The sequence below is a fragment of the Hypomesus transpacificus genome, unplaced genomic scaffold (genome assembly GCF_021917145.1).
Source record: "Hypomesus transpacificus isolate Combined female unplaced genomic scaffold, fHypTra1 scaffold_30, whole genome shotgun sequence".
Taxonomy (NCBI): domain Eukaryota; kingdom Metazoa; phylum Chordata; class Actinopteri; order Osmeriformes; family Osmeridae; genus Hypomesus; species Hypomesus transpacificus.
The window spans coordinates 2,879,240-2,950,281 of NW_025813826.1; the positions used below are offsets into that span (position 1 = coordinate 2,879,240).

Genomic DNA, 71,042 nt, shown 5'->3' on the forward strand with positions numbered 1-71,042 from the left:
TCTCTTGATCTCACCTTGAGATCTGAAGCTGTGAAGCTGTTTTAGTACTGGAGTCGACCGCACGTGTGAGACTTGAGTGACAGAGGCGATGGCTGGGAGAGGTGAGACTGCTTCTCTATTCTAGACGTGTTCAATAGGTGCCGCTGCAGTCTTGGTGGAAGATAAAAGGGTTCACCCAGGCTTGCTTGCAGGGGCAGACACTGAGGGGTGTCTTAGTGGTTGGGGGGTGCGTTTATCTTTGATCTCTTCGGGGGTGCTGCTGATGGCTGGTGGTTCATCTGATCTCGGTGGTCTTCAAGGTCATTTACCTGTGGACCACCTGGTTGTTTAGGAGGCCGGGGAACGTGTCCTCTGTCTCTGTGCTTAATGATCCACCTGGAAAGGAGGAGAGGAATAAGCCACAAAACACAGGCCCCATGTAGCCATGGATGGCACACACCACACACCAGCCTCTGGCATCGTGACCTACCGTTATGGCAACTGTACATCCATACACGATGACCGTCGTATCGACATCTGCATTTCATGACGTTGTTGGTGTAGTCCGACTCCGCCACCTCATAGTTGGGGTTGATAACCACCTGTTAGGGACAGCAAAAATATTTTGGGTCCTAACCAAACTCTCAAACACTAAGATAAACACATCAGAACTTCACAGAACACAGCAGGACAAAAACTGAAGAACTACAAATGTAGAAAAAGACGGATGTTAGGGAAACCAGGGAGGTGACCTGGAAGATGTAGTCCCCAGGCTTGATGTCTGTGATGTCGACCCACTGGCAGTCGATGTCATGTCTGTAAGTATCCCAGCATCCCACCGTGATCCCTTGCTCTCCGAAGTTGGCACACTCGTATCGCTTCTCGATACCTGGTTATAACCCATAGTAAAGCCGTTTGATCAACTGATGCTTGATACTCCATCATACATATTCAGTTACGTTTGAAGAGAAAATAAAGCGCTGTATTTAGTTCAAGTTATAATACACACTGAGAGGTACAATAAGTAAGATTTGTCAGTAAAAAATAAGGTTTTTCTTCCCCTATAAACATGTTGTGTAAGCTAATGAGCTTACATAACATGTAATAGTTTAGCAAGACAGGCAACTAGTGCCAGTTGAATGTCAAATCAATTCAGCAATCATGTTCCTGCCAATGGCCTTCGGCAAGGCAGCACTTTCTCCATGACTTATTTTGTGAAAAAAGTAAATCCAACTCGAGCTGGAGGAAAGCACGGAACTTCAGAAAAAAAGCGGGGGCGGTGTATCTGATATTTAAATGCATGTTATGTTACCTATTATAGCTTTGTAAATACAAGTTATTCTTACCCTCGTCGCACTCCGAGTCCTCCAGACAAAAACTGGCTTTGTGCCCCTCTGCCACTTTTGTGCCGTTGAGACTGAGCAGATCATAGTGAGTAAACACCTCCATGCTGTGGTAATGTCTGAAGAGCGACGAGTGACAGAGAAGAGAGAGAGAGAGACATTGAGACAGAGAGAGAGAGAGAGAGAGAGAGAGGGACAGAGAAAGAGAGAGACAGAGAGAGAGAGAGAGAGAGACAGAGAGAGAGAAAGAGAGAGAGAGAGAGAGAGAGAGAGAGAGAGAGAGAGAGAGAGAGAGAGAGAGAGAGAGAGAGAGAGACAGAGAGACAGAGAGAGAGAGAGAGAGAGAGAGAGAGAGAGAGAGAGAGAGAGAGAGAGAGAGAGAGAGAGAGAGAGAGAGAGAAAATAGACATTACAGCACATCTCCCAAAATAGTATATGTTCAGCCCTTCAAGGTGCAGTGCAAACCCGCAGGTCTCCTGGAGATGGGTCTGTATGATTGAGGGCTGGGCTAAATGCTGCCAGGGTTCGGCCCTGACGAGAACTGCTCACAGTTTGATGTGTGTTAAGCGGCTGAGTGTGCAAAGCTGCCAGCACAGCACCATTCGTCCAATGGTGCAACCACAAAAATCTAGGCCTTGTCTTCGCTCCAGTCTCCATGGTCAATTACAAGGCAGAGAACGTATGGAATGGAAAATTGCAGTGAAGAGGGATTCTTCTTGAAAGTTCAGAAAGTTCGTTCTTTCTGCTGACTCCAAGACAAAAGCCCTTTCCCTTCAGGGTAGAACTATGAGTGAAACTATTAGAACTCTGAGTTACAGTAGTTATGTAACTACGGAATAATATTGAAAATCAGGGGCGAATCTAGGTTCCCACTTTTGGGGAGGCTAAGCCCCTAGATAGGGCTCCAACCCCCCCCAAAATAGGGCTAGATACGCCCATGTTGAACATTGATATCCAGCGTCACAAGTCGAAACGCTCAGAGAAGAGGTTCATGGAAACAAGCTAACTGTTGTGTCTCGCCTTCCAAGCACCTCTACAACCAGTTAAAACCCCAGGAATCAGCGCTCACCTGTGGCAATCGTGCCACACCCAAGAGTGGCGCCCAGCCTTGGGTCTGAAGTCGGACTGGCCGTTGTTGTGGATCTGCGAGGAGAAGCGGAGGAGTCGGCGGTAGGAGTTGGCCGGCACCTCGGTGGAGGTGGTGGCCAGGCAGTTCTCCTCGTAGGCACACTGCAGCATGAACATGGGCCGGTCCTCCATGTAGGTAGTCTGTTCCACCACCTGGGGGTTCAGCACCAAGTCTGGGGCAGCTGGGGGATGGGAGGGGGGGGGCAGGAGGGGGCAGGAGGGAGAAAGGCTGTTATGGATGCTGTGTCGCCAAGAGATGAAAGGAGAGAGGTGAGGAAGGAGGAGAGGGGAAGGGGAGAGCGAGGGGAAGAGTGAATGGGGAGGGTCAGATGGAAGGGTGAGATGGAAGAGGGGAGGGTGAGAGGGAGGGTGAGGAGGGGAAGGGGAGAGGGGAGGGGTGAGAGGAGGGGAAGGGGAGAGGGGTGGGGGGAGAGTGAGTGGGGAGGGTCAGATGGAAGGGTGAGATGGAAGAGGGGAGGGTGAGAGGGAGGGTGAGATGGAAGAGGGGAGGGTGAGAGGGGAGGGTGAGAGGGGAAGGGAGAGAGGAGGGGAAGAGGGAGGGGGAGAGAGGAGGGGGAGAGGGGAGGGGGAGAGGGGAGGGGAGAGAGGAGGGTGAGAGGGGGAGGGGGAGAGGGGAGGGTGGGTCTTACTCTCAGAGCAGGAGACCCCGGCAGCGTTGCGGCCCCCTCCTTTGGGGCAGGTCAGGTGTGCTCCGTGGTGCAGACAGTGGGACAGGGACATCTCTGTACCAGAGCAGCGCACCCCCGTCATCACCACAGCATCAGCGCTCACCTCCCCTGACCAGTACCAAGTCTCCTGGAGAGACACAAAACAAACACACACACACACAGTTATACCTCCCGTGTTTCTTTCTAGGACAGCGTCAGTTTTACTGTAAGAAGATGAGTGAAAGAACAGTGTTGATGTGCCAGACTGTCGCAGAGGAGAAGCCAGACAGTTCACTGCACTGAACACAAGAGAGCGCACCCTGCTCATTAACACTATAACTTACCAAACCTACCAAAACCTTTTTTTAGTTTTTTTTTATGTAATATCTATTACATAACCTTTGCGTCTCAAACCATCCATCAAGCACACCACATCTGTAGTGTTTACTTTCTGTTTCCACTCAAGTCACAAGAACATGTATACCGGAAATACGAAAATAATCACAAAAATACTTTATACTAAATATTAGGTTTTGAGTCTTCTAATATTTTGCTATCCAGGACAGACAGCAGTTCGCTGTCACGGGGAGATGGTGAACTAGACAGCCTACAATAACACTAAATCCCTACATTACAATTTCCACTCTTTAACTCCCTTCTGCAAGTACGTCATTCCATTCCACAGTTAACAGACATTTTCCAAAGTCGTCAATGTGACCCCCCCCCCCCCCCCCCCCCCCCCACATGACTATTCCTGTTATCAAACAGCCCTTTAAACTCCCCTTAAAACTACAAATGCTTACTCCGTTTCTTGAGGAGCGTCTGTTCTGCTTAATGCCTCCCAGGTGTTGCTGTTTAGAAAGGGCCTGTAACTACCGGGGGGCGGGGGCAACACCCCTGGCAACCACACATACAGACACATACAGTATTTCATACCTCAAGTAGGTAATATTAGGGAAACTGCTGGTTTAGTTCTGTAAAAATACAAGAGGGATGTAAAAGACAAGGTTGGAGAAAAAGAAACCTGAGAAGTTTCTACTCTGAATGGGTTTGAACCAAAAAGGTTACGCAAAGTTGTGTGCAAGAACGGAAGCTTCTTTTCCTGAAATAGGCCAATTACTTCAACCCACACCAGAAGCTTCCATCCCATCTGACATCACTCCCCAAAGTTCATAGATCTCCTGTAGGAGAGTGAGACGTTGGCAGAAAGTCAAAATAAACATCAGAAAAACACATCATCTCTGAGGCACCTTCAATTAACACCAAAGCACAGACAGAGTTGCTTTGAACCAAAGCTCTGTCAGAGTGGCACTGAATCAATGCAGACAGCTAACACAGTCAATCGTGGCCCAAGTAGCACTTCCTAGCATCTGTAGCTCTCTCACTGAGACTGAAACCCTGAAGTGTTTGTTCCAATACCCAATCACCACTTCCAGTTTCACTCTATTCCCCACTCTGTACTTTGTATTCGCTCATAGAAACGTAAGCAATGTCACAGCGGTACATATTGCTCTCGTCCACGCCACAACCGCGCCCCAATCTTACCTCCATGTTTTCACAGCTGAGACTTCCCGTAATGCTACCAAACTCAGGTAGGAGGTTGCAACAAGCTTAAATGAAGGTACACCCAATAGGCTACATATGAAGTATACTTCAGTATTCAGAAGATTCACCCTTCTACAGCTGGGCAGAGATGAATGATGTGTTGAAATTGCACTTGATCCTCGAAGGGAGGGAAGAGAAACGAGGAAGAAGAGAGAGGCGAGGAAGAAGCCATGAAGACAGAAGTTGTCCCTTTGATCCTCGTTGTGTGAATTTGAAGATAGCCCTGCTTAGATCAAAAACATGAAAGACCCGTGGACGTAAAATATGTATTGTATACACGGGTAAAACGTGAACCGAGGATGGTCTTCTCTTTTTTTTGTCCAGAGTTCACACTCCTTTTAATGTTGGATTCTGAAAGAAGAGGGGTAGAGGGGAGAGAGGAGGAAGAAACTGGAAGAGGAACAGAAGAGGGCAGCGGGATGCCATCTTCCACTGAAGGGTGTTAGGGAATGGGCAAGCCGATGTACAGTGAGCAACGTCTGAAGCCCTCCCTCCCATCCCCACGGTCCGAGCCCCCTCACCTGGAAGGCGTTACTGGCGAAGCCCAGGCCCAGCTGGCGACACACCACCATGGCCTCCATGGTGCCCCAGCCCTCGCTGCAGACCGTGCCCCAAACCAGGGAGCCGTTCCTCTCCACCAGCACCTCCACGCGCCCCTCGAACGGGCTCCTCCCACCGCCCAGACGCAGCTGCAGGGAACAGGGACAGACGTGTTCAGACTGGTCTTCTGGAAACACTGTTCGAGTATGAATTGGAGACTGCAGCTGGAATACTGGCTGATTCAAAGATGAAGGTTTAAGAGAAAGTATGATTTCACATGATTTCTACATTGAGGCTTGTGAAGGGCAGAGAGAGTGACAGTATGCTTGAGAAGGTGGAGAAGGAGGTGAAGGTTTAGAAGGTAGAAGGTGGAGGAAAAGGAGGCGAGGGAGAGTGTGGTGCAGGAGATGAAGGCAGAGCATGAGAAGGAGAACGTGAAGAAGGAGAAGTTGGAGGAGGTAGAGGTGGAGAAGGAGGAGGTGGAGAAAGGAGAAGGAGTGCAAGGCGGAAAAGGCGGGTGGAAAAGGTGGAAAAGGAGAAGGAGGCGAATGACAAGGTGGAGAAGGAGGAGATGGTGAAGAAGAGGAAGAGGTAGGTGAAGGAGGTCTAGGTGAAAGTGGTGACGGAGATGGAGTCGGAGGAGAATGTGGAGAAAGGTGGAGGAGGAGAAAAAGTGTTGTATGGGACGAGAAAGCGGAAGAGGAAAAAGAGGCGCAGGCAGAGAGAAGGGGATGGTCGAGAAGGTAGGGAAAGTGGAGAAGGAGCTGAAGTTGGAGTAGGAGCAGAAGGTAAAAGAGGAGGAGAAAGAGTGGGCCAGGGGGAGAAAGTGTGAAGGTCCTCACCCTCTCCTGGAAGCCCATTGCGGGGACGTTACACCTGACTGCTGCGTCCTCTTCATGACTGCAGCCCAGAGACTCCTTGTTGAAGAAACACTCAGTGATGGACTTCTCAAAGCCCGAGCACACCACCTCGTTCATATGAACCGGGCCCATCCCTGAAGAACACACAAACAGACACACAGACAGACAGCAACACACACACACACACAAACACACATGCACACAAATACACACACAGTCACCCACACACATACACACACACGGTCACACATACCCACACACAGACAAGATACATGAATACTGAGACGTTATAGTAGTAAAGTCACAGAATATTTTGAATCCGTAACATTTATGAATTTTTTATTGAGGGCTGAATCAGCCACAGCTGTAAATATTCAAGATGGATAACAATGCATGCCAAGATGTGTCTGTTCCGTTTCAGCCCTGGATGAAGTCCTAATGCTTTATGGTTGTACTTCTCATCTCTCGATGAGACGAGCACTCCTTTTCCCGGAACACAAAGTTACAGGGACAGATCTCCCATTGATAGTAAATCAGGTCCAAATGTTTTTTTCTTCCCCAAAACGATGGTCCAGACTTCCTGCTTCATGCCTCTCCAATGTTCAAAGTGCCATGAGTGTGGAAAGTGTTTATTTTTCTCTCCAGCATAGAGCCATAGTAAGTTGTTACAGTTCAAACTGTTATAAGTGTACGTTATAGGGAGCCCCATTTTACAAGGCACCTCTTCCTTCAGAATGTCTCAGTAGAAGGGAGTTCTGTCGAACCCTCCAGTTATTTCCGCAAGGGGATCCATCACTGTTAACTTGCTTTAAAAGCCTCCCTGACAACCCCTTAATAACCTGCAGGTAAAGTTCTCCGCAAGGCTGTAAATCTTGTAGGAATGGAGGCTGTCACTGGGAGAACTGCTCAATAAAAAACATCCTCACAGGCTAAAACAAGCTTCGCAGAACATTAGTTATCCATTAGTTTTCCCTTCATTTTGGGGCATTATTGTTCATGTTTTTCTTCCAGTTCAGAGCAGAGGAGCATTTGAGCTATGAATTGACTCAGGACATTGTTTGAGTCTTGGTGACTCAAATGCTATGAAAGGGGAGAGCCAAGGCTAAGTTGACATGGTCTATCGGAATGTCCTAATATCTATGGCCAGCAGTTTGTTGAGTTCATGCTATCCAGGACAGAGCATCGGGCTGAGAAGACAAGGGAGATAGTATTACCTCCTAGGAGACCTCTGAGGGATTTACCTCCAGCAACATTTGGTGAGCAGATGTACTGCACATCCAAACAATGTGCTTTTGTCGTGCCATGTTTCTTTCTCCTCTAATTTGTTTTAAAAATCTTTAAAAAAAAATATTTTCACAAACATACAAACATCATATTCATCATCATATTTAATATCCCTTCAATAAGGGAAATGCTTGAGTTGCTACTCTGGATGATGTACGTCCTTTGATTGCTCTTCACTTACAAGACAGAACCATTTTTCCTTCCCTACAGAGCTTGTAATGAAGCAGTCACCGAAGTGCCTAAGGCCTTTGGGACTCTCTAGGTCATGACATTGCTTGCCTCGCACTGCCGAGGAATTCAGAACACTACTTTACACGTAGGTCTCAAACCGCAGTCTGCCGCCTTCAGCCCGTGAGTTGAAAAGACAACCTTGCAAACTGTCATATCGCTGTGTCGGGGGACAGGTGTCCTACCTTGCCCCAGCCGGCCACCAGACAGGGCCTCCTTGGCAGTCCCAAAGCCCAGCTCCCTACACACCACCGTGGCAGAGAGGAGGCTCCAGCTGTCGTCGCAGATCGTGCCCCACTCGCCGTTCTTCAGCACCTCCACCCGGCCCTCACCCACAATGGCCCCGCCACGGAGACGCACCAACGGTTGCTGCAGGAACGAAGAAGACAGATGCAGATGGATATAGAATACGAATACAAGGAGGATGCCTTCGTGGTCCATTAGACCAAATCCTATGTATCCAGTATTTAGCCGCCTCCTTTTTATCCAAGGCCACGTACAGAGGGGGGAATTAAACTCGCAAACTCTGCGTAGTTAGATGCTCTACCACAGAGCTATACATGAGCTGGAACAGCTGTATGTTTGATTCCAGCGAGACAAGGATCTGCTGGTTTAATATTCCATACCAGCTTTCCCTTTCCTGCCCACAGACCTAGCAGAAGACGGTGAGTGAGGTTCCAGACTAGGTGGCTCCATACTCACTTGGCAGTTAACTGCTACTCACCATAAAGGTTTGGGTAAATAGGAAGGGTTTCATTTTACAAGTGAGCACATTAGCAAAATCACTTCCATGACTAACTACAGGCAGATTATGCAGATTGGATTGCTTGCAGTACAAGTGGTGCTTTATGGACAACACAACAGAGTATGAGGGTTCCCACACTATGCTGGCACCACAGTGAAAGTTGTTTCCATTCACCAATTCAATGTTTTAGACTTCATAATCATAGGAAGAAGTCCGATTTTCCCCTTTGGGAAGTATGTTCTCATAAAACTGTCATAAATAGTTTTCTACTCGTGAAGGCATGAGGCATGTTTGGAGAGAATTTGTGATGTGGACGCCACCCTGGGTGACTAAACCCAAATCCCGACGCTGCCCTGTGGAACGTGACGAGGATCAGGCCGCAGCACTCTGGAGTTTCTACAGGATGAGATCATCGACATGACCGTCCGCAATCGTTCCCACAAGCTGTTTCCACTGGGCTGCCATCAACTCTCCCTCCCACTCCTCCAGCGATGAATCATACAACAACAAACACGCACTGCATCTATCTACATCTGGGCTGACAAACGTGCTGGGGACTGAACGCTAGTGGTACTTCAATTACATTTATTCCTAAAACATCTCTCGTGGATCTCAATGTTATATCAAAGCTTTGGAGTCTTCAATGTGTTCCCCAGATGTCCTCTAAACTCTTCTAACTCTTCGGGACCCCGTGCAGCCCGCCCTGGGACTCCTTCTTAAGACAGGCTTAGGAAGACGGTTCTGCGTGTCCATGGTTCCTACCTCCTGTCTGAAAGCCTTCCTGAAGCCTGTCATGGGGGTTGGGGCGAAGGCTCGGCCTGGGACACAGCTCACCACCACAGGCATGCTCCCTCCACACGTGCCGTTGGGCTTCTTCAGCTGGGCGTGGCCCAGCTTGCAGCTGGACAGGTGGGCCTCGTTCCCCGTGCAGTTCACCGAGAAGTCCCAGTAGTTGGGCTTCCTCCTGCGAGCGAACATCCTGTGAACAACACAAACGAAATCAGAGGCGGATAATGCTGCTAGCTACAGCTGTTGGTTGCATAGTACAGTATACAATACAGGGGATTCTGAACATATTCAAAGGCACAAATATAAGGTACACTGTGATATGGCAAAAGTTACAGCAGTTTTAATGCTGTAAAATTGCATTAACTGTAGCCAAGCCTCATTTAACGTCCATCTAACCAATTCAGTCTGTTTCTCGAAAACAACATTGCTGGCCACTTGAGGATACTGATGCCAACAATCAGTCAACATTTTTACATTTAGAAGCCTGTAGCTCTACTGACCGCTTTCTTTTTTCATTCAAACAGATACTGCACTATTTATTTGAACAACAAACTGGTAGCCAGTGTCAACAATGAGTCAACTACTTTCAATGTACAGTATATCCCAAATATATAATGAGACTTGAGATGAGAATTTCAGAATACAAAGCAAGCTGGCATGAGGTAATGTCAGGTAAGGTCGGTGAGGTAGCATGTTACAAATGTGTGCTCGCTTTCTTCAGGTCCACATGAGATAATTGCCGTCTTTCAGTCCCTGCAGGGGTGTTAATCTCTTCCTCTCCACTTTAATAACAACACTGCGTTCTCTGATGATCCTCATGCGAAGAACAGCATGTTCTGTCTTTGTAGCTGTAAGGAATACCAGACAGGGTTGGGTCCAAGCGCAGAGCGCAGATTTAATTAGAATGGTTGGACAGGCAATGATCGGTACACGGGTAGACAGGGCAATACAAGTGATCCAAAATGGAGAATATGAAAAGTAGCCAAGGTCAGGAACAGTACACTGATTTTAACAAGGCTCGGCCTGAACTACAAACAAGATAAAGACTTTGCACCGGACAATACACAAACAGAGACTTAAATACTAAAACCCTGAACGAGACACAGGTGCAGCCGATTGTCCTACTGTAATATTCTGGGGATGCCGAGCGCAGCAGCCAATTACCAGCTGCAGAAGGCTCTGGCGTTACAATAGCTCATATCTGATGTGTGTATGAAAGCAATTTAAACAGAAACGGGCAACCCTTTGCTTTTCATTTGGGACCAGGTTTAAGAATGTTGCTAGCTGGATGTTATCCAGTGGAAGCTATTGCAGTAGGACGAGTGGAGGTTTGACAGAGAGAGAGGAAAAGTAGAATCTTCACATTTGCAAACGTGCTGGTCTTACGTAAGTTACACCAAGCATGGAACATCCCCTTTTAAATCAAACACATGGCCCACAGAAGTGACATAGAGACATTTACATTTAGTAATTTAGCAGACGCTCTTATCCAGAGCAAGTAGGGTGACGTGCCTTGCCCAAGGACACAACGTTATTTGGCACGGCTGGGAATTGAACCGCCAACCTTCTGATTAACAGCCTGATTCCCTAACCGCTCAGCCATCTGACTACCTAGTCACCTGACTGACATGCCTGTATACAGACTTCAGAGTCTGACCTGAGTTTAAATTGCAGGGCACACAGAAGCCTCAGAGCAGAGAGGAAGCCAGAAGCCTCAGAACAGAGGAGCCGTGCCAAAGTCCAAAACCAGCCTTATAAAACAGAGCCTGCACACTTTACGGGGTTTCAAGTGAGTGCAGGCAGACACGTAGCTGGAAACTTAGGAGACTGACTCTTCTGTGGTTACCCGAGCAGAGGAAACCGACAGTCAACTCAAGGTTCATTTCAACTCTGGAGGAACTGCAAAGGGGTTTGCAGTGATTAATTAACCGCCGGCTGGCTAATTCAGCACAGGTTTCCACATGTAAATAAGATTGAGATCCCCTCCGCAGCCGGTATGCCATTACGACTACTGTGAGGAATGTGAATCGATCTTGGATATTATATACAAAGGAAGCGGCTTGAAGAAGGGGGCTGCTTGAATCTTAAGATAGTGTACTAACATAAGGCTGGCAGTGCAAAAGAGTTTTAGTGTTCCATACACTGCTGCAAATTCCAACCAAAAAAAAGGTAAAGATCTATGTTATCCTCAGATAAAAGATAAAATCCAAATGATCAAAGCCCTGGTGAACTGAAAATAACCTCTGGACTGTACTCATTGTGGGTATGTAACCAGCCACTTGGTTTCAATTTCATACAAATTTGGGAGTTGACAACCTTTAGTATGTTCAAGAGTCAATGAGGCTTCATGTATCTAATTCTCCACAGAATAAATCTGGGCTGAAATATGGTTTGGGCTTGTCTATCTCACCCAGGGAGGACTCACTAACTATGCGTGATGAATTGTTCTCTTTTCCTCAGGCTTAGTCCATGGCTTGATGGCGTGACTGAGCCAAACGAGACTCAATGTGATTTACATACACACATATAATCTTTACCAGAGTTACTATGACAAACACATTGGAGGTTCTTTCCAAGATTCTTTGGAACTGAGGAACCTCCAGTCAACGCAAAGTTTCAATTTCAAGCAAGCATAATACTGAAATTGAGAACTATCGGAGAAAAGCATTTCAACGTAAATGTACATGAGTGAGAAGAGGAAAAACAACCTCCCTTACGTGTTTGCAGTTTAATAGTTTGAGTATATGAAAGGTGTGAATATGACCTTCTTTATATTATTTATTTGTTCAATGTAAATTTCACTATTCATGTATGTATGATGTATTATGTATTTTAGTTAAGATCAGCCTGCCCAGGGACTACGGGTGAAAATGAGCTCTTGAGCTAAAACCTGGTACTATGCATCTCTCCTCTTGAGGTGAACGTTTCTTGTACGTTGTCCCTGTTTCTTTAAATAAAATAAATAAATAAACAAACAAATAGAATATTAGGACCATTTCCTTCCCTCCCATACTCACTTGTAGACTCTGGCGTTGTACTTCCTCTCCCCAGGGAAACCAAACATGCCACAGATGACTCTGCTGTTGAGCTGGGTCCAGTCGGCATCGCAGATCTGCTTCCATTTCCCCCCGTCCTTCACCTCCACGTAGCCCTCCGTCACGGGCACGCGCTTCCGGTAGGATGACAGAATGGCACGGATACGCACGTCCTCCACCTGGATGTTCATACTCTGTCCAGGAACACACGCATTCCTGTTAGACTGTTTGACTGTGGGCCAAGAGATGACAGGGTCAAATCCCGCTTCAAATCGGGTTTTGCGACTAATACTGTAAATATAAATACATGAACACATTCGGCGCCGTGTTGAGCTGCACTAAGCCATGGAGCCATGGTTATCGCAAAATAAATATGCACACGTTTAGCACCAACGGGCACTGTCTAAAGACAGCAATCTCTGTCTGTGTGTGAGTCTGTGGCTCAATGAACATGCGAACCGGGCACTATATGAAATGTCATGGTGGACAGTTGTAAATTCTGGTTACAGATTCTTAATGTCAGCAAAAAATACCTACCCACATTCACACATTCCCCCACACACACGCGCACACACACACATACACACACACAACACACACTACTCTCCCAAACCCCCTTTCACTCCAACCCTGAAGGAGATACTTTGTGTGCATTTGCTGGTAAAACTTCTAAAACTACTCAAAAACTTTTACAACCCATCACCTTTTTCATCCCAACAGCACAGCCATCTGTGCCACAACTGCCTGGTTGTTGAACAGCAAGCATAAAAGGGTGACCATGGCAACAAAGACAACATGTTTTACTACAGTGGGTGTCCCATGGAAAAGTTCTGGTAGGAAGGAAAAACTGCAAAGGTAACACTTAAGAAAGGTCCATAGGTGCTGTACTTCCTTTGTGGAGGGGGGGGGGGGGGAATCTGTGCAGATATCTTAGGGTATATTTCCTGATCTTATCTCTTCTCCAAACCTGACCAATCAAGATGAGATCAATACTATATTGAATCACACCCTCTTTTGTTGGTCAGTGTCCATGAAGAGTTAGAAAACTTCTGCTGTGATTCTTCCGGGGATTTCAATAAACAGCTTCTCTCTCGGTAGAACAACCCTACATTCCTGTGCTTCGTGACAGACCCAGGCATGACTGGAGAGGGACTGACTGGCTGTTGGACTGGAGGTGGAGGGGTGGGTGAGCTATGCTCAGCAGATGGACTGGGTAAGAAGTGTAGTAATTGACTTTAGTCTATGTCGGAAGTAAAAGCACAACACCCCAGCCAATAAAAAAAATATATTCTCCTAAAATGGCAAAAGGAACGGACAGATCACAGCACAGCAACCAAAAAGAGTGTCCTTGACTATGATTCCCCATGGACAACCACTGAAACCAGTTGATCTGAGAAGGGATTCTGAATATTTAAGATAAAAAAGGATGTGTGTGTTAGAATTACAGGGCATGAAAATGAATGTGAATGTGCTGACTGATAGCAGACATACACTTAGAATCAAAGAAGTCTCAAAAACTGTAAGGTGTGTCATGTTTGATGACATTGTTGAAAAACAATAATCCACAGCAGATCTTTCTAAATACTTGCTTGAAGTTATAACACTTTACTGAATACTTGTTCGCACAACTTAATAACTGGCCACAGCTGACAACATTAACTTAAACCTCAATTAAACATTTCAGATGACAGTTAACCAATACTCACCACTGGATATAAAGATCAACTCGCTTGTACTCGCTGTGAAATATTTTACTGTTGATTGTTCTTCTACAGGTACAGTCTTGCACTTTTTGGGGTTCACGTTGTTTTAATTTGTAACTTGTATAACTGCATGCTCTTATGGGTCTTCCCTTTGGCACTTGTTTAGTTTTTCACAATGTATGCTTCATGTTTAGACTGCTTGCAATGTTTGGGACTACCTCGTTGTTAAGATCAGTGACCTATGCTCTTTTGTAAAGCTCTCTCTTGGAAGTCGCTTTGGATAAAAACGTCTGCTAAATGCATAAATGTAAATGTAAATGTAAACTCAAGAATCTCCCATAACAAACCCACTAAATGCCTTAACGTTTCAATTACAGTGATAATACATGTTTGTGTATGACTATCTTTTCCTTACAGGCAGACTGAGTACAAGACAAACAATACTACTGCCAAAAACCTTCCAGAGTGTTTATGAGTAGAGTTCAATGAGTCTTTCCCCTCCACTTGCAGAAGCCAGACACCAAAATATTGAGGATTTTTCCCATCATTTGTTTGTATGTGCATCATGATAGCTAGAAGTTGTTCCACTGCTTGTCGCACTCCTGCCCTCCCTCTCAGCTACAGGTTTGTAACTCCTCCAGCGTTTCTTTCCTGTTTGGTGTTTTCATCTCAGGAATACACAGGCCTTTTGAGGTTTGTTGGAATATGACGGTTGGAGCAGAAAACCAGAAACACGGAGAGATTTGTCTAACCCATGTGGCTTGTTTGGTGTGCACCCTGGGGAGGGTGGGGGCGGTGGCGGGGGGACGGGGGAAACGGCCTAAGTAGGTGGCGGAGGAGGAGGGAAGGCCTGGGGAGGGGGCAGTGGGAGGGACTGCGCAGGGGGTGGAGGCGGGGTAGTTAGACTTGGGAGGGGGCGGAGCGGAGAGGGGGGTCTTGGCTGCCCGGGAGGAAGGTAGAAGCAGACGGAAAAGTCATTAGTGGGATGATGATGCTTCGCTCTGGAAAGGTTGAGTGAGGGAGAAATCAAGCCCCCACTGTCTCGACTGAGACACTGAGGCCTCCCCGACAGGATTCATTGGTACCGTGGTAAACCCATTGCTTCCTATGGAGGACACCGTGGAACAGCCCTGCAGTCATGGTTAATCAGCTGTGTAGCTACCGTCATAATATGGTGCGCTTTACTCCAAACTGCAGACGATGAGATCATTTGCGTCGTAGTGAAAGCAGCCTTGAAACTCTCAGTCTTGAATTGGAGTGTGGTGCAGTGCTTTTGGTACTTCCAACTTCCATTCGAAATACCCAACCAAAGAGGATGGACTCCCAACGTAGTTTTCTTTTAACTCATTTGTTGATCTCGTCTAGAAGAGCTTCACCTATATCTTCTCCCTGATACTAGAACCATGAATGTAGTTATAGTGAACAATGGTGTATTCAATGTATTCTGACTCTTGTAAACTCTTGGTACACAGCAATGTTCACTGGGCTTATTAGAAGCAGATGAGGATTTTGTTTTCAATGTGTTAACTTGGACTCAAACGAGACTGAGTATCCTTCTCAACAGTACAGGGTAAAATGTATATTTGAACAAGATATCCCTGCTATAGCCTTAGCCTGTCATTTTCTAGTGTCTTGTCATTATGATTTAAAGCTAACTAATTCATACAGACCTCAACAGAATCATTAAAGAAGATCCATCTAATTATTTCTTTGTTTTATGCCACAAGGTTTCACAACTGCTGTTTTATGCTGTGTAAAAAACGGTCTCATAACAAACTAGAGGTTGTGTGTATGTGTGTGTGTTCACCTCTGAGACTGCGGCCGATTTCATAATCTCAGGCCAACGGGTGAACTCAAATCTCATCCAGACCACAAACCTATCATGTGTCTTAGCCTGCAAAACAAAGCCTGCAACATGGTTCCAATATAAAAATGGAACAGCATTCTGGCCAGAAATGATCCTGACACCTGGGAAAAGAGTGACACACTGCAAATACGTTTTCTAATACATTGGTTTGTGAGTAGTTACTTTGTGCTGTACATTTTGGGGGGAAAATTGTTGACATCTTTGTTCCCTGGTTACCACGCCTTGTGCTTCAAGAACATGTGTTCTGGTCCTGACCAGCCTCGTTTGGCTGCTGTTTATCCTGCAAGCCCACAACACAAATTGATGATTATCTCTTTCCTGAAATTGTGTTTATAGTGAGGCAGAGCTTGACAAGAGTTCAGTGTCACTGTGTTACTTGCCGTAGCTCCTTGAAAAGAAATAAAGACAACCTTATTCGACAAATTCTAAACAGATGTCAACTACACAAGTTGCTACACTTGAGGTAGCTCAAAGCAAAATTATACAATTGTTTCTTGTACAGCTCTTCTATCTCAATAGCAAGCCATGTAGGAGCAAGTCTGTGTGAATTCAGTTGGGAAGACTGTGCCCTGGGGAGTGAACTGCTGCTTCGCCTCTTCGCCTCACAATCTATCAGTTGTGTGAGAAGTTAATGAAATAGAGAGTCTGACCCAGGGTGGGTGAAAAATGTATGTACAAATTCAACACCAGTAACCACGTTTGCTTCATTTATTTGATGGCTAAAATGTATGCTCTAGTATGGTCATTTTTGGTGTTTTGACCATTTGCGCTGGGACGCAAAAATATATATAATTTTATGTTGTTAGATTTACCACTTTCTTTTATTCTCCAACCATATGCGACCCAAAATACCGGCACCTTCACATTTGTGAACTACGTTAAGATGAAACTGCCCCTACATCGCAATACCCAAACTACATACTATTTAGGATGCCAGAAACATATTTAGTATGTCCTATGGCTCTGACCATGTCCTATTCCGATGATCTGCTCAGTGAAATATGTATCACACTGACAGAACTATCGTTCATTACAAAGTAACAACAGCAGAGCTATGGTTGCCATCCAACAGTATGCACGTCTCTGGTCAGCTCTGCGGTAAAGAATGTGGCGCCAATAATCTTTTCCACAATATCGACATTTTGAACAAACTATTATGAGTGTATGAGCAAAAGGGTCGAGGGTCAAGACGCAATGTTATGATGTTATGGATGTGTAGGGACCTACCAGGGAGGAGGTATAGGGACCTACCAGGGTGGTAAACATGAGAGAAAGTTGAAGAGAGTGTACAGAGAGATAAGGGAGTGGGACAGATAGAGAGAAAGACCTACAATAGCTCACCTTTTACCTGTCAAGGCATGACATTTGTGAGAGAGATAATGGAGATATATCTGAGAAATGTCAGAGAAGAACAAAGTTTCCTCTGAGGCTTTTAAGTTGTACTATGTGCCCTGTTTCCTAATAAAGCAGTGTTCTATCTTGTTTATCCATTCAAAATACTAATATAAATCCTGCTTCATGGCTAATATGGATTCAAATGTTAATTCCAGTATGGATTTTCCACAACCCAAATTCAACTTCAGCCCAAAGAGTGTTTCTTTTGATGAAATGTTGACAGGCATACATCTGAGAAAGTTATTCACAAAACTTCAAAGCATCAGTGCACATGAACGTGAATACAGATCCTGCATTGATGCACACGTGAGAAGGCTGACCTGTACGTGTTGCCAGAAAACATTTCATAAACACTGAGGAATTTTCCATGTTGAGTTTGGTTTAAAGTGGAATGTAATGAATGTGCTTGACCACTAGTCAGACCTCTACAAAAAATATAGAAATTCACTTTTGGGCTCTCTCTAGTTAGCCTGCCTTTACCAACAAGCTAAAAGGTTATAGGAGGACACGCTCACTCTCAGCCAATGACAGCATAGTAAGAAAACATATTGCCCAAGGCTCAGACATGCCTTATATAAGATATGACTGGAGACAGCTTGTTGTCTTTCTCTCCTGTTGACTGTCCAGCTGAGTGAGCTGGAAACCATACAAACCCATAAACTCCACTGACCACAAAGAAACAACTTGTTCAGTTCAAACACAAAGAAGGATTATGTTCCAGTTATATTCAACCTGTATTTAACCCTCATGTTACCAGTTATATTTAACCCTCATATCACTCTCATAGCGCTAATCCAATTTAGATTAGAAATCTGGGAGGTGTGTACAAAACATGTCTTAAAAATACAATATCTCCATTTTAGTTGCCAAGAGGACAAAGACATTCCCATCCCAGAGGAATGTGTTCAAAATAGCCTCCGAAACCAAAGGTCGATGACACGTGAGTGCAAGCTTCGAGTCGCACCTCTCTCTTAACTCACAACTATAACATTTGGGTTGACTGGCCAGGTATAGTTCTAAAGTCATCGCCACGTGTACGTACCAAACTGTGAAAGGGCAAGAGGGGCTCTAAAAATGGAGCCGATGTTGAATGACCTAATCCCCTACCCCTCATTGAGTACCCAGGTGCTGTCCTTGTTGTCCTCCACAGAAACCACACCAGTCTGTCGTCATACCCACCCCCCCCCCCCCCTCCCCACCCCCCACAACCGCCAAGATCTGCCACGGTGACTAACCCCTGTACCACTTCCAGATGATAAAGCGGGGTCTGCAGTAAAGGGCTGCGTGTGTGCACGTGTGTGTGTGTGCACACGTGTCTGGCTGTGTTTTACAGTACTTCAGTGGAGCCCACATGTCCCCTGTTAGAAGATGGAAAAGTTGAGTTTTTCTCAGTAAGTGTCCCAGCTGGAGACACGAGAGAAGCTGCCTCCAGACGTCTAGACCTCTCCGGCTCTCTGGAGGACTGGAATCTCCACCTTTTGTCTTTTTCTAACCTCACGAGAGGAAGTGGGATGGAGGCATCATTTCCATTGCCCATTGCACATAATTAGCTGCCATTTGGATACTAGATCCACACACTGAGTACTTTCTAAGGTATATTCTGAGAACAATGGGTGAAGTTTTAGTACACGTTCAGCTAGGCTAGGATATATTAACCAAAGTCACCCTGATCCAAGGAGTCAAAAGCCGTCAACCTCTTATCAGCTTTTAACTTTGCCGTGACATGTTTTGAGAGGCCTTTGGAAAACGTACTATTTCATCTGAGCAAAACCTCTCCTAGAAAGCCCTGTTCAACAGCTCCCTCATAGCACTGGAATGTGGACATGAGGTCTGCAGAGAGCAGTAAGATAACATGCTGCCTGTGGTGGCTGCTGCCCCCAGGCTGATTGGATGGCCCACTATGTGGTGCTCACTGAAGCCTTGAAGAACCCAGCAACGGGAACTGAGATATGAGTGTGAAGCCTCACAGCTCCCAGTTAGCCTCACTCTCACTGGCAGACTTCAACTGCAGGCTATTTGGACATTTTGTGTGGTTGGACACACAAGTTGTTCAGAACACAGTGCCTGGAGGGGTACACTGGCAGTCTTTAAACAGCTGCTTCTAATACAAATACATGTTTTCATTATAATCTCTAATGAAGATAAGAAACGGTAGTATAATTATGAGCAGTGTTGGGGGAAGTTACTCAAAAAAATTACATATTAGTTATTACTTATTGTTCACTAAGAGTAGTGTGATTAAGTTACATTATTGCTTTCTGTACAAAGTAATATTATTACTTATTACATTACTTTTACTCAGTGTGGGAATTACGGGGGGGGTTTGAAACCCCTAATTAAGACTTGGACCCCCCTAAAAGAGGTCAAAACAACAGGTCTGGGGGTCGATAAATTTATATATCGTTCTTACCTGTAATCGTAAATATTACTTAACGCCCTGGAGAAGAAGTTGACCCCCCGATTGTCATTGTATAATTTGCACTCTGCTTTTACTATTACTTTTAGTAGCGAGTTGTTGAAACGGCTCGCCATCTGTCTTATGGTTTAAAGTGGATTTTTCGCTAACTTCCAGCTTCGTTTCTCTGTGGACACTTTCGAGAAGTTTGAAGTGAAGTTTGAATATTTCCATGCCGAAAACGTAACACGTTCTGCGGCCATGATTGCTGTTGTGTTTGCCTGCAGCGTGACTCAAAGGCAAACATTAGGCTACTGGAAGGGTCGTTTGGGCAATCTGTATTTATAAGTCTATTTAAGTCCTTTGTTGAATTCATGCAGTAACTTGGACAAGTAACGCAAGTTACTTAAATAAGTAACTGTAATAATATTACTCAATGTCAAAAAGTAACGAGTTTTATTACGTTGTTACTCAGTTAAGTAATAATATTATGTAACGTGTTATACTAGCTACATATTGCGTTACCCCCAACACTGATTATGAGACTACGAGAATGATTGTTAATGGAATGTCAATATGCCTGCATAACGCATAATAGAGACTGCTGGGCTTATCTAGTGAGGTGTTTACAATAAATGCTTCAACTTTCTTTAAAGTCAAAATATCAGTTGACAATCACAACTAACAGAAATCCCAACTCAAAAGCAAGGGTGTACCGTTAAAAGAGGGGAATCAAGTTTACCTCCACATTGTTAGTCAAGGTGTTGATGAACTTAAATCCCGGAATCCTTTTGTCACTGCAGACCACGCCCACATCCTCTGTGTGCTTGCAGTCGGATACTCCTATCCCATTGGATGAACAGAGTGCCAGGGTCTTCTCTTTCCCAGAGCAGTGGACATTGTCAAACCAAATGCGCCCTGGAACAAAGAGAAGTTCTCAGCACAACGTGGAAACATCTGAACATCTGAACTCTCAGGTGGGAGAAGTCCCCACCTGAGACATGCAGACAATCACAAGTCCTGGAAGACTGAGGACTCAGAGGATTAGCAGGTGGCACAATAAACCTTAACTACAACCCCACACACAACTAATCCTAACCACTATAACCCCATCCATAACCCACCTTAACTACTATAACCCCAATTAACACTCCCCACTTAAACCCCACCCTTACTGACCCTGACCACAACAAACCCATCCCCAACGAACCATAACCACTCCACCCACAACTGACCCTGACCACGACATCTCTCCTGCATCTGAATACTCTACAACTACTTCTTCTGAACAACTTGTTGAGGGGAATGAGTCGGAGCTTAGATAATTCATCTTAAACACCTTGTCAGTCATTGCAAAATTGCACCTGCGGAATATAAATCGTAACAATGTCCAGATCATAAATGATAATAAACTCCAAACATTTTAAAGATTTTGAATTAGGCTGAGGGAACAAGTCAGCCAAATTACTATATGGCACATATATTATGAATTGTGATTTAATAGACAATCCATCTTACCCTCTCCTTTTCCATATTTGGAGGATGGGGACCAGGAAATGGCTTCCAGGTAACCCATCTCTCGACACACCACCTGGGCAGCGTGGATGGAGAAGTCGTCATCACAGACCGTGCCCCACTCGCCATTGTAAAACACCTCCACGCGTCCCTCGTTGTGCTTGCGTTTGTCCCCTGACAGACGGAGCTGGATCCTGGGCGTGTCAGGTGGCAGCTCTGGGGCAGAGTACAGCTCCTGCTCCGGGTCTGGGTAGCCGAGCGGGTAGCCAAGGTGCTCATACTGGCCGAGGCAGGGAGCTAGCAGGCCAAGTAGAGTGGCTAGGCAGCAGGATAGCGACCAGGAGGTTTGCATGATGGGGCAGCTTAGAGGACAGCTGGCAGTGGGTTGTATCTCCTGGAGAGCACACATCAGGAAGAGAGAAGTCTACTTATTAAAATTCCTCTGCTACTTGCAGGGTTACTTCTTCAGGGTTTTTATGGGAATTTTATTTTTTTTTGTTAGGTTTATGAAGTCCAAAACCATTAGACAGCGTTTCTGAACAAATTGTCTTTACAGACTATTTGTTTACTGGAATAACAAACTTCTAAAGTTACACAAAACCCTGATTTCAAGGGGTCATAAGCACACTTTAGTTGTTTATGGGTACAGTTTAATGACACATTTATTTAGCAAAATAATGTCTATCTCAGTCACCTCTGCTCCAACATGTCCCTTAGAACCTTTAGAATGTTCACGCTGCAATTTGAACATATCTCTGATCCTCACTACCCACAAGAAAAAGTGGTGATTATATTATTTCTTTTTACAATATGAACATAGCCTGACGTGCACTGAGCAGCTTCAATCAGATGGTATGTGTCCTTCTACGGTATAGCAGTACTTCTCTAGATTCACTGGAGCGTGTATTAGTAGCCTGTTCTGGCTTTCATATCAGCCACATGAGAACATTGAGTCGGTGGAGAGGATGACTCTCCGTCTCCCCTGCATCTCCTCGCTCCTCATTGAGAACGTGGCAGCGGTCGTTGCACAAGTTACAAAACACACATTACAAAACCGAGAGCAAGAGCTGGGACTCAGTCCAGAGGCTTAGGATTTTCAAACACAGCTAGAGGGCCCAGTCAAACCTCACCACTGATTAAATCTATAAACTGCAGAAGATGTGAAAATCATGCATTGTACCAAGGTCAAGAACGTGTCAATTAATCTAGCCAAATATTGTCTGCTGGCTGGCATTTTAGACATGCTTGCACCCAGACTAGATTGAGAGGGCAGCTGGGCATGTGATCCCCACAGTAAGCTGTTGTTCAGTGTCACAGATGTTTTTCGTTTTCCTTGAGGTACGGAGACAAGTCAAAGATCATCCCCATGACCTGGGAAGTGCCTCCTAGCAACAGTCTATCAACAAAGGGATGTATCCAGGAAACTCTAACACCTTTGGGTCTAAGCGAAAACCAATTTGGTCAGAGGAACTCACAGTTGAGATATATTTTCCCCATTTTAACCATTTATGCAACCAAACAGATATAGACCTATCCTGCTATAAAGGGAATTTACCACAACCACAAAAGTGCTCATACAGGTTTGAGAATGATGTCAATCAGGCCTTTTGATAATGGTGATTTGTAAAACATTTGCTTAGATTTTAGGGTTCAAGAATGGTTGCCAAGCGGGTCTTAACCATAATTTTAAATGACCCTTCCATCTTGAAGGGACCATGGTGAAAAATAATGCAGGATCAGTGGATCAGGTTCAAAGGTCAAAATGTCTGGTCAGATTTCTAACTAACTACCCTTTGAATCTGCTTGTATCTTCATCTTATTGATTAATAAAAAATTACACAAAAATGTAATACACCACGTTAACTTAGGCCATGTAATAGGCTGTACCTTTGTAGCGGACCAGCAATATGGTGAGACAAAGACAGTATTTCGTTTTATCTTACAGTCAATAAGTAGGTTTTTAAAAGTAACACGAAAACACTCCCTTAAACCGTACCATCAGGAATATCCCGAAAGGATGTGACTGGTGTGGTTTTCTTAATAAAAGCCATAATCTCCATGATGCTCATAAAACCTTAAAACTTATTGAAAAAAATGTTTTACTGACCTGAAGTTAGCTGATACGATCACTTTCTTAGAACACAATTCTATATATATATTGTTATCGCAGTGATTCCCTTGTTGTTTTAACTTGCCTTGATAAGTTTTTCCCTCTTCAAAATCGTCCTGAAATTCTGTGGATCCTAGTTTGAAAATGCACGATGTGACAATAGATGACGCTTGTAAATTCGCTTTTCCACGAAAGTCCCCACAGATAGTAGAGCGCCTGTTAAAGAGGCTCCTCGGTTTAACTTTCACTAACCCTCCAATTTCAATGCCGCTTCCGACAAAGTTACGCCTCATGGTCATGCCCCTTCACGCCCACTGCTGCAATGACATCACAGGTGGACGGAGGACCATCGAAATTAATTCCAAGGAGCAATGTGATCATATAGCGTCGTTATCCTTATATCTCGGGTACCGTACGTGTTTATACTGCGGTTCTGAACCGACCTAGCCAATTTCTTTATGTTGGTATTTTAGATGACAAAGACGTCTGAGAATTGTTTAATTGTAGGATACTGTGCGTGCATGATCTGTAGATCAATCCGATAAACCACCCGATTGTTGTGTGTTGATGACTGACTGAGTTCAATCTACTGCCGCCTTGTGCAATGTTTCTGATAGATGTGTTAAAACATTTCAGAAAATGTATTCTACAGATACCTTTACTTGCATACCAAATGAGGGTGGGACACCAAGAAGAACACACTGAGCAGCACTACTGGAGCAGTTTAATTAAAGTCCCTTGATCAAGGACACAACCTATCTTCCTGAGTTCCAGCAATCAGAGTGCAGACGGTAGAGGAGGAAGTATCTCTACCACTTGCAGCTCTCACCAGTGGCACCCCCAGACATTTTTCAGAGGGGGGGAAACTGAAAATCATGGGGTGGCACTTCAAAATCAAAAGCTGTGACTGGATTTCAGGAATTCTATAATGCTGTTAGCATGTTAGCTGTTGCATTGTAGATGGAGGCCTGTTGATGTCAACATGAGAGTTAAGGAATCGCATACTGATATACTTTGTTTTCTTATTTTTACGATATGCATAGACTAATTCCGGCACAGTCAAACATTTTGAGTACTTTTTTTCTTTTTTCAGATGATATGTGACTTGGGAGGAGGAGGGGGTGGCAGTGGCACCTTAATGCACGTGCTTTACCTGGGCTTAAGCCCGGAGCCTCGACCAATCAGGGGCCTCTTAATAATAATGATGATAAACGTCCGTATTCGTGGTGTCATTACTCTGCTCTACAGTGGCATCAGCTGGTGTATGTGGAGGGAGCCCCCCCCCCCCTCGTCTAAACAAAATGTAACAAAAACTAGAGAGGGTACAATTTCTGGGGAAATTGTAGGGTGTGCTTGCTTGCGTCGGTTGCAGATGGGTCCATTTAATATGAAACAACAATCTAAACCCCTTTGAGACAAGCTATTCTAAAAACGTTGTCTGTATTTTTCAGATGGAATTGGGATTCAAACAGTACTATCTGCTAACTGAAAATATGCCCCCAAACGTGACTTTTTGGTCTCAATCTAGATCCCTGCATGGAGAAGCTGAATTGTGCTTCAAGCAAGCTAGCCTAGTTGCTGTTGCTGAGTTCCCTTCGTTGACACAAGGCACTTTATGCCACGAAAACTGAATTTTAGCCTAAACGGTGCAACGGAATGCAAATAAAAACACAAGCAACTCAATTGCTATCAAGACAAAACTTTAGAATATTTGATTATATGATTAGGGGGGGGGGGGGGGCATAGCCCAGGGGCCTCAAGTGCTATTAAGACGCCCCTGGGGGGTGGCAGTGATTGTTCTCATCATACCATTCATTCCGTTTTTTTTGTCTTTATGACAGTAGTAGAGTTACAAAGGATGGCATCACGTGTTATGCCTAGTGTGTGAGAGGGCAAATAAAGTGACAAAGTTCTCTAAAGAAACTGCCTATCGTCACTCATTCTACACAGTAAATATTGTGAAACATTGCAGAACATGGGCAACGATACTGAAAGCAGAGTATGGTCAGGGCTGGTGACTCTCACAGGCTGTGGGCTCTACGTGTTGGTCTTCAGCACGTGTCTGGGGAACGCCCTGGCGTGCTCCGCTGTGGTCAGATTCCCCCATCTGCGTTCCAAGGTTGAGTACGTTTGTGATGTTTCAGGCCGGATCTCTTTGTGGCCACGATGGTCATGCCCAGAAGGAAGTGGCCAGCTTTTTGCCCTTCGGAAGCTTTTCGTAGGTGTGGGTGGTCTTCGATGTCTCCCACCATCTCCATCCTCAACTTGTGCATCATCCGTGTGGATCTATATTAGGCTTTGGCGGGCCCCTTTAACAACAAGCAGAAGGTGACATACTAAGTAGCTTTGATCATGATTGCTGTGGCGTGGACTCTGTTCTCATTTCTTTCATTGCTGTGCAGCTAAGCTGGCATGAAGCCCAGGGGACATATATGGGACTGGAGGAGAGAGGGTCTGCTTAGAGGTGTAACACAAGCTTAAATCGCACCCATGCCATCACATCCTCCCAGACCAGATTCCACACGTCTGTCACCATGATGATTGTCACGTACACTCGAATCTCCTTTATCGCTTAGAGACAGATCCAGCTGATTTCTACACAAGAACGTGCGGCACTCCTGAAGCTGCCAGGACTGTAGTGAAGCCCCTGAAGACTTCTTTGAAGATGGACCAAGGTACTCAAGGCTCTCTCCATTCTCACAGAAGCATTTGTCTGCCAGTCGCTCCCTTTCTTCATCCTGAACTTTATGGTCCCCTTCTGTAATCCTGACCTACACCATCTTGGTCAACTCCTGTGTGTCACCTTCAACACAGACTTCCGCCAGGCATTCTCCATGCTACTGGGATACAGACGGTTTTGTGTCAGAAATACGGATCAAACTGTGAAATTACATGTCATGTGTGATGTATTGTGTTTGTGGACAATGTTAATGTGTAACTCAATCCTGATAATCCTTGATCCGGATGGTTTGGGCCCAAGACATCCGTGGACTGTTAACCCCACTAGACTAAGACTTGTACCCGTAGCACTTAATTTCATGTAACGATGTGATGTACTGTATGACTGCATTTGATAAAAGGAAATAAAAAGAAGTTCAAAAAAAAAAAAAAAACTGTGAAATTACGCAATTAACTGGCATCTCATCACTGACACAACACCAGGAATCGCCAATATCTACAACATGTCTTAAGCCACGCATATCAACTGCCTCACATTGTCAAAGACATGTGGCTTGATACTATATCGGACCGGGTCAGGGTGAAATGTCTGTTTTGGATCAAGAGACTGAATTGTCTCTTGAAAATATAACCCCATCAACGTCTGTGGCAACTCCTCCTTGCATGGTCATGTAGCTCACAGCAAGACATTAACTGCTCACATTCCTGGGATACCCTGAGACAATCTCGACCTGAACACCTGCCTTCTCAGTTAATGCAGTAGATCACTGTTTTCAAGACTATCTTGAAAAGTAGAATTTAGCCTGAAACGTTGGACCACACCTATTTATTATGGACACCCTCAGGGTGGTTTATAACTGCAGATTGACAATTGTGAGGTAACAGATTAAGAGGGTACATAAAAACTGCTGCAGATCCTAAACTGGTAAACAAACCTCCCCAAAAGAATATGTTCAAGTCAAAATTATTTATAGAAGTTAGCTTCACAACGATCACAAAAACACATTCACATTTGTTATAATGCCAAGACAAGGCCTCATAATTCAGTATGTTGTCTTCTTTCATTGCATTTTTGAGTGAGTTCAAAGGAAAGTCTACCCTCAAGCACAAGTCCTGGTACTAAGGGGAATTGTTTAGACTGAATCTTTGATGTGGATGACGAATGTATTAAAGTGTATATTTAACTAGACAGTTTGATATTGCTGCTGTACAGGCTCTTGGTAGGATCAGATAGCTTGGCCCTTTGGAAAAAAAACAACATAAATGATTGAAGAAACATTTTAAACAAATAACTTACAATACTCTGAGTGTATTTACTTGTGCAAAAATCATGTTTTGGTAAACTAAATATTTTAGAAATAAGACAAATATTTGCAGGATTGTCCAGAAAGGTGTAATAGTAGGAAGGTTAGCAGACTGCCAGGGATGTTCTGTATCCCTCGAGTCTCTTCAGGTGTCTTCTTGAAGCAGTGGCTGTGGATAAGTTACATAGGACAATCATTTTCTCTGACAGTTTTACGTAATTATTTTCCAAATAACATGTATTTTGATCAACAGTGCCAGTTTTATTATGTACTACATTTTGCTCTCACCCTGTAGGTTGCTTCATTACTTCTGGGCTCTGGCCGCTGCCAATTGGGATTGGACAGGATTTTCAAGACAACCAAGCCAAAGGCTACAATCAAGGCCCCCAATGAATTGCCTAACACTGCCTCAGGTGGCAGCATTGCATATGGCTTGGTCCCATTGGTGTTGGCTTTCCTAAAGTAAAGAATACACTTTGAAAACAATTTATATTTCTACATCAACCTACCATATGAATATATCAGATGAAAAGGAAGCTTAAATTCTGTAACATATTTGCAGGAATTTGAAACAAATCTATCTGGGTACAAACTATATGGAACCTCTTTCAAATAAGTATAGAACGTACAGTGCAAAGAATAGCTTTTCATTGATCCCTGAGATGCACGACACGATGCTAAGGAGCAGTATGCTAGCTCCCAGCCACACATGGACAGGCTTCAGCAGCTTGCGGAATGACATCGGAGAACAGGGCAGAAGAAATCCAACGAGTCCTGCAACCCACTGAAGAAAAGCACCCAGGAACAGTCACACTCAGAGAACGTGTTCCCAAGCCCGACAGCTGGTCACGACCAGTTCAGAGTATGTGCAAGACAACAAACGAGAAGGGAAATAACAGGTTGTTGTTTGTGCTTGGATACTGTGGATACCTGTGTAGTGAAGAGGGCTGTGGTGCATATGCCGACCCAGCTGTGGAGGGAATACAGGTTGGGAATGTGATTGTTGTTGTGGTTTCCAAACACGGCACAGAGCCCCAGGAATGACAGGACCAAGGCCAGCAGCAATACCCCAGCATGCAGAAGCTTCCAGGGCAGCTTGTTCTCGCCCCAGGTGAGGGGCACACGGTACAACACAGCTCCTATAGAATAGGAGGGTACGGGGGACGAGACAAAACGTTTAGAGGAAGGATTTTATGACCACCGCACGCAGTGTTCAAATCTTCCGTTTTCACTTCTCTCTTCTGGGAATAGAAAACACAAAAGCAGCACTGACAGGTTATGAAACCGGCCACAACAGACGGTCTTACCGTTGCCATACAAGACCACCAGACCTGTGACCATGAGGACAGGGTGCCAGTTGAACTGAAGGGCTGATCCATCCCAGGCAAAGCCCCCTCTCCACTGGGCGTTCCAGTAACACACACATATCACGCAGGCCATTCCGAGGCACAGGCACAGCAGATAGCACAGGTAGAAAGACACCGTGGACTTCATCCTGAGGATGTCTGTCACCTAGTAGCAACAGTCAACAAAAGCTCGGAGAAGTAAATTGAGTGACAATGGAAATGTCAATTAGACAGGAAGGCTTTCCAGTATTCCTATTAAAAGTGACTTTAATTACAGACATTAGTGAGACTCGGAATAGTACCAGCATTCTATACCAGTTATTTCTTTATAATAGTCAAGTCAGTTTATTTATAAAGCACATTTAAAAACTGCCAACGCCGACCAAAGTGCTGTACAAAGTTATCAAATAAGGCAAACAACAATAAACCAAATAGCCCCAATTGGTTGCAATGGTTCTAGTAATGAGGAACCAGCAAATGTGCACTCTATCCAAAAGCTAATCAAATAAATGAAATATACATTTTCCATTTCAAATGACAAAATAACTCTTAACTTACATCAACAGATCTGCATCACTTCCTTGTACCAAAGTCACAACTGCAATTGTCACTAGTTGAACACCAATACAAGACTGATTTGTTTCCTTAAAATATCATTCAAATCCCCCTAAAGTTTCCAAACCACACCTCCACGTAGCTCTTTGTATTTAGTTGATACTTACAATGATGTGTGATTTAAGTTCTTGTATCAGTTTGCCAATTGCTCTTTCACTTCCACATTCTTCTACTCTTAGTTGGCTTAAAGGTAGAAAGTCATTTGTTTCAGAGCAGGTGGGAGATGGGGGATACTGCATCCGTACATCTGCCAGTAGAAGAAAACAGTGAAGCAGACATTCATAACGGGAATGCTGCTAGAGCGACCAATAAGCCCAAGTGGAAGAACCTTGATAGGACAGGTGAAAGCTGTCCAAGTGGCACTGGCTTACTTTTGTTTTTTTACCACAAGCACAAAACCTATACAACAAGGAAAACTAAAATGTTGAACAGGTATGCTGAAGAATCTCTCTCCCCTCTCACAAACTCTCTCATTCACAGACCCATACCAAAGTAAAACAGTAAATCCTAAGGGATCATAGGGGAAGTTAGACTGCTGAAAGATCAGAACTCTGATGTCCCCTGGCGATGTCTAATTTGCAAATCAAGGATGAGTTTTGAGTTAATTGATTTTCAGATTGCCCTTATATCTACCAAAGCAGCAAGAGGGCCAGTAACCTATATACTGTCCCTGGCTGACCTTGTGCAAGGTTTATTTGAAGAGAACCTATGATATTGATAGCAGATCCAGCTCGCTAGTAAAATATTACAGTAAAACAAGATGATTGCAAAGATTCCTACCTTGTTTACATATCTGCCATAAGTACGGAATTATTTTTGATGATTTCCAAATAACACTGTCTATATCAAAGATTCTTATACAAGTTGATTAAACTAGGTACTCGTAAGTTCGCACTTCCTTATTGACGTCGCTATTCGCTAAGCATGGTGGGTAAAGTAGTTCCGACTCCAAAGTCACCTGTTTCGTGCTCGACGAATCCGCAGAGTGGGGTTGCGCATTCAGGCTCACGCGCTCATATAGAAAGCCATGTAGGGAACGCCACAAAGACACACAAAATTAGGGTTGCCAACCGTCCCGAATTGTCCGGGACATCCCAAATTATGGGTGATTTCGATTTGTCCCGTCAGTGACAGCTCCAGTCCCGTATACCAATCACAGCCTCACCGGACAATAGGCTGTAAACGCGCAAAAACTCACGCAAACGTTCCCATGGGACACGATTGTTGCTTTTTCGGGATGGACTCCGGCCGCTGTTGAGGTGAGCGTTATTGTGTGTCAAAAGGAGAAACTTGTAATAATTGTCTTGACTATTACTATTTAGAATACATCCAATCGAGTAGCTATTAGTGGTTTGCCAAAATTACACTGAAATTAGTACATTTACATTACATTTATTCATTTAGCAGACGCTTTTATCCAAAGCAACTTCCAAGAGAGAGCTTTACAAAGTGCACAGGTCACTGATAATAACAACAAGATAGCCCCAAAGCATTGCAGGTTGCCAAAAACAAAAGTACACATTGTGAACAACCAAAAATAAGTGCTAAAGGGAAGAAACCATAAGAGCATGTAGTTAAGCAAATTACAATTACACAACATGAATCTTTAAGTGTAAGTGTACCTGTAGGAAAGCAATAAAAATAGGATTAAATATAATACAACTGAACGGGGCGCCTTCTTTAAAGAGCTTTGTTGCTTGGTCGAGTTATACTTTCTTCCAGGTGGATGGTTTATGGCTAATGAAAGCTTGCGATTTCCGTTATTGTTGGTCAGCTGTTGGTGCACATGCATGTGCGTGTGCGCACCTGGAAGAAAGTGTCCCTCATTTGGGGTTGAGAAAGTTGGCAACCCTACACTAAATCATGCCACAACACCATTGCATAAATATGGATTATAACTTATATGGTATACGCTTCATCCATGAGTGTCTACGGCGCAAACTGTGGGAGCCGGGGAATGTTGTCATCTATCAAGTCTCTTGCATTGACCTGTATAACTCGACCAAGCAACAAAGCTCTTTAAAGAAGGCGCCCCGTTCAGTTCTATGGAAAGTGCTCTGTGGCGCAGCGAGTCAAGTAAAACCCAAATATGTCTCAGGAGAGATCCAGGCTCACTCCAAATGTAAGTGCACACACACACTCACACACAGGTACACATAGGGCCTGTCTGAACATGTCCTCTCCTCGGTGTGCTGTTGCAAGGATTACCATGGTGATGGTGGTGAGCGGAGTTCAGGTAAGATTTCCTGAAGTGTGACAGATGACAACAGAGTGACTTCCTGTTCAGGCTGTATCTGAAGCTGTACTAGATCAGTTACGCAGCACTCTGTTGCTCATCCTTCCTTGTATCTCCTCTCCTCTACAGCTCATTGGCAGCCAGGTGAGACAGTATCAGTCTCACGTGTGCTCTAAGACCTAGATGAATGTCCCGTTTCTGGCTGACCACAAGGTAAGACCTGCAACATTTATGATAGATAGATAGTACCTTTCACACTTGGTCTTATTAAGCTGATTCATCCTTTTAAGACTCTTAAATGTGTGTGTGTATGTGTGTGTGTCTCCTGTCCACCAGCAAACTGAGGTATCGATCATGGAGGCCAGCATGGTGGTGGGTCCAGATGTGATTCTGCGCACCACAGCCAGAACCTCCTGGGTGTCCAAAAAAACCCCAACCCACAGGGAGGACTAGACAGAGGATGAGGACCAGGACTGCGACCTGGACTCCTCTGAGGATGACTGGGATGAGGAGGATGAGGGCTGGACCGAGGATGAGGACTAGGACCAGTTCCAGGATCAGGAAAGATACCAGTCCTAGATGAGGACTTTGATGAGCAGGACTCCCACTTGGATCACACTAAGGATTCTGGTTGTCCTTGTGACCATGGCTTAGGAGCATATGTTGTTGATGATGGTTCGTTGACCTTTCTACAGGGTGGCTGCTCTCAGACAGGCCTTTACAGTGAGTACCTACTAGCTAGCTAGCTCCTGTGTGTTGATGTTCTCTACAATGAACATCAACACACACAGTTTGCTAACTCCTGTGGTAGAATTTATTGCATTAGCTAGTTATTCTGATCACCCATGTTTGTCCCCAGATTCGGTGTACTTATCCTGACAGCATAGAGTCCATGTTGGAGGCAGTTCGCCTGCTACTAGGCAGGCTGGCAACTGAAGCACAAAAGGTGTTTGACACATCATCTCTTCACCAACAGTATAAGACTTTGGGTGACCTTGATTTATGTCACCCTAAAAGGTTATCACCACTTGAAAAGTCTACACACATGCCAACTTGAAGTTAATCTAACATACCTTAGAAAACATGGGGTCTGTGTGGATCATAGACATGGTGTTTCAGCTGGTTCTGCTGGGCATGATGGAGTTGGACTGTCAGCACCACCTGGTGGTCATGTTTGCCAACCTGCTCAGAGACAAGGAGGACCGCACCACCCCTAGGGACCTGCCCTATTCCTCCACCCAGTGGCGCCTTAATGCACGGGCTTACCTGGGCCTGGGCTTAAGCCCGGGGCCTCGACCAATCAGGGGCCTTAATAATAATACAAAATAATAATGATGATAAACGTCCGTATTCGTGGTGTCATTACCCTGCTCTACAGCGCATCTCCCCCTTATCTAAACAAAATGTAACAAAATGTAACAAAAACTAAAGAGGGTACAATTTCGGTGTGCTTGCTTGCGTCAGTTGCAGATGGGTCCATTTAATATGAAACAAGCTGAACCCCCTTTGAGACAAGCTATTCTAACAACGTTGTCACCGGCAGTATTTTTCAGATGTAATCGCGATTCAAACAGTATCTCCATCTGCTAACTGAAAATATGCCCCCAAACGCGACTTTTTGGTCTCAGTCAAGAGCCCTGCGTGGAGAAGGTGAATTGTGCTACAAGCAAGCTAGCCTAGCTGCTGTTGCTAGACAAATTACACTGAGGGGATTGTTTGAATGCGCCGGAAATTAAAAACGTTTATTTTACATTTTAGGCTGTGGCATTGAAGACAGCGACGCACCACACAAGTTTGAGTTTAAATACATTATTTAATGTGACATTACTTACTGTACATGCAAGTCTTGAATTGCTTAAATGTATAATGATGTTAGTACACCATGGCACGATACGATACTTGCTGTGCAGCAATGCACGTTGTATCCATGCATCGTTGCTAGCGTATGCTGAAATTGTGACGTAGGCTAGCACACAAAGTTCCCTTTGTTGACACGGCACTTTTTGCCAATTTCAGCCTAAACCGTTCAACGGAACGTAAATAAAAATACAAGCAACTCAATTGCTACCAAGACAAAACTATTGACATTTGCGTTTATCTGGAGGGGGGCCTCAAAAAAGTCCATAGCCCAGGGGACTCAAGTGCTATTAAGACGCCCCTGCCTCCACCACACCTTGGGAAGCACTGTATCCCTCCGCTTTCCCCTTCAGACCAGACATCTTTGTCTTTTCTCTCCTTCCTCTTCCTCTCTTCTCTCCTTCCCTCTGTTTCACCTATTGCACCACCATCCCTCACTAGTCCCTCAATAGGATCTAACAAACGGAATGAAAGGAGGAAGAGACAGACAGTGTTCAGAGATTGTGTTAGACAGTTATTGTAGGTAGTTTTTTCCTGTGAAGGTCCACAGTAGTGTGTGATGAAAATAGATATGGGTCAGACGGCAAAATTATATTCTAGTTTTTTTGGGTCGCTTTGGTACTACAGTATTTTCGTAAGTATGTGGGAAAACCTCACAACAGTTAGCACACAGCTTTAAGCAGACAGGCTTTTTTACTGTTCAATTATATGTTTTACTGTTCAAATGTTGAATTGACAAAGTTGAACACAAAAATAACACTTTTTAACCACACCTTATCAGTACATGTCTCAGAGAAATACCTTTCATGTGAAGCAATTGTCTTTCACAATGCAATGCTCACCATACTTTTGAAATGCCTCTCTTCTGATTTCCGTACACTCATGTTTTTAGTAATGTGATTTATGTGATGCAAAGCACAACAAGCTATCTAAGTCAGTCTTACTTTAGTCACTCAGTGAAGCAACAGGTTTGTCTAAGTCTTAAAGTTACATTTAACCAGTGTTCTGTTTGCATCAGGGAGTATGTTAGCTAACCACCATCACACCAAATTCCATATATTCAATACTGGAGAGAAACTTTTGTACATAGCAACATGAGGAGCTGCAGGTCATTCTCAATCTCCAGTTTTTCCAGCATATCGTCTGTACGTTTAAAAAAAAAGATTCACAATAACAGAGGTTGTAGATGAGTGTCAGGGACAGACTGTCAGTCACAGCATCCTACCAGAGAGGATGTAGGGATCAATTTTAACCCCCGGAATCAGATTTATACCCAGATTCTTTTGTGTCAGGTACTTTATGTTTGTTTGTTGACACATCTAAATAGCCTTTTAAATACAAAATTACGCCCACGACCCACCCCCTTTATGCATCAAAACTACCTTTTGCCCAGCTATGGAAATATGCAAATCACAATAAAATCCAATTGAATTACCTACCATTGGAAATAAATATGTTTTCTGTTTGTATTGGCTTTATATTGGAACTGTCCCCATACACGTGCCTCCCCTCTGTTCATCATCTCCAATATATCCTTTTCAATTGATTACATTACATTACATTACAATTGATGGAGTTGTTTGGTTGACAGTGTGTCTGGTGGCCCCTGAAACCACTTTGATGATATTAGCAGCACTAAGTCTACCCTATCATTCAAGTGGGGAGGGGACCATAATAAATGTACATTTTTGGAAGGTAATTTGTATGCTGGTGGTTGAGCCATAACAGGACGGTTGATACTAAGAGTGTTATTCTCATCAGAGGATGCCTCATAATCAGGGTCCTCAACATTATCCTTTGCCTCAGACTCATTCTGCTCTGTCACTTTCACTGTCAAAGACCTGTGACAAAACATAATTGACAGCAGACTTTACTTAGAGCTCCTTTTCAATTGAGAGAGCCCAGATAGTGTCAAGAGAAATACTTTATAAGGCTGCTCTGCAAGATTGTATTTGTTTGCTCCGCCCCTATTTTGTGTGAATTATGTCTTCCCACCCTCCAATGTTATGTAAATAATCAGTTGTTCTCACAATACTATAGAGTAGTATAGTGTTAGTTTAGGACCCTAAAGCAGAGGGACATTTTGTAAACATTATACAACTGCTTGTTATTGTGACCCCTATATCATTGAAAACAAATGTGTGTAAATTTAGATATTTCTTGTATGTTTCATACAGGGGTCTTCAGTGACACCTTCAACCTCTCCCTCAACCTGTCTGTACCCCCCACTTGCTTCAAGAGGACCACCCTTGTCCCTTTGCCCAAGAACACCAAGGTCACCTGCATGAACGACTATCGCCCAATAGCACTGACCTCTGTCATCATGAAGTCCTTTGAGCTGCTAGTCAAACAGGTCCAACAGGTCTACAGACGATGCCATAGCCCTGACCATGTGTGACGGTATGTAATAGATGTAGCCACGCTCCGTCACAACAAGGTGTCGTTCGCCACTCGCTGGGCTCGAACGCACAACCTCTGACTTGCCAAGTAAGACCAACTACGCCAAAGAAAAGCTAGCCTTTCGTTGACATAGGTGGCATTATATATAACCCTACGGAGCGAGTTTCACAGTTCTCACTCTGTTACACTCACCCCTTTGAAACTCACTCAGGCAGTTAGCTGATGCTAACCTAGTGAATACGGGTCACGGCACCAATGTGGCGGGAATGTAACAGACGTGGCCACGCTCCGTCACCAAGGGTATAGTCCGCCACTCGCTGGGCTCAAACCCTCGACCTCTGACTTGCCACTACCAACTACACCAAAGAAAAGGTAGCTCTTTGTTGACGCGGGTGGCTTGCTACATACCTGAGGAGCGAGTTTCACGGTTCTCACTCCGTTAAACCTTCACACCACTCTCTCCCACCTGGACGAAGGGAATATGTATGTGAGGATGCTGTTCATTGATTACAGCTCAGCATTCTACACCATCATCCCCTCCAGACTTGTCTTCAAGCTTGTGGACCTGGGACTACCACCCCCTCTGCAAGAGGATCTTCCACTTCCTGATGGGGAGGCCACAGGTGGTGAGAACCGGTGACCGCACCTCATCCGTACTAATCACTAGCCATGTTACGCTCGAAGCCGTGCTCACGAAGCGGTATCGACCTTTTGAGGCAATTGGTACTGACACAAAAGTGTCAAGCGTGGCTTCAAATGGGCAAAAAACACGTGATCACCTGTCGAAGCTTTGGACGTCACACGAGCAGCTGAGTGTCATGCTACAGTCCGAGACAAACTGCGTTTTATTCAAACGCTTAAGACATCAGAAATCACTCATATTTACGGACGCTACTGAATATTTTCATTGACAGAGCCAGAGACAGATAGATTGCCATAGCTAGATAGACAGAGCTATAGAGATGTGCGAGAGTAGGTGTACACAAGCACATACATCTTTCTCTAGTTTTGCCAGCCTTTTAATGTGGCCATCCCTTTCCCGGTTGCAAAAGCATGTTCCAAAACCAAACCCGCTAGTCTACAATATCAAATAATAATGTATTCATTGAGCATATACTTCCACTAAAACAAAGTCAGAGAGTTTTGATCTCACTATTTTAGACTGTGGTGGGGCAGCGCTCTTCACACGAGGCCATACTCAACTTACTTCCATTACGTGAATAATTCAATTAGAACCTAAAAGTAAATTTTATGAATGTAAAGTAGCAAAGACGTTACGGTTTTTATAATACAACAAGATATATGATAACATATTTTTGACAATTGCACATAGAAACATTTGTCACATAACATTCCCTTTATTTATTTTGCACTATTGTACTTCACTTGTCTTAGGTTAGTGTAGGTTTATAAGGTTGGTATAGGTTATCATGTGTATTATGTGTACCGGTATTTAGAGGTTTAGTATACTGTATTAAATATTGTATATTGTTTGTATTAGTTTATTTTAGCTTATCATAGATGTAATCTATGTTCTGTGTACTTATATGTTATACCAGGTTGCTTTGCGTTGTCTTAAGAATTTCAATGCCCAGTCTGACCCTGTGTTGTTCTGTGCACCTGACAATAACTTGAACTTGAAACATCTAACAAATTTGACTGTTTGACCCTGGTTGTTTTGCCCACACAGCAGGGCTTCTTCAACACAAGTTCCTTTTTCTTGTCTTATGCTCCGTCTCTAGTGTTAAACATCTGTATTAAGTTCTGCAACCTGTTTCCTTTTTTGCTTTCTTGCATATTGTTGAGTTTGACAGACATGAACTATTGAATTGAATATGTAACTGTCTGGAACTACTGTTTAAAAGAGTGCTCAGATGTCATTTTTAGAGAGCCCTTCTGACTTAAAACTATTGTAATGCTGTGTAATATATTTTTGTTGCTTGATTTTTCCGCAGGTACACCCTTGCAATTTTTCGAGGTTCATGATGTCTAATTTCTATCTTGTTTAACTACATGCTCTTATGGTTCTTCCCTTTGGGACTTATTTAGTTTTCACAAGGTATGCTTCATGTTTTGGTTACCCGCAATGTGTGGGGCTGTCTCCTTGTTATGATCAGTGACCTATGCACTTTTGTAAAGCTCTCTTTTGGAAGTCGCTTTGGATAAACGCGTCTGCTAAATGCATACATGTAATAATGTAACTGTAATGTTACAGACATGACTTTGGTACTGTTTTAGTCTTTGTTGCAAGAATAAACAGATAAGGGCAAATTCTTCTGACCTCTAACTTTTAATGATATCCTAAAATGTACGTCATCACTGTTTAATTTTGTAGCACTGACGGTAACGGTAGGCTATAGGCCTATATCACGATATATTCGTTTTTCATAAAAGAAAAAGTCAATTTGTTTCAATAGAATGCAATCCGAACTAGACATAATCTGGCGCACTCGGCTGGGTTTGGGTGCAGTATGCTGGCAGGTTTGTCGCATGAACTACGTTTCTTCATATGTGTTGTCAATTTTGTAAAAAAAAAGTCTAAACTTTTTTAGTTCTGCACTTGTTTGTAGGAGTAAAGCGAGTTTTGGACAACATTATACAATCAGTGAGCTACTGACCCTAGTATTACTGTACAGACTCGTTTTTTGCAGATTTACGTGAAACCTACGTAGGCCTATGGTCTACCCTAAACAATTCAAGTGTACGATTTAATACGAAAATTAATGAAACATTTTTGACGCATGCATGCCTATCATAGCCTTTTTACCGTGCTGGTTCCATCTGGTGTTTCAAATGTGCAACTGCATCTCGAGCGTTTGTATCCTTGACTTTTTTGTATCTACGCTTACGTGAGCTCTCTAAACCAATGTAGTTTGTCATACGTAAAGTGAAGCTTACCTACGTTTTAACATTTTCAGACTTAATGTAAAAGATCAAAGCTATGTTGGAGTTCTAACAACTATGAAGGTAAGTGCTAGCATAATAGCCTATGCGATGCTTTTGACGTTGTATCCAGGATTTGCGACGTTGTGCATGGTAGGCTATTTAAACTCATTTCGGTGCTAGCTAGCTAGCTTTGCTTCGATTGTGTTGTTAACTAATTAGATTCAGTGTTTGTCTTCATTAATGGGTATATGTTAGTACGTTGTAAAATAGTTTGTAATATTTGTTGTATGTTATTTAGATGCAGACAGTGTTGTGAGTCTCAAGGGACGTACGTTTGTGAACTTTAATTTGACCACCCTCGTGGGCAGCATGAAGATAGTCTTCTGTATTGCTGCAGTAGAGCCAATATAAGTTGAGTGGTCATAAACATTCCGTGATTTATTTTCAGTGGCGGATCTAGAACATTTTACATGGGTGGCAAAAGGGGGGCAAGAGGTCTTGGCAGGGTAGCATGGGTAAACGGTACGTGGTAATCCCTATATGTGAATGGTTTTAACAAAACAAAAACAGGACCTATTTTCAGCACGGGAGTGTAATGGCCTAAACCATCCCACCCCCACCAGGCGTCGAGCCATACTTGAACATTCGTGGCTAAACCCGAACCTAGGACCTAGGTGCTATTTAGGACGTTATTTGAAATCAGAACTTCACAGTAGGGCTGCAACAACAAATCGATTAAAATCGATTATTAAAAGCGTTGGCAACGAATTTAATTATCAATTCGTTGTGTGCGCGATTATTACACCACTCAATAAGTCGCGGAGATGTTTGAGTATTAAAAAAAAAAAAGTTTAGTTGAGCGCGGAGTAGAGCGGAGGTAGAGGAAAGACCATCGGAGAGACGTTGTTGAGTTACGTTGTTCTGAAACACATGGCGGAGAAATCAGTACGACTTAATTCATCCAAGGTGTGCAGCACACTAAACACGTCGAAAAGGTGTGTTAATTGACTGAGGTGGTGAAGTTAGTTTCATATTCCACATTTGTCTCACATTCGAAAGACGCTACTTTGTCGCGTTAGGGACAGTGGCGGAACCAGACTTTTATATATGGGGTGGCCAAGGGGTGGCCACGGCTACTTCAAGTGTCCACAGACCAAGACTGAAAATGTGTGTGTAACCTTAGCCTGGCATCTAAGCAGTGTAAATTATTCATATGATTGCTGATGAGAAATATTAAAATGCACTTAAGCCTGAGTTCTTCAGTGTGGCCTAGTATGGTCCATTAGGGTTACTTTAATCAAATTATACATTTACTATGAATAGACTGTCTCTACATTTGAATTGCAACTCATTTCTTTCTTACACACACTGTAGTGTAGGCTACTCACAAACTGGAGAGACTTTGGTCACTCTGTTTTCATGAATACACTGTATAATCTGGGTCTAACCAGGTTAGATCCTTCTTTTACATTAAAACATAACTTTTAGTGTATACTCAATACAAGAACACTCATGAATCAACAACCAACATTTTAAAGTGAGGCTTAGGCCGAATCCCAATACTCCCCCTTACCCAGGGCTCCAGACTGCGACCAAATGGTCGCATTTTGCAACCAGTTTTTTAGACAATGCAAGCATTTTTTACAAACACTCGCGCATGTGCGACCGACAAATTTTGAATTCATTGAGTGTGCACAATGTCAGCATGTTAGCAACGACACAGATACGACGTTCTAGTATGACAACGATATCAGTGTTCCTTCTGCATTAGTACCGTAGCTAAAGTCTAGGAAAGTTGAGGCTATTTTTCGCTAGGTACCTATAAACCTAGCTAAAAGTCTTGGAAAGTTTAGGCTATTTTTCACTAGGTTCCTACGAACGTCTTAATCTGCCAGACAAATCTGCCAGCGTTGCTACTCCATCCCTGCCTGTGTTTGAGCTGTTGCGCTGTTATACTCAGCAAGTATTGTGTTGTAGTGTCGGAGGACTGATCGAAAAGTGCATCATACATTTAAGTCATTTAGCTAAGACTTGCATGTACAGTACGTAATGTCACATTAAATAATGTATTTAAACTCAAGCTTATATGGTGCGTCGCTGTATATTGGTTGTAAAAATGACAGTAAAAAAAACGGACCCATCTGCAACCGACACAGGCACACGCCACAATTTCCCCAGAAATTGTCCCAGGGGCGATTCTAGGATCAGACCTTTAGGGGTGCTCAGCCCCCAATGAGAATGTGACATGAATACAGTGCCTTGCAAAAGTGCTAAACGTAAACCCCTTGCTAATATAAATCCCTAATTTCACTGGATAACAATTAATACATTTATGTATTATTATGCAAAATATTGAATGAAAAAACTATGAATGTCCCGTTCTTCATGAACTACCAGCATCAAATGATAATAAACAATATATTTAAAATATATTATTTTTAGGGGTGCAGAGAATAAATTTAGGGGTGCTTGAGCACTCCTAAAAAGGGTCTAAAATTGCCACTGAATTGTACCCTCTCCAGTTACATTAATAAATGCATTGCAGGTCAATATAAGGTGTACCCCTAAATTTTCTGCTTGCGCTCCTAACATTTTCAGTCAGGGGCTACTGTGCTCCTAGTAAAAAAAGTTAGTCTGGAGCCCTGCCCTTACCCCTTCCCCTTAATTTACCCCTAGCCTTTGGCCCTCGAAAGTAAGAGGTAAGGGCTACATAGCCCTAGGACATGGGACACCACTTGGTTACAGGTACGTCGTCTAGCGCGTATCGATATCTCCAAAGCAAGTAGTGTTATGCACTTATATCAAACAAAATTCGCTGCTAATGGAGTTTACTTAAAACTGTAGACATGCTAGTCAGATAAATGCGGGACTGTTGTGCAATTCAGCACTAACATTAGAGTAACAAACTAGCAATTTTTAGAAACGTTTCGATTTTGAAAATGGTTGCAAATATATATGTCCAGGACTGTGTATAACACAAAGCTCAAAAAGAGTATTGGGACACCACTAGCTCTCAAGGGAACGCGCAAAACTAAGGGGAAGGGGTAAGGGGAAGGGGTAAGGGGGAGTATTGGGATTCGGCCTTAATCTGGGAAAAAAACTGTGTGTGTGTGTTGTGTATGCTTACATGTGTGGCCTACAAACACAGGCTAAACTTGGCATGTGACTGACTGACTAGTATGCTGCTCTGAGGTCTTGGGGTGGTGCAAGGACTGGGGTCTATTTCCACCTGATCCTGTTTGCTCAGCTTTTTGAAGAAGTCTGCTATCTCACCCTTTTAATGTTTGAAGTGAACACTAAGGAAAAATAACATGTAGGCTTACACATCCAATTACCCACATTTGAGTCCAATCTCAATCTTAACATATTCCCATTATTATCTATATTCAACTACTAGATCATGGCTAGCCCTACTCTGAAATACGTATTTCGAACAGGCATTATACAATAGCAAACAGGGAATATCTGACTGCCGCGTTAATCTTTGGTAATGTTAATAAATTGATAAGGCTCAAGGAATCTTAGCAGTTAAGTACAAAAATAGTGTAGCGACCCACACCAAAAGACGTGTCCTATGTTAGGCTTTTAGTTGGTTGTTTACCAGTAGTGTTCGTGGGGTCCGACTTGCCAATCAACCTGCTGTCTGCTTGCTAATCACGGGAATGCCCAGAATGTTCGGATGCCGGGCATCCTGGTGGTTGGAGAAGGGGTATGGAGGGGGGTTGGGCAGGGGGGTTGGAGCATTCGAAGTTAAGACCAGGTTGGTTTAGCGTCTTTGACCTCAGTAAACATATACTGAGAAGTCCATGTCGCTCATGGAAAGCTTCGGATAAACTCGAACAGCCGCCTCTGCACTGACCATTTCATGGCGGATAGTTTTAACATGGACGATGGACCAGAGACAGACGAGGTTCACAGCAGGGGTGTCGTTAGACCCTTTTTACTGGGGCAAGTGCCCCAGTAGAAATCTGCTGTGCCCCAGTAAAATCTAAAGTTTGAGTTTTAACAATTTATTTTATTAGTCAGTGCATTAATTTAGATAGATAATCCCGGATAAAATAAATGCAGTATCCCAATCTACGCTAATAAAATCAAAGCAGTTTAACCGAAAACACAAACCGATGCCCGCAGGATTCTATGTCAGCGCGCTCTTCTGAACTTGCCACATAGCCACTGCAGCACGCACGGGTGTCCAGGTGTCGGACTCGTTACACAAGTCAGAATTAAGGTAGGCTAAGAAAACATTACAAAACTAAAGAAAGTTTCTAAATGATAGGCCTACCGATCATCATATTTTGACTTTCACATAAAAACAATATTACATTAAGCTCAAAAAATAGTATTTGCGCTCAAATGAATGCGAAAAAAATTTGCGCCCTTGCATTAACTATTGATGTCCCTGCCAAAGCTGATATCAAACTTGTGTCCCTGAACTGTTGTAGTGGGTTAAGCAAGGGAAATTGCCGAGTAATGCATTGTGCGCAGCAAGCTTGAAAGAAAAAAAAAGGCATAATGAACAGGGCTCCAGTAGAGTTTTATGTCTAACAACGCCTCTGGTTCACGGACACACGGCTTCTCTTGCAGTGCGGAGCTGTACCGAGCATCACCCTCCTGGCCGTTCATCCTCCGTTCGCACCTGGACCATCCACCGTCAATTCAAATTCTATACTGTTTTGTTCGGCTTGACGTAACGTAACTTCCACTATCTGGGTCGTAGGTAGCTTACTTGAGAGAGGTGGCGGCTTCCAGCGAGGGGGCGGAGCTTCAGCTCCTTCAGGCGACACGCCCCGCCAGTCTCAAGCAGAGAAGACTGCTGATTTGCTTACGATTTCAAAGCCTAATTTAACATACTTGTTGTTTTTTATTTATTTATTTGAATTTGGATGTATAGTTAATAAAACTTTATTCTGTGATGTGGTGAACTTAAAACTCGTTTTTAATTCCACTTCACAGGATCTTTAAGGCTCCAGAGAGACTACAGAGACTCAACCAGAGAGACAACAGAGACTCAACCAGAGAGACTACAGAGAGAGACTCAATCAGAAACAGCAGTAACTAGACAGAGGATCAACCAGAGAGAGACTAGATCCAGGATCCAGAGAGATCAGAACAACAAAGAGAGAGCTGAGTTATGAAGACACATCACTGTGATACATGTGGGAAGAGCCTTTCCTCATCCAGTAAACTCAAGATGCACATGAGGATCCATACTGGAGAGAAGCCCTACAGCTGTGACCTCTGTGTTAAAACCTTTAGACATGCTGGGGATTTAACATCTCACCGCAGAATCCACACTGGAGAGACGCCCTACAGCTGTGACCTCTGTGGTCAAGCCTTTAGCAGTAATAGAAGTTTCACAGCTCACCGCAGGATCCACAGTGGAGAGAAGCCCTACAGCTGTGACATCTGTGGTAAAACATTTAGCCAGGCTGGCCATTTCAGAGATCATAGCAGGATCCACACTGGAGAGAAGCCCTACAGCTGTGACCTCTGTGATAAAACCTTTAACCGGGCTAGCAGTTTCACAGATCACCGCAGAATCCACACTGGAGAGAGGCCCTACAGCTGTGACCATTGTGGTAAAACCTTTAGCAGTAATAAAAGTTTCACAGTTCACCGCAGAATCCACACTGGGGAGAAGCCCTACATTTGTGACCTCTGTGGTAAAACTTTTCGACAGGATGTCCATTTTAGACATCACAGGAGAATCCATACTGGAGAGAAGCCCTACAGCTGTGACCTCTGTGGTAAAACCTTTAGCAGTGGTAGCAGTTTGACAAATCACCGCAGAATCCACACTGGAGAGAAGCCCTACAGCTGTGACCATTGTGGTAAAACTTTTAGCAGTAATAAAAGTTTCACAGTTCACCGCAGGATCCACAATGGAGAGAAGCCCTACAGCTGTGACCTCTGTGGTCAAACCTTTAGCAGTGGTAGCAGTTTGACAATTCACCGCAGAATCCACACTGGAGAGAAGCCCTACAGCTGTGACCTCTGTGATAAAACCTTAAGCTGTGGTAGCAGTTTGACAATTCACCGCAGAATCCACACTGGAGAGAAGCCCTACAGCTGTGACCTCTGTGATAAAACCTTTAGCAGAGCTAACCATTTCACAGTTCACCGCAGAATCCACACTGGAGTGAAGCCCCACAGCTGTGACCTCTGTGGTAAAACATTTAGCTGTGATAGCAGTTTGACAGTTCACAGCAGAATCCATACTGGAGAGAAGCCCTACAGCTGTGACCTCTGTGGTAAAACCTTTAGACAGACTGGGGATTTGACAGTTCACCGCAGGATCCACACTGGAGAGAAGCCCTACAGCTGTGACCTCTGTGGTAAAACCTTTAGCCACGCTGGCCATTTCAGATCTCATAGCAGGATCCACACTGGAGAGAAGCCCTACAGTTGTGACCTCTGTGATGAAACCTTTATTATAGCTAACCATTTCACAGTTCACCGCAGAATCCACACTGGAGAGAAGCCCTACAGCTGTGACCTCTGTGGTAAAACCTTTAGACAGACTGGGGATTTGACAGTTCACCGCAGGATCCACACTGGAGAGAAGCCCTACAGCTGTGACCTCTGTGATAAAACCTACAGCAGCGGTAGCAGTTTGACAATTCACCGCAGAATCCACACTGGAGAGAAGCCCTACAGCTGTGACCTCTGTGGTAAAACATTTAGCAATGCTAGCAATTTCAAAGTTCACCACAGGATCCACACTGGAGAGAAGCCCTACAGCTGTGACCTATGTGGTAAAACATTTAGCAATGCTAGCAATTTCACAGTTCACAGCAGGATCCACACTGGAGAGAAGCCCTACAGCTGTGACCTCTGTGACTATTCAGGTAAAACAAATGACCATTTGAAGAGTCACCTTTTATTGATGTAAGACTATTTAGCCTGTGTTACGAACCTTGTCTAGGGGGAAAGGAAGTAACACTGGACAAACACACAAGACAGAACACGCATGCAAACAAGACGAGGGACATAACAGCCTGTGTTTTGCACCTCTCTTGCATCAATTGTCTTTGGAGGAGAGCACTGAACTGCTCCTGCCAAGGGTTCTTCAATTTTTTCCTCAAATTTTCCTTGTCTTCCTTGAGGGTTTAGGTTGTTAGAGGGGCAGTTCTATGGGCGCATGTGAAGACCTCTGTGACATTGCTTGTAAAAAGACCTATACAAATAAATGTGATTTGAATAACATCAGTCCTCCATTGCACACTGATCTTCATCCATTGTTGAAGAATACGGACGCACTTATCTGTATTTACTTTTGCAAGTAAAGGGTCAAGAGACTGGATGGTTCTGAAACAAAAGGGTTTATTGTCCTATTTACCAGATGATAGCCTGATAACAGGGCAGTTTACACCCTTCTCTCCTACCTTACTGGAAGACGAAGACTGGAACAGAGATTTACATTTAACAGAGAGGAACAGAGATGTGTTAAACAGGGCTGGGCGGTAGGCAGGGGTGTCGTTAGACCTTTTTTACTGGGGCACGTGCCCCAGTATAAATCTGCTCTGCCCCAGTAAAATCTAAAGTTTGAGTTTTAAAAATGTACTTTATTAGTCAGTGCATTCATTTAGATTGATAATCTCAGAAAAATTTAATGCAGTATCCCAATCAACGCTTGTAAAATAAAAAAAACAGTATTTGCGTTCAAACGAATGCAGAGAAATGTGCGCGCTTGCATTCACTATGATGTCCCTTCCAAAGCTGATATTAAGCTTGCGGTGTAAACACAGCAATTTGTCTATGCTAGCTTGGGATCACGGTTCTACTACTTTGACATACTTGTCGTTTGACATTTACTACTGGATAAGTTGCCAACGTTGTCGCATGTACTTGTGGATTAGCCTGGCTGCCAGCCCAACTTCTCCCCGCCCCCAAAAAAATTTGGTCGGGAAGTTGGGTCTGGAGGGTCTCGTATTGGGGACCAACTACAGAAAACCAGAATCTGAGCGAACCAATGAAATTGCCAGGGCGGGCTTTATACGATAATGGACAGATGATCAACCGTAACGTAATCACCACGTCACAAAAGCGCTTAAGTTGAATTCGTTTTGAACAAACATGGCTACCGCTGGAGATCTGGGATGTTATGATTCTGCCATCGAGTCTGTTTTAGAAGACATCAACAGCGCATTAATTTTGAAAGAGGAACAGAGAGACGCAATCAAGGCATTTGTCGATGGTAAATTTGTTTTTGCCGTCCTTCCTATGGGATTCGGTAAAAGTTTAATTTATCAGCTGGCCCCGATGGTCGCGAAGAAGATGGGACACAATGAAAACCCAGTGGACATTGTGGTTTCTCCTTTTCTTTTGTGGAGTTGTAATCCTAAACGGAAAACTTGTTCGTATATGCATTGCCCTTTATTGTTTCGCTCAAAAAGGTTGACCGTGTGAACAAGTACTCCCCCTACCCTTAAATTAATTTTACTACACAGGCAAAAATCGTTTGTATTCATTCTTCAAGCATACTTCAAGTCTGCTTGCAGTTTAGTCAGTAAAGATTTAGCTGCCTCTCAGTTTAGTTCTGTTGACAACAACTATGAGGCGCTTGACATACGTCACATACTCTGTTGCTCTGATTGGTTGTAGATCTATCCAATTGAGCGAAGAGGCATTTGTTTTCCAGGCTCATTTGAAACAGGCCCCGTAGTCAAAGCCCAACGGAGAGTTCTCAGACTCATATTCTGACTAGAATTATGAGTTGGACAACGTCAGGCTAAGTGTAAGCGCCCTAAGCACTGAAAGTCAGTGCTCGAAGTGCTCAAAGTGCACAAGTGCGCGGTAGTAGACACAGCCTTAGACTACCTACTGTAGCCTGTAAACTAGTTAAGCTTGCTAACGCAAGAGCACCTGCTTCTCCAGTTTGAAATAATTATTTCAATAGATAATCCAGACAGGCGTTAGCAATAGGCTAGACTGCTATTCTTTTTCTGACTAATTTGCTAAGTAAGGTATGTTGATGTGATATTTAAAACATATTTAGCTAACAGTGGATCCCTAGAGCAACACAAGAGAATGTTCTTTAAAACAACTGTCAAACTTTCTCCCTCACAGCCCACATTGCTGTGCTCTCCCGGTCGTGTAGATTCACCCTCTACAACATCCGGAAGATCAGGAGATACCTGTCTGAGCATTCCACCCAGCTGCTAGTCCAAGCACTTGTCCTCTCAAAGTTGGACTACTGCAAAACTCGCTGCTCGCCGGTCATCCAGCATGCGCAACCCGCCCTCTCCAGAGGATTGTCTTCAATCTTTCCAGACGCTCCCATGTAACCCCGCTCCACATCTCCCTCCACTGGCTTCCCATCACAGCCCGTATCAGATTCAAGATCCTGGTACTGACCTTCCGAGTGGTGAACGGGACTGCACCCGACTACATCAAGTCTATGCTCTAGCCTTAAGGCCAAAATATGCTTCTGCGTCTCCGTTTACGGATGGGCGGGCGCACGGATACGCACGGATCAGGGGCGTGTCCAGACATTTTTGATAGGGGTGGTACAAGGGGTGGCCCGCCTCTGACTGGGCATATAGCCAATTATATTTTAAGATATTGGGGTGGCCAATCAGATTTCAGGGGTGGCCCGTGCCACCCTAGGCCACTCCCTGAACACGCCACTGGCACGGATAAGGACAGATAGACTGCGTTTATGGTTCTCCGTAGGCTGTGGGTGCTGAAAACAATTCACCGCCAGAAGAGTAGGTGGCGCAACGGTTTTTTGTTTAGACGTCGTTGAGTGTTTATTTACCTAGGTTACCGAAAAGTCGGAGCAAATTTACAAATTAGCCGTTCCATCAATAAAATACGCACATTTTCAGCAACTACACTGGCCATTTCTCATCACATTTTAATTCAGATTCTGATTTACATGTACCGTTTAGCTGAAATATGAATTGTAAAAACTTTACACGCAATGGCGGTCAAAGGATTCTGTTCGTCCTGCTATTACGGCAAACCCGCCCCTACCCCTGACACAAGCGGTACTTAATACTGACCAATCACAGCCAAGGGGGTCTCGGACGGAGAGTTACAAAATTAAGGAGGTGCACGTCAAGCTGTCCGAGGCTCTACGAGGGCTGACGGAGAGGTTGTAGAGGGCGTTCCACGGAGACGAGGGCGTTCCCATGTGTCCGTTTTTCGAAAAACGCAGAAGCATATATCGGCCTTTACACCCCCACCCGCCACCTACGGTCTTCTTCTGACAACCGTCTGGTGGTTTCCACCGGGTAATGGTGGAACCAACTCCCCACCTCCATCAGAGACACTGACTGTCTCCCCACCTTCAAGAAAAAGGTTCAAGCCGCACTTGTTCTGGGAGTACAACGGTACTTAGGAATGATTGGCTGGACCTGATGTTTACTCCAGGATCACAATTACTCTTATTGAGAGACTTGTTGCTCTTGTTGGTTAGTTGTAACTGACTTAAAACTATTGTACTTGATGTGTAATATATTTTTGTTGCTTGCTTTTGTTTTCCTCGGGTACACACTTGCACTTTTTGAGGTTCATGTTGTTAAATTGTTTAATTGTAACTTGTTCAATTACATGCTCTTGTGGTTCTTCCCTTTGGGACTCATTTAGTTTTCACAATGTATGGCTACATGCAATGTTTGGGGCTATCTCGTTGTTATGATCAGTGACCTAAGCACTTTTGTAAAGCTCTCTTTTGGAAGTCGCTTTGGATAAAAGCGTCTGCTAAATGCATAAATGTAAAAATGTAAATATATAACTGATCTGATCCAGCAACACAGCAGTGTAATTAACATGAGAGCAGAGAACTCTGGCCTACCCAAATGAAGTTTAGCTGTCTTTGAATTGTGCTGTTTAGGTATCAAACCTCTTTGATACCTAAGGTATCAAAGCTCTTCTCCTGCCTGGCCCCCCAATGGTGGAATCAACTTCCCACCTCCATCAGGGACACTGACTGTCTACCTTCAAGAAAAGGCTCAAGACGCACTTGTTCCGGGAGTACAACGGCACTTAGGAATGCTTGGCTGATGTTAATTTCCTCCAGGATCACAATGACTCTTATTGAGAGACTTGTTGCTCTTGTTGGGTAGTTGTAACGGTTTCAAATTCTTGTTCTCGCTGTGAAATATTTTACTGTTGATTGTTTTTCTACAGGTACACTCTTGCACTTTTTGAGTTTCATGTTGTTTAATTGTTGATTAACTTGATTAACTGCATGCTGTTATGGTTCTTCCCTTTGGCACTTATTTGTTTTTTCACAATGTATGCTTCATGTTTTGGCTGCTCGCAGTGTTTGGGGCTATTATGTTATGATCAGTGACCTATGCTCTTTTGTAAAGCTCTCTCTTGGAAGTCGCTTTGGATAAAGGCGTCTGCTAAATGCATAAATGTAACCAAGAGAGACTGAACATTTCATTATTTCAGCCACTATGTATTTCTGTGTACTTTTCAAAATCAAAACCAATTCCACTCAAAACGTTGTACAACTGCATGTAATAAATTGTCATAAACTATATAGCACCAGTTCACGTCTGTTTTAAACAATTATACTTGTTTGGGATTCTTCAAGTTTACTTCAAGTTCTTTAATGAGGCACTGAAAGCCTTTATGTACTAAACTGCACTGATATATACTGCTTGTTGAAGTGTTCCCTGCTACCAAAAGGTGGTCATGTGCACCATCCTTGGCAACAGACAGTTGAATGCATTTTAGATAAGATCTATGAGTACCAAATTATGGATTGGCTTTTCCAACCTGAAACCTTTTTTTGTTGAGAAAACAATTTACTGCTGTTATGTAAATTACTTTCCTCAATGTATTGTTCATGCTTCCATCTTTTGTTACACTCCAAGTGACATGTTTCATTACTCTTGCTCTGGAGTCAATACTGGCGTATAAACCTATATTCCTCTCACAAATACATGCACACACACAAACAAACACTCTTGCACATCAAACACAGAGTAATTTTGTATTTATATATTATGTGTTTGCTGTTAGTTTGTCATCACTTTCATGAAGTCATATTATTTATTTTCTGTAGTTAAATGTTGTGTAATATTTACTATTGTGAAATTGTTTGCATTGTGTAGGGATATTTTGCCTCTCCTTGAACTGTGTAATTTTGTTTGTCCTCTTTGTAATTTTTGTGTATTTTTTAATCTGCAAATGTTTTTAATCTAATCTACTTTAGACATATTACAATTGTGTAGGCATTTTTTTTTTTTAAACCTTTCCATTTTGGTAATCTGACAAAAATATGATGTCCTGGGTACATATTATATGTTTAAATAATCTACAAAACAAAATACTGCAGTTGCTGAATCTAATACTACTGTATCCTTGTAAATGAATCAGCAGAGGATAATATAAAGGGTAATAATCAAGTATGTTTGCTGAATGAGCTTTGGATAAAACAAGTTAGGAATATAATAGTAAATGTTCACAGACTTAAAGGTAACCAGCAAGCACGGTCACAGCCTCTGTGACCAGTAGGGGTGTGATATTGCCTCTTGTACCAATCGCAGTGCATTTTTAGTGCAGGTCTGTTTAGGATGTATGCTAGAGGCAGACCTTGTTGAAGGCACCCGACCAAGAAGGAGTGGACTACTCCTTCATGCAGACGTTGCAACGCCCCACATTCAGGCGCTGCTGCCTCTCATCCTTGAGGCGTGGCCTGTGAGGAGGAGCTGAACTGTCCGCTCCTGTCCACACGCGTCAGCCAGAAACTGTAGACGTTGGCAAAGTAGTGGCACGTGCCACGCGGTCCCTGGCACTCCACAAATGGCTGGGCACGAAAGTCTCAGAGGCAGCTTCCTGACGATGTCAGAGACTGCCCACCCCCCTCATCACCAGCGCCTGTGTGCTGCAAGATTCAGTACGTATTCGTTACAAACAGGCACTTCCACACACAGGCTTGCATAAGGCGACAGGTAGACACGTTAAAGCCCAAAATATATTGTTGTTCTTACCATAAGGAAAGAGTACCCCATCCACAGACTCCTCCATTTGTGGTGGCACTGGAGTGTGCTGGTGTCCTGACTGTGTATAGCTACAGCCAGTGAGGTTATTTTATACACTTAGGTCTCTTTGCCAGCCACAGGCATCATGGGCACAGCTGCCGTAGTGGAAAGCCAGTAGGACTTGTCATTGCTGCTGGCATAGTCACAGATGCCCATGTTGCAGTAGAAGAAGGGCATGGTGCTGAACAGGCGCATGCAGGAGCCTGCCTGGCCTGGTGAGGGGTACAATTGTTATTCATGCACTTATATTGTTTTGAATTGATTATTGTAATTCTCTGTATTATGGCATTTGTCAATCATCATTATAGTGGCGTAATAGACTAGGTTGACAATGCAAAGAATAAAATGTTTCACTTTATTTTTGTATTATGAAAAGTTGTCACAATATGACTGTGAGTCACACTGAACCCGATACAGCGCGAGAGTGGCGTAAAACATTTACATTTCTTCATTTAGCAGACGCTTTTATCCAAAGCGACTTCCAAGAGAGAGTTTTAAAAAGTGCATAGGTCACTGACCATAACAACGAGATAGCCCCACCTTCTGGTGGTGGCTCAGAAGGTGGAGCTGACAAACATGGAGAACAGGATGACAGCTAGTCAGGGTCAAGTGGAGGAGCTGAAGAGAGAGGTGGTGGACCAGAGGGTCCAGCTGAGCGTCACCCAGACTCAGTTACAGTTCTACAAGGACCAGCTGTCGGTCACGCAGAGTCAGGTGGAAGAGATGAGAAGAGAAACCACAGGTAATATTTTACCTGGTTGCGTTACTGTATCATGCATTACTAAATATTACAAAATGTCTACTTGTCATGATAAATCAAAAAGAACAAGAAGAAGGTTTTAAGAAGAAGACTTGTCTTTGTAAAAAAAAAAAATGTATAGGCCTTGTACTTTTTCTTTACATGTATGTATATATTTATGAAGACATACATTCTACTTTCTGTTTCATGTTTGACCTTCAAGCCCAGGCTGCAGATCTTGTCACCCTGAAGGTCAGGCTGACGGCCAGTGAAGGAGAGGTCAAAGATCTACAGACAGAGAACTTGGGTAATGGTGAACATAGTTTTAGACAATAATGGAAATAAATGTTGTTGAATCATACATTAATAAATGCTTCATTCTCTATGCGTAGCCCAGGAAGCCAGACAAAGTCTCAGTGAACGCCACGTGGAAGAACTAAAGGCAGAAAATGAGGGTAAATACTGACTGTTCTTCCCACACCAATATAAAGCTGCATTACTTGGCTATCATATTCAGCATTTTCTACATGTTATTAACAGGCAGACCAAAGGTGGCATTCTACACGGCTCTAACTGATTCAGGAGCTGTTGGACCCTACAGAACTGACACACCACTGGTCTATAGCAAAGTCTTCACCAACATAGGCAACCCCTACAGCCCAGTAACAGGTACAGTTCTGGATATGCTCACCTAGAGCACACACCTTGACATCAGAGTAGCCCCAACAATGGGACTCCATTCATCAGTCAACATTTCAATCACAGTGAAACAAAATGTTTTTTTCTTTTGCTACTGCCCCTCTTCAGGTGTGTCCACAGCACCAGTGAGAGGAGTGAACTGCTTCAGGTTTATTGCCGCGGACATCCGTAGTTCAGGAAACATAGGAGTTAACATGTACAAGAACGACCTCCTGATCATGGGCAACGGTGTCTACAATACCGACAGTCATGCGAAATTAGTGGCAAATGCTGTCACTCTGGAGCTGGAGCAGGGAGATATGATTAGGATGCGTCTTCCATCAGGCTTTGGCCTGTTGCATTATCCACACAATTATAGCACCTTCAGTGGTTTCCTTCTCTTCCCCATGTAAAACGCTGTGCCCAGGCTCGCGACCCAGAGCTTAACCCTCACGCTCTCCTCGTTGTCTGTATGGGCATTCCATGTAATCCAGGTGGAACTGTCTGACTTGACAGCAAATCCCTCTCCGATGTACTCCGATGTACTCAGGTGTTGTCGTCTGTACACCCCCGTGTTGTCGTCTGGGTCAATGATGCATGGGAATGGGTCTTGGTGTTGAAATGGTGTGTTATAAGTCAATAGTATCGAATGCATTGTAGCAGTTCACATTACATGACAGTGCTTAGATTTCAGCCTAAAACAGGTCACACTGATTCAAATAAACTGTATTTCATCCTAGCCACACACTGCTGACAAGGTTGAGACCTTTACTTTGTAAATGCTATAAAATGAAATGTGTATTTTGTGTATAAAGTTGTTTCGACTTGGATACAGCACGAGAATGGCGTAACAGACAAGGATCGGTGAGTTACAACGACTTGGTGCTCCGTCAATCCTGGCCTTCATCAGTCTGGACCGCTATCTAGCAGTGGTCAAAGCAACAGACGCGCATGCCTCAGGCATGAGACAGCTACTGGCTCGGAAACTGGTGTATGTAGGTGAGTGTCTCTAGGCTTATCTTTCCCTTATCTCTCTCGTGCCCATGCCTCTGTACTTGGTACATCTTCACTTGTATTCTCCATCTCCTGATCTAACCACCAAATCTCTTTGTCTCCCTTACCCCCTCTCTTTTTCCAGGAGCCTGGTTGACTGTGGCTCTCTTGGCAGTGCCGGACATAGTGTTTGCCAGGACTCGGGAAGCAGGAGATGGGGGGATGGTGTGCCAGCACTTATACCTATCTGACAACGCTCCTCTCTGGGTGTCGGTGTTCCACCTGCAGCTGGTGTTGGTGGTGTTGGTGGTACCGGGCCTAGTTTTGCTGGTGTGTTACTGTGTCATCGTGTCCAGGCTGACCCGCCGCGGCCCTCTGGAGGGACAGAGACAGAAGCTCAGAGCTGTCAGGACCACTGTGGCATTAGTCCTGTGCTTCTTCCTGTGTTGGCTCCCGTATGGTGCTGGCATTACTGTGGATGTCCTCATACACCTACAGGTCCTTCCCAGGGGCTGCAGTCTGGAGGTGGTGCCAAGGTGCTGAGGTGTGTGGCTAGCGGTGGCTGAACCAATACCATTTGCCCACTGCTGTCTAAACCAACAGCTGTATGCCTTCCTGGGGGCGGACTTCAGAGCTCTGCCAGAGGGGCGTTGACACTCTGTCGTGACGTCTGCAGTCTGAAGATTCTACCTTGTAGACGCCCAAGAACCTCTACTAGCACAGAGTCTGAGTCATTTAGTCTACACTGCAGCTGACAGAATATAGGTGTGGATGTAGGTGTGGGTTAGATGAGGGTGTAGATGTTTCCTCCTGTATATGTGTAGAGGGTAGTCTGTTGGTCCATGACTTGCCCTTGTCTGAAAGATGGACTTTTCTGTAAATATGGTTTGTGGGTCACTGTTGTTTTTAAGTTTGTTTATATACAATAACATTTCTAATTACGTTTTCTCACTTTTTGTGTTACTCTTCCTGTCTCTCAGAGTTATCAGTGTGTGTGTGTTTGTGTGTTAGTTTCAAATTATTTGGGAGGTGTTCACCCCTACTCCCTCTCCAGTTAGTGATGGTAGTCTTGGATGTGTCTATATCACTGTCATCATCATCATCTATCATCATCCATCATCACACAATCGTAATCTACTGCCCTTCTGCTTATTTAAGGTCCAGGGTGGCTCATTATTAACACACACGGCTTAGCATATCATTATACAAATCGAGTAATTCCAACCTTCTAAACTACTGGTAAGACAAGAGGTGCCCTACTACTTGATTCTGATGGGTGATTATTTGGTGATTTAGATCAGATAAATTGGTTGATTTGTTCTGTATTGGGTGCCAAAGGCAGCTGGGGAACCAGCCAAAAAAGCTGCCTGTCTGTGGATGCCAACACCCGCAAGAGAGATGTGTATGTGTGCAGCTCACCTTGGCCTCGTTTTGAACAGGCAAGTACAGCTTGAACTCTGCAGGCAGCTCGTCCTCTTAGTACAGACTGTCAGAGAAATACACCCTCCGGATGCAACCGTTAGAACGGATCTGAGGAGGAGAGGAGACACATTCAACACACTCTCTTCCCACCTGGTGTGTGGCAGTGTGTGTGAGAGGGTGAAGGTGTGTGTGTGCTTCCAGCCGTCATCCAGTCGTATGGGCATGGTGCAGATGAAGGGCTTGACCCGGGTTGTGCTCTGGTAGGCACTGGCTCGGAACCGCCGCCGCACGTGTATATCATCCAGGACCTGGGGGGACGGAATCGGACAATGTTCATCGGAAACGATTAATTATAAGCTCAGTCCAACTAATCTATCTCCCGACCATTTCCTTTCCCTTACCCTTTGAGATAAAAATGATTCATATCAACAGGGCACAATTAAAAACAAATACAAGGAAATCCTATTTAATAAATACATAAATCATAGATCGTCTAACGACGGTGGCTGAAGATTTTTCGCTACATGTTCGAAACTTTTTTTTTTTTTTCTCCTCCTTGACACTGGATGGATATAACATTAACCCGCTGATTTCACACTATTCTTCCTGACTCGAAGAATTAAGAATAAAGAATTAAGAATTAAATTATATTAAATGATTTTGTTGTCAACAAGTGAAGAGCGTTCCGATAGAAACAGAACCAATACAAAAGTATAATAACGAGCCCATATGTATTTGTGGAGAAGTATTAAAGAACCTAATGGCCCTTGGCAAAAAACAATAATCATCTTCATTTGAGCTGCCCACTGATCATTTGTGAACAGTGTGGTACTGTCCTTCTTAAAGGGGCAATTGACTGCAAAACCGATTTTACCTTGTCATTGTTGAAAAACGACAGTTCGGAGGGTAAACTGAACATACCGTGAATATCAAAGTCCATTGACACCTCTTTCCTATTCAAATCTCAAAAAGAAAAAAATTGGCTGTAAAACGCTAGCTTTTCAACAAAGCCACCGGTCCTACGTAGGACCGGTGATCGCCCTCTTATTGGCTCTGGTCTGTATCTTTGTCACGCCCCAGAATTTACATCCAGACCAGCCAGAGGTAGCGTCTATCTCCGATACTAGTTAAGCTGCGCGCTGCTCTGTGTAGGCTACTTATAAGGAATTACAAAGAAGAACGTTTTGAATTATAACAAGGATATTGATTATGGACCACGGTCGTAAATGCTGTGTTCCAGGCTGTACAGGGAAGGCTAACACTCACAGTCTTCCCAAGGAGCCAAACATTCAACAGGCATGGCTGCTGTTGTCTATGAGAAGATCCCGGCGAAGTTCGACACTTAATCATTAATTTGCTCTGAACATTTCACCCAAGACAGTTTTGACAACCTTGGACAATTTCAAGCAGGATATGCTAGGAAGCTGAACCTGGAAAGAGGTGCTGTTCCAACCGTATGCTCATTGCAACCGCAAGCTATAAGGACAGTATGATGTTGTGCTAACAGTTATTAGCAATGCTAACGTTTCCTGTATATAGCATACCAGGTAGAATGCTAAATACGTTTCTACACACATCAAATGACTCTAGCTAGACTAGCTGTAGTCGGCATTAGAAGGGAAGCTTCCGAAAAATAGCCAGAAAACGAACTGCAGTCTGGCTTATTGCTAACGCCTGTCTAGATAATCTATTTGAAAGAACTGGAGAAAGGCAGGTTTTAGATACAGGATACGTTAGCATTGCTAGTAACTGTTACTAGTAACACCTAGACTGTAGGCATGTAAACAAGTTTAGCTTGCTAGTTAATGCAAGAGCATAGAATGTGTGATAATTTAGCCTAGTTTATTGGCAATGGGGCTAACGTTGATTCATGTTCCTGACTGTGTTTCATTCAAATAAATAACCTGTGTAATGAAAATCTACAATTCACGATGCATGTTTGTCCAGATCTTTGTCATGTTATTTTACAGCAAGATATCTAGAGCTAGCCTAGCTAGCTAACTGAAGCCGAGTAGAATCACGATATGGTTTGGTTGCTAAGCTGTAGCCTAACGTTCTACCCACCTAAGTCAATCCAGTTTGCTTCAACAACAGAAGTGGAAACAAGTAATGTTATCATTTCAAATGATATATAGTCAATCTGTTGAAAACAGTGTTGTGTAGACACAATAGATTTATTTGCGCATTTTTATTTCAAGTCTCCAACTTCGGTGTTTCAGCGAGTGCTGCTGTTGGCCTTGTTGCGTTTTTGCTCCCAGCTTCACTCGTTGATAACCAACCAATCAGCGCGCAGCTTATCTAAATATTAATGAGCATAGCATAAAAGGAGAAAAACTAGTGTTTTTTCCCGGGAACATTTCAGAGGATCTGTCAGAGGGCATAGAACAGCACCCGGGCCATTTTCAACCCAACCAATGTTACATACCCTATTCGGAGACCTTAAGGAACAGTGTGAAATACCCAAAAAACCCAGTCAATTGCCCCTTTAATGTGGAGGTCCGCAAGTAAAAAATAATGCAAGTTATTATTTGGGTTGTCAAATCTGGAAATAATTCCACTTTGTGTTTTTGATTCAGGGAAGTGATTAGTGATATTTATAAAGTATAGAATTTGTCTGGCATTAATAGATGTTACATAAGAAGAGTGAAGGAAGAGTGACAAGATATGACACAGATGCAGATACTAAGCACTGTACTGTTCCAGAAATGGGTGTGTGATCAACAAACAAGGGTGCGTCCAATTGAATACTTGAACAAGATATTTCTTCCTTATTGACTCAAAGCATATTTCTGTCATGTGAATACGAAAAAATGTCATGAACTGCATTCTTCACATATTCATTTCTAACTTAACATTTTTGAATAATGCATTATTCAGGAGGATTCACAGTTGTTGTTCAATAACTTGTTGGTACAACTTGGAAACATTACCACTTTTATCTAACAGATATATATTACAGGCTTTTAACAATTACATTGATAAAAGACAACTTGCCCAAGAATAGCTTTGGTGTGTCAAGATGGACTGATGATAATATGATGTCACAACAATGAAAGGGGAAAGGCATGGTATGTCATGACAATTCCACCCTGTTTTTCCCTTACATACTGTCAGTATATTGCTTTTCTTGTTGTGTTTTGGCCTCTAGAGGTCCTCATGGTGCCCTCATGCCCGGCTCATTCAGCTTGTAATCAATGTTATTAGGTTCACATGGGTCTCGTTCAGCTGTGTATATTTAAGTGACTCTGCCTCATAGCTTCCTTGCTTGGTGTTTAGTTGTTCTGAAGCCAGTTGCTTGGGTAAGTGTTTGCTAACTCTGAGCCATTGTATTTTCTGTTGCCAGCGGAGTGTTCCCTTTTCAGGTTTGTTTTGTGTTTTTTTCCTCCTCTGTAGTTTTTTTTAAGATGGTTTTTAATTTTTGGAATATTTTAGTGGAATGACCTTTTTTGTTTTTTTTAGGACTACTTTTTGCTGTTCTTTGCTCCAGCTGTGGATTATGAACTATTTTACTATATATATATATATATATATATATCTCCAGGATTGTGAGTCTGACCCTCACACCGGAGTCCTGAGTTCGAGTCCTGGCTTTGACACCTCTCTTCTGATGTCATACAGGTGGATACCGCCTCAATAAAAGCACATGTTGAAAAGGCCATGACAGACTTGAACACTGCAGGACAGAAGAAGAGGGAGCATCTCTGAATTTGCTGAGTGACTATTTAAACTCTTTTTAATATTGGTAAGTGTTTAAAACTGAAAGGTTATCAGAAATTTAAATGAATACAATATTAATAATAAATACATTAATATTGAGCTAAAAGTTGAATAATGATCACAATTCCATGCAATCTTAAAATGACATCGGAATAACTGCAATTTCAATGTTCCTGCAATACAAGGTGCTTATAAAATGTTGATTAATATTATTATGCTGAAAATACGAAAACCCTAGACTTGTGACTGACAAAAACATAACTGCAACATTTCTCTTTATTTCAATGAAGTTATGTACACCATTTATTTTCGAATCAAAGGAAACATTTGAAAAATGATTGGACATGAAATGCTTCTGCTACTTCTGATTATTGGTAAGTGATTCTAATAACATTGAACTGAGGTAAATTTTCATTTTCAAACATTTGGAAAATAATGAGCATTGATCAACTAAATAGGTTTGGGGAGCTGTCAAACTACAACTCCTGCAACAACCACAGCTGCTCCGACAACCACAGCTGTCGCAGCAACAACCACAACAGTGCCAACATCCACAGATGCTCCTGCAACAACCACAGCTGTCCCAGCAACAACCACAACAGTGCCAACATCCACAGATGCTCCTGCAACAACCACAGCTGTCCCCGCAACAACCACAACAGTGCCAACATCCACAGATGCTCCTGCAACAACCACAGCTGTCCCAGCAACAACCACAACAGTGCCAACATCCACAGATGCTCCTGCAACAACCACAGCTGTCCCAGCAACAACCACAACAGTGCTAACATCCACAGATGCTCCTGCAACAACCACAGCTGTCCCAGCAACAACCACAACAGTGCCAACATCCACAGATGCTCCTGCAACAACCACAGCTGTCCCTGCAACAACCACAACAGTGCCAACATCCACAGATGCTCCTGCAACAACCACAGCTGTCCCCGCAACAACCACAACAGTGCCAACATCCACAGATGCTCCTGCAACAACCACAGCTGTCCCAGCAACAACCACAACAGTGCCAACATCCACAGATGCTCCTGCAACAACCACAGCTGTCCCAGCAACAACCACAACGGTGCCAACAACCACAGATGCTCCTGCAACAACCACAGATGCTCCTGCAACAACCACAACAGTGCCAACATCCACAGATGCTCCTGCAACAACCAAAGATGTCCCAGCAACAACCACAACAGTGCCAACATCCACAGATGTCCCAGCAACAACCACAACAGTGCTAACATCCACAGATGCACCTGCAACAACCACAGCTGTCCCAGCAACAACCACAACAGTGCCAACATCCACAGATGCTCCTGCAACAACCACAGCTGTCCCAGCAACAACCATAACAGTGCCAACAACAACAGATGGACCTACAACAACCACTGCTGCTCCTTCAACAACCACAGCTAGTGCTGCAACAACCACAACTGACCCAGCTGCTCTTACAACAGCTGCTGCTACAACTACTGCTGGTATCTCAAAAAAATCTACTGCTGTTTTCGAGACGACCACAGTTTCAGCCTCAACTGGCATCAGCTACAAATGTAGTATTCTTACAATCTGTGTAGCTTTAATCATCCAAACGGCTTTCTAAAATGGGTTCCTCCAAAATTGGCATGTGTTTTATAGTCCTTGTATAGTAATCTATATTATTAATTTAGAGTAATTATTTAATGTGCTTATCAATTATAACGCTTTCAAAAAAGCACAATGTTGCATTCATGGTATAGCATATACCTTTCTCAGTGCATTCAAGACTGGCTTTACTGTTTCACATGGTTCAGGGTTTTCTAGACCCTGTGCTGTACCCTAATCCACAACTAAAACGATTATTGTGTTTTCCAAAGAAAGGTGTGAGTCTTAACCAAATGAATTCCTGTGCTCATCTAGTTTTATTTCACTGACTGTCTTAACTAGGAGTATTTTTTTGTTCTTTATTCCTATTGAATGAATGTTAAATTGCTATTCACTTAATAAAAATGTTACTTGGCATGTAGATGTATTGGTCCTTCATCTTTCTTTCACACTGTGCTATGGTCAGAAGTAGTAAACCAAAGCGCAAGACAGACTCCAGACTAGTACAGATTCAATGACTTAAGGGTGTTGGGCTAATCAGAATGATTTAGTGCTGCAGCCCAGGCTCATCTTCAAGACCGAGCCACCGTCAGCACCGCAGACAGCGGCCGCAGCAGGAACAGTGGCTTGTCATTGATGGGAGATCAGAATCGGTTTTAGTCACCATGAAAGTTTGCACAGACAAGGAATTTACTGTGGCAGGAAGGTACATACATATCCCCGTATATATTAGACAGCCCATGTCATTGGAGTGGCTTTGTCTGACTTCAGCAACCCCCAAATAGACACAAACATTCTCACCGGAATGGCGGTGGGTTACAAAGACCCGAAGGCAGCACAAGGGTTAAAGCCTTCGAATTTTCATGAATATTCTCAACTGCCGTTCATCTTGTTTTGAATAGTATTTATTGACAAAGGATGATAAGCAAAATCATTGTAAATGTATCTCCCATTCATCAGTCTGGATATCTACGTTTAGTCATTTAGCAGACGCTCTTATCCAGAGCGACTTACAGTAAGTACAGGAACATTGCCCCTGAGGCAAGTAGGGTGAAGTGCCTTGCCCAAGGACACAACGTCATTTGGCTTGGCGGGGAATCAATCCGGCAACCTTCTGATTACTAGTCCGACTCCCTCACCGCTCAGCCATCTGACTCCCTATCTACATGTACAACTTGAACGATCTCCAGGAATGGATCATCTGTCCGGAGCAGAGAGGTGGAGGCGACTACATTCTACTGGTTCTGCTGCTGAAGCTTGCGGCCTTTCATAAGCACCTGCACGGGGACACAGACAGTAGCAGCAGTAGCTCAGAGCCAGGCTGGGCCAGACTACATCACAGGCTTGTTGGTATGATGTATAACTTCTGTTCATACTCTGGTTTGTTGACAAGGTTATGACTCGTACACCTTCAAATCTCGTCTTGGTCAATAGACGTCACATAGATAACAGATACCAGTGATTTCAATTATACTATTTTTTAAAGGGGCAATTGACTGGGTTTTTTTGGGTATTTCACACTGTTCCTTAAGGTCTCCGAATAGGGTATGTAACATTGGTTGGGTTGAAAATGGCCCGGGTGCTGTTCTATGCCCTCTTACAGATCGTCTGAAATGTTCCCGGGAAAAAACACTAGCTTTTCTCCTTTTATGGTATGCTCATTAATATTTAGATAAGCTGCGCGCTGATTGGTTGGTTATCAACGAGTGAAGCTGGGAGCAAAAACGCAACACGGCCAACAGCAGCACTCGCTGAAACACTGAAGTTGGAGACTTGAAATAAAAACGCGCAAATAAATCTATTGTGTCTACACAACACTGTTTTCAACAGATTTACTATATAACATTTGAAATGATAACATTACTTGTTTCCACTTCTGTTGTTGAAGCAAACTGGATTGACTTAGGTGGGTAGAACATTAGGCTACAGCTTAGCAACCAAACGTTGTTGCAATCGTGATTCTACTCGGCTTCAGTTAGCTAGCTAGGCTAGCTCTAGATATCTTGCTGTAAAATAACATGACAAAGATCTGGACAAACATGCATCGTGAATTGTCGATTTTCATTACACAGGTTATTTATTTGAATGAAACACAGTCAGGAACATGAATCAACGTTAGCCCCATTGCCAATAAACTAGGCTAAATTATTACACATTCTATGCTCTTGCATTAACTAGCAAGCTAAACTTGTTAACATGCCTACAGTCTAGGTGTTACTAGTAACAGTTACTAGCAATGCTAATGTATCCTGTATCTAAAACCTGCCTTTCTCCAGTTCTTTCAAATAGATTCCCTCTTGGCTTCCCTCTTGGCTCTCGACGAAGGCGGTCGCATTTTTCTATCCTCCCCTCCCTGACCTTCCCTGCTTCGCTCTGTCTTGTCTGTCTTGTCTGTCTCAAGATACTCTCTCACCATCACTCTCCGAAACTGGAAGCATGGAATTAATTAGCTGGTCTCTCAATGCAATTGACACCATCTTCTCGAAGAGAAGTTCGGGTTCGGGGGAACCCAAATGTCCGGACGGGACGTTTGCAGCTGGCTACACGATGGACGCGTGGGACAATTGGCGTGTCGTGTGTCTAGCGGCGCTTTCCGTTGAGGATGTTGAAGACATCTTTATTTTCGGAACCATGATTACAGGCTTTCTGCTGTGTGGATTAGGCGGTTGGCTTGTGTATCGGAAAGTAAGGAAACGGCTGCAGCCATCAAAAGCCCCCTTAGGCTGCCCGACCTGATTGAGACGGTGGGCAGAGCCGTTGGAGCACTGACTGTGAACTTACAGCAGAATAGGGAGTACAACAGGGATAAGTTCGCGGCTCAGCAAAGAAGGTTTGAGGATCTGGAGGCCTTCCTGAAGGGTGGACGTGAAAATTGAGTCGCATCTACTCGTCTAAACATCTACACCAATCTCATCTACTTTCGGCCCCGTAACCAGCTCAGGCCTTGGCCAAGGCCGTTGCTGGAAAACAACTCCCCTGGAGAGCGCTGAAGAGAGACTATCTTGCTCTTCCCTTCCCACTCCCCCACCATCAACATCTGTGGCTTGGTCTCTACCCGGGTCATGACCAAGGACGTCTCCTTGCCAACACTATCTGCATAGAGAGACTCGGACTGATTGTGGCCTAGGTCGAGGGCGCCAACCCAGACCTACTCACACACTAACTTTCACCTACTACAGATACCACCACCCCCCCACCCCCATCCAACGCCTTCGATTGCTTTTCCCTGGGTGGCTGGCGGGTCTGTGTCCAGCGCCTATTACGGTCGCAGGTCCAGATGCTGCTGGTCTACCCCACCGCCCTTTCCCATTGCAAGTGTTTGTAATGTTGTGTTGTTAATGTTTGTGGGCTTATGTGCTGAGGTTTTTGCCTGTTCCCATACTGTACTCCTCTAGGAGCACTGTATGGGGGTTGCCTTTTTCTCTCCTCCTCTCTCCTCATGTTATGCTTTGCTGTAATCTTTCTGGTGGGCGCCTTTGATGGCTGCCTAGGTAGGCTCTCCTGCCAAATCAAATTCCGTGTCTGTGCAAACTTTCATGGCCAATAAACATCAATTCAATTCAGATTATCTAGACAGGCGTTAGCAATAAGCCAGACTGCAGTTCGTTTTCTGGCTATTTTTCGGAAGCTTCCCTTCTAATGCCGACTACAGCTAGTCTAGCTAGAGTCATTTGATGTGTGTAGAAACGTATTTAGCATTCTACCTGGTATGCTATATACAGGAAACGTTAGCATTGCTAATAACTGTTAGCACAACATCTTACTATCCTTATAGCTTGCGGTTGCAATGAGCATACGTTGGAACAGCACCTCCTTTCCAGGTTCAGCTTCCTAGCATATCCTGCTTGAAATTGTCCAAGGTTGTCAAAACTGTCTTGGGTGAAATGTTCAGAGCAAATGAATGATTGAGTGTCGAACTTCGCCTGGATCTTCTCATAGACAACAGCAGCCATGCCTGTTGAATGTTTGGCTCCTTGGGAAGACTGTAAGTGTTAGCCTTCCCTGTACAGCCTGGAACACAGCATTTACGACCGTGGTCCATAATCAATATCCTTGTTATAATTCAAAACGTTCTTCTTTGTAATTCCTTATAAGTAGCCTACACAGAGCAGCGCGCAGCTAAACTAGTATCGGAGATAGACGCTACCTCTGGTTGGTCTGGATGTAAATTCTGGGGCGTGACAAAGATACAGACCAGAGCCAATAAGAGGGCGATCACCGGTCCTACGTAGGACCGGAGGCTTTGTTGAAAAGCTAGCGTTTTACAGCCAAATTTTTTCTTTTTGAGATTTGAATAGGAAAGAGGTGTCAATAGACTTTGATATTCACGGTATGTTCAGTTTACCCTCCGAACTGTCGTTTTTCAACAATGACAAGGTAAAATCGGTTTTGCAGTCAATTGCCCCTTTAAGGTTTGACCCTCCTCTCCCTCTTCCCCTCTTCTTCTGCATCTCTTCTGTTTGTCCTCCCACCCTCTCTTCTCCTTCCTCTCTTTTCCCCATCTCCCTTCATCCTCCCACTCTACTTCGCCCTCCCCCCCCCCCCCCCCCCCCCCCCCCCCCCCCACACACATTCCTCACCTCCCTTCCCCCAGGCTGGATATGGTCAAGGGAGTCCCTGGAGGGGCTTGTGGCACGGCAGGAGGCCTTCTGCAGCCTGCTGGTCCCCCAGCAGAAGGGTCTCAAGAAGGAGTTTCTGGATTGAGTTCCCCCCCTCTGCCCCCCAAAGGTCTCTTTATGCTCTTTAAAATGTGCCAAGCTCACAAAGCTTTTACTGAGCAAGTCAGTCAGAGGTATATATAAAAGCTAGATGTCTTACGGCGGCGTCTAGAACGTCCGTACATGGCGGCCATCTTGCTACAGACAACTTGCTCACCCATAACATTGTGTTGATGCTACATGTACTTTTTAAATGACCTAACGTGCTCAATTTTCAACCGATTTTTAAACGGTTTGGTTTGTTATCAACGTCAGAGATGTAGTTATGCCACTGCATATTTATGAATAATTCTGTAATAAAAAAATATAAATAAAATAGAAGTATGCAGTGGCATAACGACATCTGACGTTGATAACAAACCAAACCGTTTAAAAATCGGTTGAAAATTGAACAAGTTATGGTCATTTAAAACAGTGATTTTTAACCACTGTGCCGCGGCATACTAGTGTGCCGTGAGAGATTGTCAGGTGTGCTGAGAAATTATCCAATTTCACTTAATTAGTTATTAAAAAATAAACATTTATTAATTATTATCTGCAAATAATATGCCATAGTCGAGTGTCTGTAACGTAGTTACTGGCAGAGTAATGTAATTTTCGTCCAGGTGGCAGCAGGTAATTAATTGCCTTGTTCCTTCTTAGAGACAAAAGAATTAATGACGCATGAGACAGGTCATGGTGATGAAGAAGTAAAAAAAAAGGAAGAAAGCAAACAGTGTAGGCTAGTAGTTAGCTAGCTTTACAATTTACCGGGGCTAGGTCTGAATCTAGGAGCTAAACGGAACACAGCTGCCAGCTGTAAGCTAGGTATATGCAGGTAGCAACGTTAGTGCTAAATAAGTATTTAGCTGGTTGGCTCAATGACGCCAGGTGAGTAGGGCTCGTGAGACTGCTCACTAAAAGAACGAGACAATGCACCAGAACTGGATCACATCTAGCGGAAGATCCGGCACGGAGCCACCAATCGGATCCGTAACGGGGTCCAAATGCACAGCGGCCCAATAACGGTGCGAATCTGTTTTACAGATCTGCGCCGGACACGGGCCAGGACTGGTCCAGTTCTATTAAAAATACTTTCAAATTTGGCGCAAATCTGGCACGGATCCGTTAATAAAATGTTACCTCCAGATCAGCATTGGCCCAGATCTGGTAATTTATAATTGCATGAAGGCTACTTTAATTACTAATGTTAGCTACAACAAATTAATTTAGCATGTTGGACCTAACCCTGTTATTGAGTAGGCCTAATGCACTGAACTGTATTTTTACAAAGTATTCCCAAAAATGATCAAGCCAAAATGGTAGGCCTACGTATGTTTTTTTTTGGTTGTATCCAAAAATATGTTTTCCAAAAACAATCTCATGACCTTACGTTAAGTGCAGCTGTAATATGTAATATGGTAAGACCAAACAATAAATGGTCATTGGATGAGTTCCAGTAATTGAAATTTAAGCAAATCTGCTTTGAAGGCAGAGACTAATGCAATTGATTAACTACATTCAGAAGGCAGAACTAGGCAAAACTGCAAAACGTTATTATTATTATGTACACTTTGAAATCAGGAATGTAACACTTCAAGTAAATGTAAAATGCTGTCTGTCCAAGACAAATTATATTTTGCATAGTTAACACAATGAAATGTGTTTTTTGTCACACATCTTAAAAATAAAAATAAAGCTTTTAAATGGGTCCAAGATAGAGATGCTTCTTGTTCAGCCTGCTTGCTGCGCTCCTTGCGGCCACCCCCTCGGTCAGTTGCCAAGTTGAACCACCTTATGGCATGCTGGGAAATCTCTGTGTCTGTTACTGTCCCTGAGATGGCACATTTCCGTACAGCACCTAGACGGAAGGTAAAACTTAAAAAGTAAACTTATTTTGCTAATTTGTTAACTATTTAACTCTTGTTACATGGATTTGGATGAAAACATACGCATCAGTACAACTTTGCTTCCCATGTGGTCGAAGGATTTTTTTCCATTGACGCCCTTCCAATTCATTATTTTAGCAACAGTGCATGAAAAGAGACGACCTAGGATATTCCATGTGACCTTCTTTGTGTCTTGCCCACCGACAGCTAGAGCAGACACCTAGGGGAAGGTGTGGGGAGGTACAGGGGAAGATATTAATTTGTATTATACAGGTCTTATCTGCATGTGTACTCTGAGCACCACAAAGTAAAATAAAAGTGCGTACAATACAATTCCAATTTTTCCATTTTTGAGTATTTTTGATGTAATTTTTTAACTAGATTCATTGAACTACAAAACATGTTAAAGTATTATCTGAGAAAAGAAGCAAGTTATAGTTATTATCCTTCAGAAATACTGAACATATCAATATTTATTGCATTATCTAGAACAGGTTTGTGCTTATTGAGTGCCATAAAAATCACATGTTAGTTTGTGTTTTGGGACTGAGTGTGGTTTCTTACAAGGTTCTGTTTTCTCCTCCTGTTCTCTGGATTCTGTATCCAATTTTCAAATGTTGTGACTTCCCCCATGTCGTTGAGGGGAAACTGGAACTCCTCTGGCTGTTCAGCTGGGGAAGAAGGGGTGGATCCCAACATGGTCAAGAACACGTTGACAGTCGCTGCCAGCTGAGACTGTTGCTGCTTAATGTTTTCCAGCAGAAGTAGGATGTGCCTTTGTGCCTCTAAAAGTTAAATTAATGTATTAACATAATTCCTGACCTTGCATTACATCCTTAAAACATTTTATATCAACTGTAACATTCAGCCTACCTGAGCAGGGGATTGCGCCACCCTGTCCAACCCTGAACACAGTTCTGCTCTGAACTTGAACCGGTAGGGCCACTGAGATTGGTGAAGGTTCTGGTCATTTGGTCCTGAGGGCTGGCAGCTGGGGAAGTAACAGGAGAAAATGTACTTGTCTTAATCACTATTGACATAATTCTGGTTATATATAATACAATGTTGCCCCAGACACTACATATCAAAATTAACAGAAGATCTGTCCTTACAAAACCTAAATGTTCTCAAACGTTTGTGCGAAAAAGTATAATTGTTCATGTCTAATTCCCCTTCCAACCCTCCATTTCCCCTCATCTGTAACTCCTTGGCAGGTGTGAAATGGTTGAGGGAACTTATATGCTTCCTCCAAGCACGGATATGATTCTTGTAACACTGTGCATTAAACAAGAAGCCTTTAGTCAGTACATGTGAGGGAGGATTACACATTTGGCAACGATACTTCCGCAACTGAACTCACGGGTGTATGGTCTGCACGCTCACTGGCATACATGGCTAACGGTGCGTGTCCACTACAGCGGAGCGGGCGGCGAGTGGACGTCGGATTCCAATTCCTTTTCAATGAAACCGGGCGTTGACGCTCGTGTAGATCAGAACTGTTCAAATGTATTTACCTTTGGCAAATATGATCCGGACACTGTACTTTTTCCATCCAAGACATGGATAACAGTCGACTTGCACTGTCTCTATGTAGATGTTCTGAAGACGATGAAGATTAGACTCACCCATTTACAGTGCGAAGTGGAGAAAAAAAGGTGCCGGTACTCTCTTGCATTGGCAAGAGATTATGAAATTCGACATTTCTACAGTGAAAACAAAACTTGGATTGCTGGTACAACAATAATTGATTGTTAGCCTATTTATTAACAACATAAATGCATAGCCTCGGGAACATATTTTATCAGGGGGTGGCTTAATGTTGCGGGGCGGCAGGGACGGATTGGGAGTAAAAATCGGCCCTGGACTTTTATCCAGACCAGCCCACCAGAACCGGCCCCATACCTGTCAATACTCCCGTTTTCCCCAGCCTGGAATGGTAGCCTACGCTCACAAAAATATACTGAGCACGTGGAGTGGAGTAGCTAATGTTAACGGCGGAAAATTAGTCTTATTGCCGAAAACAGTGGCAGCGACAGCCATGGCGAGGGAGCAACTTCCAATGAATAAATTGTTGATAAAAAGGGTTAGTCTTGTTCAGTTATTTGGAAGTTGTTTGGCTTTTTGAAATCCGACAAAGAGCAGAGCAATGTTCGGTGCGAATTGGTGTAGTAAACAAACAGGTGGTATAACAATAATTGATTGATTACCAGACTGGTAGCTAATACCACAAACTGCAAATGTGGACTTCTTGTTGACCTCGACCTACGGTCTCGGTTAACAAACGTTTTAACAAATCTCTCCTTACAAAGGTGTTGGTAGATCTGTCGAAAGTCCATATTCGGTTTTATACTATAAAAACACGTAGGAAAATCCCAAATCAAACACGACGAATCTGGTGCAGACGCCATGTTGTCAACATCTCCAAGGCAACCGCTTGCTAGGTCCGTAAATCGTTTGCGGACCTCTTGAGAGCTCTGTAAACGGTTTTGCGGATTTCTTATAACGTCTCTGGACATATAAGAACAGCGTTTTGGTCCAATTATAATACTATATATAATGAAACCTTTTTTACCACCTGAAGCAAAATCACTCGTTGGAACATGCAGAAAGTGTGAGTTTGCGCCAAGGTACTGATAAGTAGGCTATAAAAAGCAAGGTTTTTAAAAGCTTAAGTTACTGACCCCAGGTAGCCTACGTGCTCCCTGGCCGCAAACATTTCTCTCACACTGCTCTGCCTAAACATTATGCCGAGTTTAGGGAAAAAGTTGAGGAGGAGACTTATTTACTACAGATCTGTGGTCACTCATTTAATTATCGTTATCGAATGTAAATATAGCCTAGATATATCTATATCGAGAATTCGCCCAGCCCTAACATCAATATATTATTTCAATGTTGTCCAGTTGCCAGATCTTGTATGAAACGCATGTTACTCACATAGTACCTCTAGGCTATCATACCATTTTCAACCCATTTGTGACCGCAACCAGAGCCTGTCTATAGTAACTACATTCTCTGCCGCAACCTACAACCCAGTTGCGCTGCTGACAACTCCGCAGGTAGGCGGGAGAATTTGAAAAATACATGGTTGATTTTTGATACAGAATCACTTGTAGAAATGGCAAAAGTCTCAGGTGGTGCTACGGCCAAAACAAATATAGCTGCAAATTAACAGTAGCGGACTGGCCATTGGGAGCACCTGGAGAATTCCCGATGGGCCGAAGCACTTCTGGTTGCCTTATAATTCACTTGCCTTATATTTTACTTTACTTACTTAAATTTTTAATGTAGTCTACCGCAGAGTAAACAGAGTAGGGGGCATACCCCCTCCCCCTTGTGACTTCCGTTGCCGATAGGCTTATCGATTGGAAGTGAATAAGGCTACTTTATGAAATGTTTCGGGTGGCGATTTTTTAAATCTAGCAGTAGGTCTACATGAAATTCTGCAGCTGTTTAAATTCACTATTATTTATTTATTTTCCTCGGAGGGGCACTTTGACTCGAGGAGGGCAAACAGGCAGTTGCCAGGGCAACGCCATAGCCTGTGCATGTCCCTGCAGGCTAACATCATTACTTACAAACGAAAGACGTTTAGTTTCTAGGTTTGAAAGCAGCAGTGAAAAATTTGTTTTACTCAGGCATCAGTTGAGGCTGTCTAGGTAACTTTGTCGAATCCAGCGTACCGGCAGGCAAGAAAAGGTGTCGGTACGCAAGGAAAGGTGCAGGTACGCAAGGAAAGGTGCAGGTACGCTTAGAGAAAGATATAAGAAAGAAAGATAGGTGCCGGTACTGCGTACCGGTGAG

At 43.6% G+C, this 71,042-nt stretch overlaps 4 protein-coding genes, 1 long non-coding RNA gene and 1 pseudogene across 9 annotated transcripts; 4 read left to right on the top strand and 2 right to left on the bottom strand.

The window, feature by feature from the left end:
* Positions 1-213: 213 nt before the first annotated feature.
* On the bottom strand, positions 214-23,474 carry loxl2b (lysyl oxidase-like 2b). The gene is made up of 14 exons (XM_047015454.1): positions 23,275-23,474; positions 21,083-21,473; positions 20,307-20,482; positions 12,187-12,398; positions 9,143-9,359; positions 7,821-8,004; positions 6,106-6,257; positions 5,245-5,412; positions 3,101-3,266; positions 2,392-2,632; positions 1,326-1,441; positions 732-868; positions 470-581; positions 214-375 (listed from the first exon to the last, which is right to left on the bottom strand). The coding sequence occupies exons 2-14, from the start codon at positions 21,429-21,431 to the stop codon at positions 305-307; spliced, it is 2,301 nt and encodes a 766-aa protein (XP_046871410.1). The 5' UTR covers positions 21,432-21,473; positions 23,275-23,474; the 3' UTR covers positions 214-304.
* A 1,690-nt stretch (positions 23,475-25,164) lies between these two features.
* On the top strand, positions 25,165-26,201 carry LOC124463571 (annotated as a pseudogene).
* A 619-nt stretch (positions 26,202-26,820) lies between these two features.
* LOC124463654 (lysosomal membrane ascorbate-dependent ferrireductase CYB561A3) lies at positions 26,821-30,064 on the bottom strand. Of its 3 annotated transcripts, XM_047015462.1 has the most exons (7): positions 29,914-30,064; positions 29,241-29,380; positions 28,480-28,684; positions 28,103-28,311; positions 27,802-27,956; positions 27,461-27,629; positions 26,821-27,341 (listed from the first exon to the last, which is right to left on the bottom strand). In XM_047015462.1, exons 2-7 carry the CDS (start codon positions 29,370-29,372, stop codon positions 27,318-27,320), a joined length of 894 nt encoding a protein of 297 aa, XP_046871418.1. In that variant the 5' UTR covers positions 29,373-29,380; positions 29,914-30,064; the 3' UTR covers positions 26,821-27,317. The 3 variants fall into 3 exon arrangements, with proteins under 3 accessions (XP_046871418.1, XP_046871420.1, XP_046871419.1); XM_047015464.1 differs by lacking the exon at positions 29,914-30,064 and having other exon boundaries at positions 28,480-28,707; positions 29,241-29,329; XM_047015463.1 differs by lacking the exons at positions 29,241-29,380; positions 29,914-30,064 and adding an exon at positions 29,077-29,230.
* A 36-nt stretch (positions 30,065-30,100) lies between these two features.
* LOC124463655 lies at positions 30,101-36,147 on the top strand. 2 transcript variants are annotated; one of them, XR_006955592.1, is made up of 4 exons: positions 30,101-30,392; positions 31,499-31,582; positions 31,706-32,315; positions 35,404-36,147. It is a non-coding gene; the product is annotated as an uncharacterized LOC124463655 (long non-coding RNA). The 2 variants fall into 2 exon arrangements; XR_006955591.1 differs by lacking the exon at positions 35,404-36,147 and having other exon boundaries at positions 30,104-30,392; positions 31,706-32,839.
* A 2,308-nt stretch (positions 36,148-38,455) lies between these two features.
* LOC124463645 (zinc finger protein 271-like) lies at positions 38,456-44,909 on the top strand (the record flags this gene model as incomplete). Its single annotated transcript, XM_047015455.1, has 2 exons — positions 38,456-38,593; positions 43,466-44,909. A coding segment is annotated over exon 2 (1,266 nt), but the record flags the coding sequence as incomplete, so codon positions are not given.
* Positions 44,910-49,818: 4,909 nt separating this feature from the next.
* On the top strand, positions 49,819-54,817 carry LOC124463629 (complement C1q-like protein 2). Of its 2 annotated transcripts, none has more exons than XM_047015430.1 (8): positions 49,819-51,731; positions 51,973-52,258; positions 52,479-52,562; positions 52,648-52,710; positions 52,796-52,924; positions 53,063-53,557; positions 53,769-53,932; positions 54,072-54,817. In XM_047015430.1, the coding sequence occupies exons 2-6, from the start codon at positions 52,093-52,095 to the stop codon at positions 53,344-53,346; spliced, it is 726 nt and encodes a 241-aa protein (XP_046871386.1). In that variant the 5' UTR covers positions 49,819-51,731; positions 51,973-52,092; the 3' UTR covers positions 53,347-53,557; positions 53,769-53,932; positions 54,072-54,817. The 2 variants fall into 2 exon arrangements, with proteins under 2 accessions (XP_046871386.1, XP_046871385.1); XM_047015429.1 differs by having other exon boundaries at positions 51,362-51,371; positions 51,591-51,731; positions 53,063-53,932.
* Positions 54,818-71,042: the final 16,225 nt, after the last annotated feature.

Coding starts and splice junctions, on each gene's coding strand:
- loxl2b (XM_047015454.1), bottom strand. CDS start 21,431: ATGCAAACCTCCTGGTCGCTATCCTGCTGCCTAGCCACTCTACTTGGC. Junction 12,399..20,306: donor CCTTGACTAACAATGTGGAG/GTAAACTTGATT, acceptor GTTCCTGGACAG/AGTATGAACATCCAGGTGGA. Junction 376..469: donor GATGTACAGTTGCCATAACG/GTAGGTCACGAT, acceptor CCTCCTTTCCAG/GTGGATCATTAAGCACAGAG.
- LOC124463654 (XM_047015462.1), bottom strand. CDS start 29,372: ATGCAGTATCCCCCATCTCCCACCTGCTCTGAAACAAATGACTTTCTA. Junction 28,312..28,479: donor GGTGGTCTTGTATGGCAACG/GTAAGACCGTCT, acceptor CCTATTCTATAG/GAGCTGTGTTGTACCGTGTG. Junction 27,957..28,102: donor CAGCCCTCTTCACTACACAG/GTATCCACAGTA, acceptor GCTTTTCTTCAG/TGGGTTGCAGGACTCGTTGG.
- LOC124463629 (XM_047015430.1), top strand. CDS start 52,093: ATGGAGAACAGGATGACAGCTAGTCAGGGTCAAGTGGAGGAGCTGAAG. Junction 52,259..52,478: donor GATGAGAAGAGAAACCACAG/GTAATATTTTAC, acceptor TTGACCTTCAAG/CCCAGGCTGCAGATCTTGTC. Junction 52,925..53,062: donor CCCCTACAGCCCAGTAACAG/GTACAGTTCTGG, acceptor GCCCCTCTTCAG/GTGTGTCCACAGCACCAGTG.